General features: G+C 38.6%; 2 protein-coding genes and 1 long non-coding RNA gene across 3 annotated transcripts in view; all 3 read left to right on the top strand.

Annotated features, from left to right (window-relative positions):
* The window catches only part of LOC141359541 (CD276 antigen homolog), a 7,283-nt gene extending 6,163 nt beyond the window's left edge, over positions 1 to 1,120 (top strand). Inside the window, exon 4 of the mRNA XM_073862170.1 lies at positions 675 to 1,120. Coding sequence (XP_073718271.1) covers positions 675 to 811 — 137 coding nt within the window. The 3' untranslated portion in view covers positions 812 to 1,120. The remainder of the gene's footprint in view (positions 1 to 674) is intronic.
* Positions 1,121 to 2,506: 1,386 nt separating this feature from the next.
* Positions 2,507 to 8,395, top strand: LOC129450326 (uncharacterized). The gene is made up of 4 exons (XM_055213005.2): positions 2,507 to 6,388; positions 6,501 to 6,644; positions 7,089 to 7,344; positions 7,504 to 8,395. Exons 1-4 carry the CDS (start codon positions 5,759 to 5,761, stop codon positions 7,854 to 7,856), a joined length of 1,383 nt encoding a protein of 460 aa, XP_055068980.2. The 5' UTR covers positions 2,507 to 5,758; the 3' UTR covers positions 7,857 to 8,395.
* Positions 8,396 to 58,258: 49,863 nt separating this feature from the next.
* Positions 58,259 to 61,803, top strand: LOC141359442 (uncharacterized). Its single transcript, XR_012365883.1, has 3 exons — positions 58,259 to 61,201; positions 61,436 to 61,490; positions 61,563 to 61,803. It is a non-coding gene; the product is annotated as an uncharacterized lncRNA (long non-coding RNA).
* The last annotated feature ends 10,286 nt before the right edge of the window (positions 61,804 to 72,089 follow it).

The raw sequence follows: 72,089 nt of genomic DNA, 5'->3' as shown, positions 1-72,089 counted from the left end.
TGTTAACGTTGCAGTTTTTCAATCGTAATAAAGAAATAAATTCCTTAATCTTTAAAATTCATCTTTCTCTTGGTTCAGATAAATTTTGACAAAATATGCACTCTTAAAATAAAGATGCTTAAAAGTGTTTTTTCACAGCGATGCCATAGTAGAACAATTTTTAGTTCCTTAATAAAAACATTCAGTCAAAAGTTCATAGAAGAAGCTTTTTTTCTTACCTTCCTTTTTGTAATCTAAAACCTTTTCCTCAGATGTGTAAACTATATCTAAACATGAAAATGTAGTACTATCCTATGAATATTTTTACTTTTGTATAAATTGTACCTTTAATTGAGCTAAAAGTAGGTACTTTATTTTTTATGTAACTAAGTATTAAAAGATATTTAATGTGAAATGTAGTGGAATGAACAGTATGATATTACGCTTTAAAATGTAATGAAGTTAAAGAAAAGCACCCTGATACAGTTACTTAATAAAGTAAATAAATAATAGTAAAAAGTAAAATACATTAGTACTTTTTCACAACAACAAACCTCCATTGCAACACAAAGTTTTTTCGGATGTTAAAGGTTCTTACATACAGCCAAAATTTTCTCAAAGTGACATCATGAAACACATTTATTTTAAAAGTGTACCTCACCTGACAAACTTCCTTTTTTTGTAATTATTTTTAGGTCGTCCAGAGATATCAGAAGACAAAAACAACCATAAAGGAGATAAATTAGAAGACAAAGAAAACCAAGGAGCACAAACGAGACCTGAGATGATTGTAATGTTTTTGCTGCCTCTTTCCATTCTGGTGTTTATGTGAGTTATGACATGACCTGCAGTATTTATACCATTCATTTGTGTTTCAAGTTTCAACCAAAATTTCATTGCAGTTTGTCTTTTATATATTGTATGTATTGTGTGAGCGATTCGAACAACTGCACATTAGCAAGCACTTAAAAACTATATGCACTTAGCAACTCTATAGCAACACTCCAGAATAATGGTGTTTTAAATTTAACCTCCTAAGACTCGGGGTTTGGTTTGTCCTTTTTTTAGATTTCGTTCAGCTATTTTGGGGTTAGGAAGAACCAATAAATATAATAACCAAATATTTTTCTTTGAACATGAAGCAGTGTGATTGTCCACATTTTTGTACAAGAAGTTTCAGTTACACAGAATTAAGTGTTATGGTGCAAACAACAAAAATAATTGATGTCCACATATGTTTACACACCAGGTCTTAGAAGGTTAATGAAATTTCAAGGAATTTAAATGTTACATGTGTTTACCCTTTACAGTGAGCATAAATGTATTAGTTTAAGAGGCTTTTTATATTTACATTTTTTATTTTATTTCTATTTATTTACACGGCTCTCTGGAATGCTTGATTCTGATTGGTCAGTTGAGACATTTGCAGGTTCATTCTTTTCAAATAATAACTGCTCCAAAATAATAACGCATAGCCGGACTACTTGTACGATTAAAATCGCTCCGCGCCAATAAAGATCAATAAAGATTACTGTTTGGCGCCATCTTGTGACAAACACTGGACAACCACAATTAAGAATGGACAATTTTGACATTAATTTTAACATGTACGGCAAAAAACAAAACATTTAGACAGTGGATAGAAGAACGAACAACGACAAGACACAGAGAGCTTACTGAGACTGAACTTGACAAAATAGAGCATGACAGCTACGAAGCCAACATTATGTTAAATCTATAGAATATGAGTCCATCCACACGTGCAAATGTTTTAATTAATGGCATTTTTTATTTAAATTGAAATGCACTTGAGTTGTCTTTGCGTTTTTGTGTTTGTTTTGTGATTGTGTGATTTAATTTGTTTTGCTATTTTGGCCAGGTCTCTCTTGAAAAAGAGATTCTATATCTCAATGAGACTAACCTGGTTAAATAAAGGTTAAATAAATTAAATAAACACACAAAAAAATAAAGAATGGGGATTAAAACTTCTCAAAGACTGGCTAAAAGAGAAACAAATGGAGACAGACAAGTATGAAGCAGCGGATCTTAATAAGGTATTACGATCATTTTATGCATCTGTGCAAAGTTTCGCGGAAGGATAAAAATGTTAATTTAAAACAAATATGCCAATAAAATGTTTCAAATTCATATTCATGTCCAGTTTTTTTTCTTATGTGGCAAGTAGCCGTGTAATAAGCGGGATAATGTAGAGGCAGCCGGTAGTTATCGGGAAATAAGCCCCGACAGCGTGATCAGGACCCGTTGTATCACACTGAAGGGGCTTATTTCCCGATAACTACCGGCTGCCTCTACATTATCTCTTACATATTCATTTAGCTGACGCTTTTATCCAAAGCAACTTACAATTGCTATATATGTCAGTGGTCGCACACCTCTGGAGCAACTAGTAGTTAAGTGTCTTGGTGTGTAACAGTGGATCCAAACCCGGGTCTCTCACACCAAAGTTGTGTGTCTTATCCACTGTGGCATCACCACCCCAGTCATTGGTCTAAACTTAATTAGTCATAGTCCAGAGAGAGCAGGTGGTTTAAAAGCAGCAAAAAGTATGTAAGCTAAAACTGGTGTTTAAATGTGTTTCTCGCTTCCAGATTGTTAAAATGTTTACGTGGTCATTATGTATAGCAAGCAAGAAGTACTGATTTGTCAGTAATTAACTCCAACGTCGTCCTGTCAGTCATTACTATAATCACGTAAAAATAAAATCTCTCACAGCAAACTTAAAAGTGATATAGATTGCATGTGCAATGAAGAGAATTGCGAAAAAGCTACAGTATATGCGGGACTCTGCCGAAATTGCTCTTAAAGGAAAAATTATCCAATCTTTAACTGGAAAAACATTATATGATCCAAACTGTGAGTTTTGTGATCCATTAAACAGTGAGAATATTCATTGTGGAGATGAGAAGGAACAGCTGGCTTGCAGGGAAATCCAATTTTTTTGTGAAAAAAACAAAATAATTAAAAACAAGAAGAAGAATAGCAGAACAAGCATTGTGGTCAGTGGCCCTATAGGCCTTGAATTTGCAAAATTTGGCCCATGCTAAAAACTAATTGAGGAACTCTGCTATGCCCTCAACATCGAGTGGCATTTTTTTTATCTGTGACTTCAGTTAATATTTCAGATTAATTTGTATTGATGATTGTAATTTGATTATTTTATCTGTTAGTTTTCTTTTTTATTATTATTATTATTCCTGTTCCCTTGCAGTCTATGGCAGCCCATAGAACCGTACGAAGGAAAGTTATGAAATTTGGCACACTGATAGAGGACAGTCCAAATAATAAGCCATTTTCACACAGACATTCCAGAAAATACACGGAAAATGCATCCTGGATTTTTCCGGGATCATTTGATTTTTTTGTTTATTCACAGTACGATGATCTGTACTATCTTCTACGCAGTGTGTGAAGTTTGCATATTATTTATTATTTCTCTCTCCAGAAACCACATGCATGCATTTTTGTTTATGATAAGATTATAAAGTAGCGCGTGAACGCACAGTTCTATGCTGGTGAATTATCTCAGCTTCAGAGTGGATATTTGACAAGCTCCCTGATCTCTGCTTTAATACAGTTTTCAGACATTTCTCATCGTGATTGTTTATATGCATTTAAAACCCGCATTTTGAGGAGCTGAACGATATATCGTGTTATGATGACATGCGGGCATTTTTGTTTATTATAAGCTCAAATGAGCATGTGACGCGATATTCTTTTATGCTGCTGAATGATCTCCGTTTCAACGCAGTAAGTAACGAGCTAACTTACCTGATATCTGCTTCAGTCCAGTTTGCTGCCATTTCTCGTAGTGAATGTTGTAAATGCCTCATTTTAAAGAGTTGAACCAACTTCATGTTGCCATGACACGCGCATCCTCACTTCAGCACGCCCAGCATTGTTTATGCATCTCAATTATCATTTCCTGATAACTGCTTCAATCTAGTTTGCAATATTTCTCGTGGTGAATGTTTATATGCATGTTATCTCTCGTTGTAAGGAGATGAACCATAACTTTTGTTACGACACGCCCATTACGGTATTGTTTCGGCTTCTTGTTCACACAGAGGGTTATCCGTGTATCTGACTGGGTCCTCTTTCAGGGTGTCCGCGCGGTAGTAAAAGGTAGTAAAAATAATCTACCAAAATTAAGGCCCTTAAAAGGTAGTAAAAGGTAACAAACGCAATTTGACTTGGTAGTAAAAAAAATTTTGCTTAATATTTGTGTCTCCATGCTTTAACTTCATCTAGCATAGTTTAAAAATATATAACTTCATCTAGCATAGTTCAAAAATATCTACGGTGCTAACAGGACCCGGAGTGAGACGGAGTTGATAGCAATGACGTAGAAGTAAACTGTGAGTTCCGTGGTTGATAGCCTATCAGCGACGCAAACAACATTTACCGCCTTTTTTTAACCTCAGTTAATACTAGCCACTTGCCACTTTATTTTCTACCAAACTGTGAAATGGGTAAATGTAAGTTCTCGCAAACCTGGGTTGACGATCCGTTATTTAAAGACTGGCTTAAGCCCGTCATGGGAAATGACCGGGAGGCATTTTGCACTGTGTGCAAAAAAATTATAAATGTTACCTGGAACGGCATTACCGCTATCAGGTCTCACAGTGAATCAAATATTCACCAGCAGCGGATTCGCGTGAGGGGGGAGCAGCTCCCTATTTCGTTGTTTTGTAATGCTACCAGCACTAACGTTACACAGATCGCGGCAAATCACGCAAGGTCAGCTGTCGTCGCACCACCTCTGCAGCAAACCAGTGCCACCAGCAGCACCACCACGGCAGCGATAGCCAAACAACAACAGACCTTCCCGTCACAAACATCAGCCCTCAGGGCTGAGGTTCTCTGGTGCCTGAACATCGCAGCCAACCATCATTCATATCATTTGAATGAGGGCATTGGGGAATTGTTCGAAAACATGTTCACTGACTCCGCTATAGCCAAAAGTTTTGCGTGTGGCAAGGATAAAACGGCGTACATTCTTGGATTCGGCATTGCTCCACATTTTAAGAAGCTTCTTATAAATAGCATCAATGATTCCGGACAATATGTTCTCATGTTTGACGAGTCTCTAAACCAGTCGGCTAAGAAGAAGCAAATGGATATTCACGTTCGATTCTGGAAAGATGACCGCGTGACGTCTTCATATTTTGGGTCGCAGTTCCTTGGACATGCAAGGGCTGAAGACTTGCTGCAAAGCATTAAAGTAAGTTGATATTTTCTTGTTTGTTCTTTCTTATTGTCGTTATATCCCTATTTGAAGATTTTTATGTCATAGTTAGCCTAAAAGTTAGTAGTTAGAGGGATAGTTCACCCAAAAATGAAAATTCTGTCATCATTTACTCACTCTCATGTTGTAACAAACCTGTAAAAATGTCGTGGTTCTAATGAACACAAAGGAAGATATTTTGAAAAATGTTCGTGGACCCCATTCACTTCCATAGTAGGAAAAAAGAATACTATGGAAGTAAATGTGTTATCATTAAGATTTCCTACTTTTAGCACTACTTTTGACGACACAACGTCCACTTGCTATAACCTCCTCCTCACCCATAGGAAATCGATCAAACCCTACACCTTTTGCTGTATCTGGCAGTGCAACCCCAAACGCAACACGTTTTCACGTTTTTAACTATTTAACTGTTCCATTAGCCGGTTGGATCTCTTCAGTTAGTCAGTAGAAGCCGCTTGCGTTCTGTCATCTGGAAGTATATTGGTGCATATTGTTTACAAACATTCTGAAATGCTGTATTATTTTTTAATAAACTTAGTTTTTTGTGTCAATTCACAGGAATGTGTTGCACAACTCAACTTGAGACACCTGCTGTCTGTCAGTATGGATGGCCCAAATGTCAATTTCAAGCTGCTGAAGCTCCTTCAGAACGAACATTCAGAGCTTCATGGGGATGCACAACTCATCAGTGTTGGCAGCTGTGGCTTGCACACCCTCCACAATGCCATGAAAGCAGGATTCACAACATGGCAGGTAGACAAACTGTTGCGAGCTATGCACTACCTCTTCCACAATGTTCCTGCCCGTAGAGAAGATTACACTGCCACCACAGGATCTTCTACTTTTCCCCGATCTTTCTGTGGCCACAGGTGGGTGGAAAATGTCCCTGTGGCTGAGAGAGCTGTCGACATTTGGCCCATGCTTTTAACATACATTGATGCAGTTCAGAAGAAAAAGGTGCCAAACCCCAACACGGCGTCATATGATACCATATTGGCTGCGCGGGATGATGATTTAATAATTCCAAAGCTCCAGTTCTTCTTGTCAGTTGCACGAAGCTTCAACCCCTTCCTGATCAAATATCAGACCGACGAGCCTGTGCTGCCCTTTTTGGCTAAAGATCTGAAAGAACTCCTGATGGTAAGAAATGTAATTACTGTAGAGTTACTGTCTTAATTTGAATGTGATTAAACTGTATCAGTTGACAGGTAGGTGTGGCTTGATTGCTAACAGTTTTTCTTGTACTTTTAAGGCTTTACTGCGACGATTTGTTAAAAGGGAACTTTTAGAGGACCGAAGCTCACTGCAAATGATCACAATCCAGGTATCTGATGAGAAGAACTGGGTCTCTCTTAAAAATGTGGACATCGGCCTGGGTGCTGAATCTGCCATCAAGGTAATTAATGTGCACATCATTTCAATATCATGCGTGAATTGTGCTGTCTGCATAAATAGTTACTTTAAACCGGTAGAAATGAATGAGTAACAATGGGCATGATTTAACCACCTCTGTGGTAAGCAATATAGCTTTCGTAATTGTGTGGTTGGTAATGGTTACCTTCCAAACAGGCCTTTGGTATTGTGGCTTAAATTGAACCACTGTGCCATGAGGATATACCAAACCTCTTTTTCAATCTGGTTAAATTGTTAGAATTGTTTAAAATTTGTAACTTGTCATAGTTTCATTTCCAATCATCCTGAATTCATCCTGAACTATACTCACATATTCCAACACACACACACACACACACCAGACAACCAACATCATTTCACCACGTTTTAAGTATCTATGTATGTGACAAATATCTTTGTATGAACATTAATGTTCTCTATTTGTTAGGCCCTTCAGAGCAAATCAGGAGGCAAGATAGGGGAGCTTTCTGTGCTAACCTTCAGGAAAGAATGTTTGCAGTGCCTTGTTAAGGTAGTCAGGAAATTGCAGGACAAATCCCCCCTAAAGTTTCCTATGGTTAGGCAAATTGGATGCCTTGATCCCACAAGAATCCACCAAGAACCGGAGTGGTGCATCAAGCAAATGAAGAGTGTAGTGCAGACATTCCTTCAGGGAAAGAAATTGACAGGTGGCATTCCAGCAGGTAAGAAAATATATACAGTATGTGTAGGGGCAGTAGAAGTGGAAAAGTTATTGAAATTAAGGCCATGTTCTAAGGGTGTTCTGCTTTGGTAATGGGCAGTTAAGCAGACTGAAATGTACTTAAATGTCATTAATGATTATATCTTTGTCAATATTTTAGGTGATGTTATCATTCAGCAGTTTGTATCCTTGACCTCAGTGGAAGGACGAGATGAACGTTTCCTGGCCTTTAAACCAATGAAGGACCGCCTTGATGTGTTTCTTTACACAACTCTCAGCACATCTTACCCTGACTTACTACAGTTTTGCAAGAGTCTCCTCCTTCTATCCCATGGCCAAGCCACAGTTGAAAGAGGATTTTCAATAAACAAAGAGGTGGAAACATGCAATCTCCAGGATAGAACGCTGGAATCACTTCGATTAGTCTGTGACCGGATCAGCAGTTGTGGGGGCATTTTAAAATCTGACAAAGGAGCTCCTTGCCTCTGCTTCATCTGCAAGATCTCAGTATAGACTGTACCTGGAGAATGAAAGAAAAAAGAAGGAGAGTGCCGCACATGCTCTAAAGAGGAAGGCAGTGGAGGAGGAGCTTTTGGACCTCAGAACCCAGCATGAGGTACTAAGCCGTGTTTGTGAGTCACTTGAAAATGATGCAGACAAGTTGGCAGAGCAGGCTGAGGGGAAGGCCGGGTCCAAAATGGCTGAATTTATCATCAAGTCCAACACACTTCGCAGAAGGCAAAAAGAAAAAAAAGAAGAGCTTCGCCAACTGGAGGAAAGAATTGAAGAGAAGTCTTCACAACGGAGGCTTTTGTGACTGTGCCTCTCCCCTCCGTCTTAATGTCACAATTTCTCTCATTCCCTCCCCTTTTTTCTCTCTCTCCCTCTGTATCTCTCTCAGTCTGCCAGCTAAAGTTATCTGCTGATGAATACAAGTCAAATTCTTACAACTTCTCTCTTAAAATTTGTTTTGGGACATGTTCAAACTGCCATTCATCAATGAATGAGTCCAGTGTAAGTTATTGTTACAAGTTACCCCTTGTGATGTATTTCTTGTGATTAAATAAATTGTTTGTTGGGAAATTGCTGTTTTGGGATAGTAATTCACTGCTTGTGTGTGAGAGAGAGAGAGAGAGAGAGAGAGAGAGAGAGAGAGAGAGAGAGAGAGAGAGAGAGAGAGAGAGAGAGAGAGAGAGAGAGAGAGAGAGATTCTGCATGAGCAGTCACACTTGAGAGGAGCTCCTGATAAATTATGAAAACCGAGAATAATTTATCAACAATTTAACAGAAAAGTAGATGATTCAACACAAAACAACATCTAGACAAAAAGAGACAGAGACAAAAAACTTCAGTTGAACTATAATTATTTTTTTTAACAACACTTTAACACCTGAGTCTGAGGAAGGTTTGTGAGGAGATTCGTGAGAGGATAGACACAAGAAACCCCTCTGCAGAAGAGGATATTTATGTTGAAAAGGATAACAACAAACTACAAAAACAACAACAACAAGTAAGAAGAAAACTTACAAGAGGAAAGATTGGAGGACATTTTGAAGAGACTCTTGTGTTAACTCAGGTCTCTTTTAAGGAGAGCATTTTGGATAGGACTAAAACTTGAGACATTTTTCCTAACCACGACGTCAGTAAAGGCCATAATTTTTACACTTTTTGGCTTATTTTTTCATTTTTCTCTCTTTATATCCTCACTGAGAGAAAATAAACAAAAAACTGTCAGTTAATTCAGTTGATTGTTTACATTCTAAATCAACTATGGCCAGTGCATCATCTTGGCCCCGCCCCTTCATCTACCCTCAGAAGAGTTCTGAACACTCCAGACAGCTGCTCAGACAAAAGCAGATGAAGGAAAGGCCTGAAACACTGTTTGCTGAACAAGACCACAGTGTCATGAACAACCTGCTCTTCTACACTGAACACAGCTCTCTATGGCACACTGCCTTCTGTCAACATTTCACCTTTAACAAAAAAAGAGGCATCTGTAAAGGCAGACAGATCTTAACATTTGAAGATGCTGAAAAAAATGATGAAACAAGAAATTTAACACTAAACTTGTATCAAAATGGCACTGTCATGGTCCAAGGATCTGAGTCTGCTCTCAAAGTCTTTATTGAGGACTTTGATCATATAAAAACGCTGGCACTGTCTGATGATGATGATGACAACAACAAAGACATAAACACTGATGCGTCCCCTGGTAAATCAGTCCAAACAATGACAGCGACCTCAGCAACACTGATTCCATCTCCAATGTCAAGAATGAAAGATAATTTTTCACTCCTGGAGGTAGAAGTAGTTGAGCTAAAAGAATTAATACTGTCCCAAATGAAAGACAACAACATAGAACAGCTGACAATCGACATTAAGAATCTGATACATGAAGTTGAATATCTGCAGAGAGACAGAGAAGAAATGACAAAAGAACTTAAACAAACTAAAGATCAGCTGATTGAAGTTAAATCAACTTTAGGAAGACAACTAACAGAAGTTAGAATAGAAATGCAGGAGGAGCTATCGGCCTTGAAGTCAACACTCCGCACCAAAGATGAACTCATCAATGATCTGACAGAAAAACTTAATTCTGTTTCAGCACCTAAAGAGTCTTCTGCTAAACCCCTGATGTATCCAGAGATGCTCACAGAAAATCCTCAACTTGAACAGCATCCTGTGGAGGAAGAGTCTCAGTGCTCAACTGATCCAACATCCCAGATTCACAGCTCCGCTGCAGAGGACCCGAGAGAAACAGAGGCTCTTATCCTGATTGACTCAAATGGAAAATACATCAATGAGAAACTTCTATTCCCAAAAATGAGAGCCAAGAAAATCTGGTGCCCAAACACAAGAAGTGCTTTTCAGATCCTGTCTGATAGAAACCTGAATGAAAATTTTAAACATATCATTATTCACACAGGGACAAATGACTTAAGGGCCATGAAGGGTCATGTGGCTCCTGTGATCAGAGAGGTGGCGATCAGAGCCGCTCAATGTTTCCCAGAAGCAAAAATAACCCTGTCTACATTACTACCACGCGCTGATGTGCCATTCCACGTGATCCATGGAAATAATGTGGAGCTTTCCAGATGTTGTGCACTTATTCCTAATGTTCATCTTATCCATCACAAAGACATACGACCTCATCATATGTATGACCATGTACATCTCAACAAGCTTGGAGTGAAAGTCTTTGCCAGAGGGCTGAAAAGCACAGCCCTTGGAAACACACTAAGAAACAACCGTAATCCAGACGACAAGAGAAGTCCTCAGTCACCAAGAACCATCCGTCCTCCAACAGAGTCCAGATCGGCCACAGGACCTCCATCACAACACAAGAGCTACGCAGAGGCAGTTCAACAGCCACAAAACCCTGCGGCAGCTGAACTCAACCAGATAAGACATCTACTGAACATCATCTGCTCCAAACTGAGGACATAACTTGCATAACTCACACAAACACTTATACATATGTAAATATACACACACAACACACTTAAGGAAAATCTATCCATGAAATCGTTTAAAATCAGTTGTTGGAATATACAGGGTCTGCACTCTTCTACTTTTGGTAACAAGACTGCAGACCAAGACTTACTCAGCAGTGTAACAGATATGGACATCTGTATCTTTCATGAGACATGGTGTCGTAGTAATGAGTCCTTACATTGTCCAATAGGATACAAGGAAATTATTGTTCCTTCATCAAAAAATCCGAAAATAAAATGTGGCCGAGACTCAGGTGGAATACTTATATGGCACAAAGACAATTTGAAACATTTGATTAACATTGTTAAAATCGAAACATCTTCTATCTGGCTTGAAGTGAAATCCGTCATATCACAATCTAATCTGTACCTTTGTGCAGTCTATATTCCACCTCATGACTCTCCCTATTACGATGAGCAAAGCTTTCCAAAACTACAGTCTGACATCTTACACTTTCAGTCCAAAGGGAATATCCTCATATGTGGTGATTTAAATGCCAGAACAGGGAGAGAAATTGATTTTGTAAATATGTTAGATAATGACCATATACTCAACGACACCATGTTTCACTCCTCATCAGGTATCACACCAAGAAACAGCTATGATAGTTTAGTCAACATGAATGGAAAGCAAATGTTAAAGCTCTGTAAAGGTTTAGGGATATACATAATTAATGGCAGAACTAGAGGAGATACATTAGGTAGATTTACTTATTGCTCCAGATTAGGAACTAGTGTGGTTGATTATTCTATAACTGACATTGATCCAAGTGTTATTAATGCCTTCACAGTCAGACCTCAGCTCCCGTTCTCTGATCACTGTCAAACAGTGCTCTACTTGAAAGCGCTATGTGAAAAGGCCAACTATTATCCACTAGAAAATAAAAAACTCTTTCCTTTAAAACCTAAACTAAAATGGAACCAATCCAGCTCTGAACAATTCAAAGAAAACATGAACAATCCTACTATATTAAAAATGCTGGATGACTTTATATTAACTAATTTCACCTTAGATGTTAATGGGGTAAATTTAGCAACAAAACAATTAAATTACATATTTAAAACATTGGCAACTTTATCTAACATTAAACGACAACACAAACATAAAACAAATCAACAGAGAATGAGAAAGGATGTTTGGTTTGATGATGAATGTGCAAGTCTCAGAAAAGAACTAAGGGGACTTTCTAACAAAAAGCACAAAGATTTATCCAACCAGACATTACGGCTTGCTTATTCTGATTGTCTGAAAAATTACAAGAAATTATTGTGGAACAAAAAAGAAAATTATTTTAAATCCAAAATTGACGAAATTGATGAAGCAGTAGATCAAAATACTTTCTGGAACCTATATAAAAAACTTGAAAAACCCAAATCAGAAATATCATTACAGAGTGGTACAATTTGGAAATCTTATTTTGAAAATCTTTATCAGAAAATTGAACATGCTGACCTAAACCAGCCTCAGTGTAAAATAAAGAAAACACTGATAGACTTGGAGAAAACTATTAAAAATTACCAAAATACATTAGATAAATATATAACAATATCTGAAATAACAGAGCATATTAAAAGTCTTAAATTAAAGAAAGCATGTGGCCAAGATGACATTTGCAATGAAATGCTTAAACTCTGTAATTCCAGCATGAACAAAGCATTGGCCAAATTATTTAATCTGGTTTTATGGTCCGGTAACTTCCCTGAGATCTGGTCTGAGGGACTTATCACTCCCATATTTAAAAAGGGCGATCGATTTGACCCAAATAATTACCGTGGCATATGTGTGGGCAGTGCGTTAGGGAAACTGTTTTGCAGCATCTTAAACAGCCGTATTGTCACACACATCTCCACACACAACATTTTAAATAAAGCACAAATTGGATTTTTACCAAAACAACGCACATCTGACCACATCTATTCTCTTCACACACTAATTAGCAAAAACATCAAAAACAAACAAAGGAAAATATTTGCATGTTTTGTAGATTTTAAAAAAGCTTTCGACTCAATTTGGCATGACGGTTTACTGTACAAACTCTTACAAATTGGCATTGGCGGGAAAACTTTTGATATCATACAATCCTTGTACACCAACAGTAAATGTGCGGTGAAAATCAATGACCACCGAACAGAGTTTTTCCGGCAGGGACGTGGAGTGCGGCAGGGTTGCAGTTTAAGTCCGACTCTTTTTAACATCTACATAAATGATCTGGCATCAATGCTGGAGCGCTCTACTGTCCCCGGCCTCACTCTCCACCACACAGAGATCAGATGTCTGCTGTACGCAGATGATCTGGTCCTGCTGTCCCGCACACCTGAGGGTCTCCAGCAAAGCCTGTCCATGCTGGAACAGTACTGTCATGAATGGGCCCTGACAGTCAATCTGGACAAAACCAGAGTAATGGTGTTCCAGAAAAAAGCCAGATCTCAGGGAAACAAACACCAGTTCACTTATAATGGCCAAGTCTTACAACATAGCACCAACTACTGTTATCTGGGCATTGACATTAGCGCTTCGGGAAGCTTCGGTCTGGCTGTCAAGACACTGAGCGAAAAGGCTCGGAGGGGTTTTTATGCTATAAAGTCACGATGCGGTCACTTAAAATTACCCATTAAAACTTGGATAAAGTTATATAATTCAATAATAAAACCAATTCTTTTATATGGATGTGAAATTTGGGGACCAGTACAAAATCTTAGAAATTGGGATAAAACTTCAGTAGAGAAATTACAATTGGAAGTTGCCAAAAACATTTTAGGGGTTCACAGAAACACATCCAATGATGCTTGCAGGGCTGAATTAGGTTTGTACCCACTGAACATTGAGATCCAGAAGAGATGTGTTCAGTTCTGGCATCATCTACATCAGTCTGATCCTGATTCAGTCCAATATAAAGCCCTCCTCGCCAATGAAACCTCAGCAGAATCTCATCCTCTAAACACGCTCGCTCTTCAACTGGTTCATGAAACTCAATTCCCAATTGATCACAGCTATAACCCCAAAACAATTATTAAAGAAATTGACAAAAATCTAAAAGATACTCATGATGAATCACTAAAAGCACATTTTAAACTCCAAAATAAACTCCAATGTTACTCGACCCTAAATAGATCCACTAAATTGGCAAACTATCTATTGATGAAACAATTTAAAGAAAGACAAATCCTTTCCAAATACAGATTAAGTGACCATGATCTAGAAATAGAGAGAGGAAGACATAGACAAACATGGACAGCAAGAGAAGAGAGGATATGTAGACACTGTGATCTACAACAAATAGAGGATGAGAAACACTTTCTACTCATATGTCCTAAATATCACAATGTAAGAGGAACATTTCTTCCTATATTTGAAACCATAATTCCATCATTTATTGAACTGAGTGATACTGAGAAAATGCCCTTCATTCTTGGTGAAGATGATAGGACAGCTATACTAGCTGCAAAATATATTTTAGCCATTCACAATGTTAGAAACTGAAAACTCTGTATAGAGAACTGTTTTATTTACTCATTTACTTTGATACATTTATTTACTGTTTCATATGACATGATGTATACATATATGTTTGTTTTGTTTTTGTTTGTTTGTTGTACTATTTATATATAATGTGTTAGTTTGTTCATGCTTTGGCAACATTGTGATCCACAGTCATGCTAATAAAGCTCAATTGAATTGAATTGAAATTGAGAGAGAGAGAGAGAGAGAGAGAGAATGTTTGTGGGTAAGTGTGGGTGATGTGACACACTTTATTATTAATCTTTATTAATGTTTATGGTTGTTAAGTGTCATTTGTTTTTAAGAAGTGCCAAGGTTATCATTCAACTTATTAGGGCTAAGGGTTATGGTTAGGATAACTCAAGGGCTAGGGTTAAGGTAAGGACAACTGAAACTCAACTCGACACTTACAAAAAACATAATTGACAATACTTAATGATCACACCTAATATGTATGATGGGTGTGACAGTGTCACACTTATACCTTACAGTAAGTAGTAAGTGGTGCTCTCACCCCCTACACCCCCCCCCCCCCCCCCCAAAAGGGCTGCTGCTTGATGTCGTATTGGTAGTAAAAAATTTGTGGAGGTGGTAAAAAAGGTAGTAAAAGGTAGTAAATTCATCTCTATGATTCCTGCATATACCCTGTCTTTCCGGCAACGATCCCAGAAGATTTATGGGGCGAGTTTGTGTTCACACAGACGCTTGTCTGGCAATTTAACGGGTATTTTCTGGGACCAAAGGTCTGTGTGAATGGGGTTTTAGACTCCAAATTTGCTGTGGATATCTCAAACCCGCTAGCGCCACCAACAGTCCAAAATTGTACTTACGTTTTTGCCTATAACTTCTGACCTGTAAGTCATTGAAACGAAATTCTTGTTTCTACTGATTCCTTGGCTTCAATACTCACGGTCAGCCCTTCACAAAATAGCACCTAAAATAGCACCTAAAAAAAACGTGTGAATATCTCCGAAAACACCATAGGAAGAACATGCATTACCTTCTGAACAACAAACTCTATTGGTGTTATATTAAAATTTCCATCAGAAATGGCCGAAAATTGCAAAAAAACAGAGAATGACCTTCAAATGTTTGATACGCTGATACGAACACAGTCTGAGGCTACACAAAAATTGTACGCTTGCATCACTAGTTGGCCTTATAATTGAACAAAATCTATGGTCCCTAACCCTATGGTCATAAAACTGTTTCTTCACTAAACGAAAGTGTATAGTCATGAAACTATAGGTGTGTTCGACATCGGCTGTGGCTGGATGTAACCGATCGGCGAGATTAGCCGCGTGCAGGCGCGGAGGAGCTGAAAACGGAGACGTGAAGTCGGACGCGCTGTGGTTCCCGTAGTTTGCTGCATTTACGTCAGGCATGGCTGATCACGTGCCGTTTGCTTGCTTAATCGCATTAAACATGATTTGTAAGATGTAAACTACTTAAAAAGTGAATTATACTGTTTTGAATGTCCGTGTATGAGCATGAGTGGAACTGAAGAGGCTTACAGCAGTGTTTTTACAAGAATAAAGTTCAACATAAGCATATATTATTTAAATACTAATGTAGTGGGGTCTACGTTTTTTATCCATTTTATTTTGATGAAGATGACACAATATAACATCGCGACTACATGAAAATAGCTTTAACTGTTATAAAAATACAGATTTGTGAGCATTTGTGGAACTGAGGGCGTGAAAATACACACGAAACACACGTGATTGTTGTCATGTGGTGAATCCGACCAATCGTGAAACAGCTGTGTCGTCATTACAGCCCGTGCAGCTCCTCTTCGCGAACTGCGCTGGCTAACTCAGGCGGCTGATCTCGAACCGCTCTCGCGGTACTTAAAAGCCATATGACACAGTCACGTGCCTGCAGCGCCAGCTGAAGTCGGACAAAAATACTAACCGGAATGCACTGCTTCAAGTCAGCCGCCGATCGGTCTGCGCAGCGCCGCATGAAGTCGAACACACCTTATATAGATGTAACACAATTATGACCTGAGGTCACGTGCACAATTTAGTCATTGCGCCACCTAGTGGTTTTGTGACAGACATTTTTTTTATTTTTGCCCAAAGCTACTGCAACAACACATCTAAAACCTTAAGTTATCATGGATTATTCCTTTCATGGCTTAAAGTATCATCATTGGTGGATATCAATTCACTCCCTAGCTAGCAATGAGAATACCTTACCTTATGAACTGTTTTTGCAAGAGCTATATCTTTGGGTCAGAACGTTGTAGAGACATGGGGTGGTCTATTTTGACTCATTTAACTTGTTGTTACATGTTTTGACCCATGTTTTGCTACTGCAAACATCCCTCACATGTCCTTCAGTGCTTGTATGTTCCATGATTGTCAATAACAGAAGGATAATTGCAGTACACAAGAACATAGATTATTTTTGTTGATTATACTTTTGCATTTTGTCATCTGAAATCATTAGGTTTACCAAACTCAACTGTATATCCTTCTGTGCCCTTTTTGGCTTGACCCTGGTATAGCTGCTTGCAGTTATATTTTATGTGTTGTTTGTGTTTTGAGAGATTTTTGTTGTCTACATTAAAAGTAGAATTTTTTATTCAAGCTACTTGCAATGAATTCGGGCTACCAAAAACTGGAGTGTGTCCCAGGGATTAAAAAATTTTGCAAACCATGTAGTCAGTATTTTATCACTGTTTGCCTGTTACATATTGTTTGTGTTGTATGTCTCATGAAGGTCAATAGGTGTGTTTAGGCAGTCTTTTGTTTATATATGAACTGTATTTGTACAATTATTTATACGTATTATTAAGACTGCTGTTTCTGTTATGATGTTTACATTTAGGATGTTTGGTTTGTTTGACTGTTCATCTTGATCTACATTTATTTTCAGACAAATTAAGATTAAAAGACTGTGTGACATTGGTAAAATCTACATAAAAGACATACAGTAAAATGACACTTATAAATGAAGTACCCAACACACATTAGCGACTATAATGCAGATTGTAGTGTTTATGTTGTTGCCCATGTTTCAAGAAAATAAATTCTCACCTGCTTTTAAATGTTGTCTGACTAAATATTTTATATATTGTATACAACAGAGACTTTATTTTTGAATGTTTGGGATTTTGTGGTTATTTATTTAGGCCTATACACTATAACAGCAGACTGAGCATCTTTATACGAGTCTTTAAAGCAACACTAAAGAACTCTGGCTCTTTGCTCCCCCTACAGGTTAGAAGCGTAATTGTTCATTACCACTGTCGTAAATACTGCAGTATAGCTGGCTCTGATTGGATTGTAGGTCTGCCGTAAAGCACGTTTTTATAGTTTTCACTCGAACTACAGGACCGCTACCCGAGGGCTGCAAAGCGAATGTGAAAGTGCCATTTACCCTGTTTTGTGTGGATGAACCACTGAAACTTTTTTAGAAACGTTATTTTAAGGTAAAAAACTCTTTGATGTTGCTTTAGAATGCCATAAACAAATACAAAATAAAGTGTTTGAATACACAGAGCTGTCCTTTTTAATACAATTCTGATTGAATAACATTCCCTAAAGTCACTAGTGGTTAAAATAGTAGTGTTAATCTTGCAATTCATATTTGTACCACGTGGTGTCACTGTAAACCAGTTTAAACTGTTGAATCTAAATCACTCATCTGTAGACAGTTTTATTATTATTATTTATGTTCAGAATTTGTTTATCTCTCATAAGATTTATTGTTATTATAGCATTTTTATTAGCAGGTGTTATAGACCATTTTGTAAGATGTAAACAGCACTGGTCCAGAATCACTTCCTGTTGTTTTTTAGTTCACATTTATTTTACTTTTTTTCAGTTCTAAATTTTTTTGTTGGTTGTATTTTGTTCTTATATTAATTAATATTAATATTTTGTTCAGTGTTAAAAAAACTAAGAGGAATGCTTTTGAACCAGTGTCATTTACATCTTGGAAAAGTGGTTTGTATATATTTATATATTTAATAGCTAAAGATGATGCAGGTGTTTTCACACTTCTGAGATATGAAACTAACACTTTGAAGCTTACAACAGTTTTTTTACACACCACATCATGAAGTTTCCACTGACCACATTGTTAGTCTTTAATTCGTAAACTCAATTACTCACACAAATACTTTATAACTTTTGTTTTGTTTTAAACTGTACCATATGTAACACTATGACCCTGTTTAGTCAGCAGGCATTGTTGCCATATAATGTGATCTGTAGGATAACAAATTAATTTGGCATCAATGAGTTTATAAAATATGAAAAAATTGCATTTATCGAGTCTAATATCTAAATGAAACCAAAATGCATTTATGCACATCAATACAACACTCATGTTTGACAATGTCATTGTTTATTCTATGACTGGATGTTACAAAAAATGGATGTTTATTTTATAACTGGATTACAAAGTATGTTGCATCTTATACATAACTGTAGTCATTGGATTATAAACTGAGTCTGCTGCGATTCTTAAGATTATCTAGATAAAGTTATGTAATACATAATGAATATACTTTATCACATATAAGAAATGAAGCAATATTGGTTATGTTCATCATTTGGGCAGTTGTATAGGTAACGCTGACATTGACAGACTAAAACCTACTGTGTAGTGTTGGAACGTCCACCAGAACATACTGAAAAACAACAGAGAAATTAATATTAGCATTTAATTCTGTAACATAATTTTAACCTTAATAAATGTCAATTTATTTATTTGCTAAGTGGACAGACATAAATAATCTTTATAATGTATCGTCTTTTAGTCATTATCACAAAATAAACCCTGTCAGTCTGACTCCTTCACATCACATGGGTTTAATTTAAATAATCCTTTAGGTGTTGAGTTATATTGTGTTATACAGCCGTCATCAATTATTCCTTACATAATAAATAATAATTTGTTTAATGTCATACCTGTACTTGGGTTAAGTCTTCAAAATCCATGAGCTCCTGTGGGTCAATATCTTGACACTGTTTTGAACTTTTTCTGGTTCTTTCATGAGTAAGAGCGACTGCAAGTCCTTTGAATAAAATTGTAAATTCAGATTTAATTTTAAAAGTAAATTTTACCCAAAAAAATGAACATTCTGTTATTCAAGTCCAAATGTGCCACAGCATTAGTGTGAAGTAACCGCATGTGACATGACATTTTTAATTCAGGACACAAACACTGGATAATGAAAGCTTGGTCAGGAATATTACTAATGAATAATGATGTTTACTGTTCTTTTTCATACTTTATGCTATTTGTAGAGCTTGACAGATTTGATCTTTATACATTAAAGGCCAGTTTGAAAAAAATCTTCAATAATGTGTAGGTTTAAAAAATTCAAAGCAGATGTGGAATAACAATAGGGGGAATAAATAATGACAAATGTTCATTTTATAGCTATCTTTTGAGATCAGGCTGTTTTTATTCTTATAAAGTATAAATCACTCACCTATAACCACCATGAGCATAACAGCATTAAATACAACAGATATGATGACAATAATCTTCCATTCTGTCAGACTCGGACCAACATGCGTCACTTCAGTTTTATTTTGGCTTCCTGGATCTGTAATTTTATAACAAACACTCTTCAATCACTGAAGGGTTTATTTGATGTTTAAGTTGTAATTATGTTAAAATTTATACGATTAACATGATTTATACACTTACCAGTGATGTGTAATCTGGTGACATTGCTGAATAGTTTGCTAGTTGTGTTTGTGTTCATACAGTAATAAACTCCTAACTCATCAAGAGTGACATTATTTATAAACAGTTGATGTTTTGATTGAATAAAATATTTTTGTTTATATGTTTCATTGTAGTAAAAAGGGCTCGCTTTCATGGAGCGTAATATCATAACTGATGGATCTGGTAGTTTTAGTAAAATCCAATACACCTCTTTGACATCTAGATCACAGTTTATAGTCACATTCTGTCCCAAATCTGTTGGTTGATCCATCAACGCATCAACAGTTTGAGCCCATATGAGAAGATCTAAGAGATAAAAATAAAAACAGATAATAATAATTATTCCCCATAATAAATCTATTTAATCCTCACATTTAGATGACAAAACATGATAATAAAACAGAAAGACTTACAGAGTTGTAACCTCATAATGTTTCCTCTAAAGCGTGTGACCATAAACATGATGCAGTCTAGATTTCCTCACACATATGAGATACAGATAACTTTAACCCAGAGCTTTTTGTACTATACATCACATCACGAGGAAGTAGTCAGGTTTGCATTGACCACATTGTAGTCTTTAAAATCCTGTTTATACACTCAGTCACTACCAAAGATGCTTCACAACTTGTTGTGTTGTTTAAAATGTGTCATGACTGTATGTAAGGAATAATTGATTACAAGCCGTTGAATTATTTGAAAATAATGCCCAAGGTAGTAATGCGGCACGACGCGAAGCTATAATATAAATTATTTTTAATTTATATTGACATTTTTTACATTTTTCTGTAACACAAATACTCTGAAAGTAACATTTGCTGAACTTTTTCCAGATAAGATCAGTGGCGGCTGGTGACAGCTCTTCTGTGGGGCACAAATTCAAAATAAGTGTACAGAGTGTCATGTGTGTTGCTCATGTTTTCAAAATATGTGTTTGGCGCATCATGTTCATCACGTGTCTTGTCAAAATAAGTGTCTGCTGCACACGCGTCAAAACCGTTTATGATAAAAGAGACGCTCACGTTTACAAAATCCTCACAAGATACTCAACAATAAACTCGTATTACACATGAGATTAAGAGAGTATCTGACAAACACGAGCATCTCTTTTATCATAAACCCTTTAGATGCGTCTGCAGCAGGCACTTATTTTGAAATGACACATGATGAACATAGGTTCACGTGATGCACATACATGACGGGCTACATACACGTTGTGTCGAGCTTCACATGGTGTGCCCTCGAATAAAAAGTCACCTGCCACCATTGGATAAGACTATTAGCTACATTTTTGTGAAACTTTCAGAAGCAGAATAAATTTGAACCTGTAAATATGATATGTAGATATGTGTGAAATAAAGAAAGTGGTTACAAACTTATACAGGAAGTGTTTCTGGACCAGTGTTGTTTACATCTTGCAAAATGATCTATATTTATTCACGACCTCAAGCGAGTCTCAGGAAGCGTCCAAATACCCACATGCAAGGGCGCATGCATTCAACAGGAAGTAAGTGCACAAGACTGTCCCATGTCTTAAAACATTGCCCTTAACCCACACTAACACCCAAGAACCAGGGATGGAAATTAGCACCCGCCACCAGCCAAATGCGGGTGTTTTTGTTCATTTGCCCTACTCATTTAATGAAATGTATATCAGTTCATGGTTTGTGTGCTTATAAGAGAGAAAGAGAAAATGTCAATATTTAATTGAGACTTGAGATTAAATAAACTGCTTAAGTATTGTAGATCTTGTAGTATTAATTTTCACATGCAGTTACACATTGTTGGTTAAAAACAAGAAAGTGGCTGGTAAAAACATTGAGTGGCTGGTAGATTTTGAATTACACCAGCCACAGTGGCCGGTGGACAAAAAAGTTCATTTCCATCCCTGCCACAAACCCACTTCGAAGCGGTATTCAAGGCTAAGGATATCACATCATGCATCATGTTCTGAAAACATGAGACTTTCGCCCAGACCTCGCGAGATGATGCGGAAAGTTTTAATTGTAAAATAATCAATGGATATTACATATTTTGGTAGTAAAGCGGAAAGTATTGCACATTTCATTGGTGCAAATAGCATAATTTCAAATATTTATTGGTTCATTTTATTTAGACAAAAACTTGAATATGTTTTGGTGCAAATTGCTGTCACATGGATTGACATTTTATACTTCCCTTAGTGTGTCCCATCAGTTGAATAATTCTACTTGCACACTTGGGATCTTCAGGCCCACTAGAACACTTGGGCAAAATACAGAAAATTAATTGGCTGTTTCTCAATGTCAAGGTTACTTCCTTGGCAGGACTAGTCCTTACAAGTCACTTCCTTCAGAGGCTAGCCGAGGCTCCTCTTCAGCCCTGTCCCAAATGACACATTTCGGACTTGTGGTCCTCTTTGATGACATCTAGTGCAGACTTTAGGGACCCTTGATGCGAGTCCACGTGGGTGCACTGAAGTCATATTTTGTGACAGACTCGAGCGTCACGCCGGAAATAGGAAGAGAAGTTGCCCGTCAGTGTGAACTCCTCCCATCCATCATCTGATTGGTCTGATTGCTCTTCGGCAAGGACTTCTGGGTTGGTAAAGTGCGCGAAGCCTGCTGCAGGTGGCATCAAGGGGGCAAAGGAGGCGCTGATGAGCACACTTCAAAGCATAAAAATGACAGATGGGACACCCTACGGACTGGTAGACTAAGCGAGCATGCACACATGCGTCCACATGTGCTGAGTCCCAATTCGCATACTGTCTGTCCTAAATAGTATTCGAAACTAGAATTAGTACGTCCCAAATCGTAGTATGTTGAAATGAGTATCCCAAAGATACCCGGATGGTCTACTATTTCCGGTTAGAATGCAAAGTGCAGATCATTGCACACTCTAACGGCTAATATTGCCCACAACCGATTGCGTGCGGGAGGGAGGAGCTTAACCACACTGACCCTCTTGCTTATTTGTAGTAATAATGTGGCTGTACAAATGTTAACTTTATTAGTCCAACGAAAGAAACATGGTTACTTACTACACTTTTACTATAGTAAAAGCATGGTTCATTTTCATCTGGGTATTTTTGAGTTATATACATAAGTATAAAATTAATTATAAAAAATACGTTAAACAATAGTTATACTATAAACTTTAAATATTTTGACTTTAAAATAAGTAGCTTTCGTTACACACATTGACATGAACGTCAGAACCACCCGCCTCCCAAACGACCTGCGTTTGGGTCTAATGACGCTCTGCTTTACTCCTCAACTTGATAACACATTGTAAAATGTATTGTGAAAAAAAACGATGAGAAAAAAAGATGGCTATAGTAAATAAAATTATATTTGACCTAAGTTATAAGAATGAATGAAATATTGTTAACAGTCGTGGTGTGCGTAACTAGGCAACCACGTTTTTGTTCACGTTGCATGACGTCATTGAAGTATGTCCCAGAACATGCACACTCTTTTGCTACACGCTCAAAAGTATGTACGTTTTCCCTACAAAAACAGTACATACTTTTAGGTCGTAGTATAAGTAGGCACTTTCTGGGACATACTTCGGTGACGTAGGGACTCAGCAATGGAGTGCGCTGCTTGGGACAGGGCCTAACCTTCGGAGGACCCATAATTGGCGTCACCTGCTGCAAAGAGTATAGAAGCACAAGAGGGGAAACTCAAAAGAACGTTCCATTGCAACACCAGCGCCCAGCAGCAGCGCCACGAATACGCCATTTTGGAAAAAAAGCGACTCGGAAGTCAACTAGAAGTGATGGCATTATCAGCTACTTTGTACATTAAAAGATCAAATTCAAACTGAATGATGATAACACAGAATAACATACAATCAGACCAGTGATCATTAATCCCTTTTTACAGCCTATTTTCAGATATTTAGACAAGTCTTCCACTTTTATAAAGGCTAATTGACATAAACTCATCCACACATAATATTTTGGCTCCATATACATACACATATACACACATATACATCTGAATTGCTCGAAATGGATTAAGTAAAAAAAAAAAACAACCAACTGTCCAAAAGTGGCAATTATAGGATAACAGACAAAACAATGCATCATGTTCTATTCAATTCAATTCAATTTTATTTATATAGCGCTTTTCACAAAAGTCAATTGTTTCAAAGCAGCTTTACATAAATAGAAGCAGTGAAAAGCAAAGAAAAACGACAGATAGCACAATAAAATACATGATAGCATAAGCAGTTAAATTTGCTGCGGTTATGACTCAATATTATAAGCGAACGTATTACTAAAGTAACGTCTAGAAGAGGAAGCTAAGTAAAGCCCAAAAAGGCTGCCTCCCCGGGGTGAAAAACCCCCTAGGAGAAAAAAACCCAGGCTTTTAGCCGAGGAAATAAAAAAGTCCTAGGAGGGAAAAACCCTTGGGAGAACGGATAAGGAGATTTAGCGGAGATTAAGCGGGTTCTGCCGGTGGTCGTTGGTCAGGCATCAGCTGGGCATCACATTGAAGGACGGCCAGTAGATCAGAGGTGTGCCGACTTTCACATCTACCGGAACTGGGTCTGTTTGTCTCATTGTCCTCGGGGTCGAGGACGAGACAGGGAGAGAAAAAAAATCATATTAGCGTAGTGGCCGTTCATATGTAATGAAGTGTCACACAGTGATGTGGTTTAAATCAGCTTAGTTCCAGACAGACTAACTATTGCGGCATAATTATATTAGTCTTTTATGCAACAACACGCTCACACTTACTAATAATGGGGTAAATTAAACTGGGTGCTGAATCCCTCAATGTGAATAATGTCATATAATGTGAGAAAGGGACAGCACTCACAGTTCAAGCTTCAAAATAGCCTTTAATCGCCCACAACGAACGTTTCGGGCTGAACGCCCTTCTTCAGCGTGTACTGGCGATTTTACAAATTAATCACAGGTGTGTTCCCTTAAATAGGGTGTTCACCTCTGACCTGTATACAATTCCTCTCCAAAAGAGGGAGCTCAAGATACAAGCAACCATCAAAATTCATCAAAATACATTTCTCAAAATGTACTTGGTAAGACCAAGCGTGAATTGAAGACTAGGATATGTGAGCACAAGTGTTCCATTCGTAAACATGATGAGAAATCACCAGTGGCGAGACATTTCAACAGTTTAAAACATGATGTCAGAGAGTTAACATTTATGGGTATTGAGGTCGTGCATATGCCACGTAGGGGTGGTGATCGAGACAAATTGTTACTACAGAGAGAAGCGTATTGGATTCATTATTTGGGTACAATAATTCCCTCTGGGATGAATGAAGAATATTAACTTTGTTAATATGATACAACTTTAAGAATATGTTTCTCTCTTCCTGTCTTTTTCTCTTTTTTGTTTTTTGTAAATTTGTGTTTTGTAAATTTATTTATATATTATTTTTTTCATTTGTGTATTGCATATCAGTGTATTTGTACAATATGTTCATTTTGATAAATGTATTTTGATGAATTTCGATGGTTGCTTGTAACTTGAGCTCCCTCTTTTGGAGAGGAATTGTATACAGGTCAGAGGTGAACACCCTATTTAAGGGAACACACCTGTGATTAATTTGTAAAATCGCCAGTACACGCTGAAGAAGGGCGTTCAGCCCGAAACGTTCGTTGTGGGCGATTAAACGCTATTTAGAAGCTTGAACTGTGAGTGCTGTCCCTTTCTCACATTATATGGCATAATTATATTATCCACAGTTGAGGATTTTGCAAATTGGGGGCTGACTGCGACGGTATATATGGTAACTAAGGGTCTGCTTCCGATCTTTAAGAGAAAATGAAACCTGTCGACCCGTTTGACTAAGGCCTGTAACCCCACTGTCGTCGTTAATGCAGGTTCAGTGGCAAACGGGTCTATATTGCATACCATTTACAAGACCACGAGAAAACGGCAAACATCGCAACCTGACCATACGTGCCAACCCGTTTGACTAAGGCTGGAGGCCCCACTGTCGTTGTTAGTGCAGGTTCAGTGGCAAATGGGTCTGTATGGCATACTATTCACAAGACACACGAAAGCGCGAAAATCGCAACCCGACCATACATGCCAACCCGTTTGACTAAGGCCAGAAGCCCCACTGTCGTCGTTAATGCAGGTTCAGTGGCAAACGGGTCTGTATGGCATACTATTCACAAGACACACGAAAGCACCAAAATTGCAACCCAACCATACGTGCCAAACCATTTGACTAAGGCCGGAAGCCCCACTGTCGTCGTTAGTGCAGGTTCAGTGGCAAACGGTGGAAAACTATTTAATGCAATTCATTTTTAAGTGTTCATGCAGATAAGGTGTTTATTTATTTATTTGGTTGGTTGGTCTGTGTTATGATCGTGAGTGCTTTGTTCCGTAAAAATAACTATTTCGAGTTAAGTACCTTTACTAGACAAATTATGCGAATGCTTTGTTGAAGAGAAAAGTTTTAAGTCTAGATTTAAAATTATCGACTGTGTCTGATTCTCGGACATCGATTGGTAAATCATTCCAGAGCTTAGGGGCTAAGTAGGAAAAGGATCTTCCACTTTTAGACACTTTTGACAGTCTAGGGATAATCAAGAGACCAGAATTTTGCGACCGTAGTGTGCGTGATGGATTGTATTCTGATAGTAATTCTCTAAGATATGAGGGTGCTAGGCCATTTAAAGCTTTGTAGGTGATTAGTGATATTTTAAATTGTATGCGATATTTAACTGGTAGCCAGTGTAAAGATGCCAGATTTGGGCTTATGGGGTCATACTTCTTAGATCGAGTAAGTAACCTTGCAGAAGCTTTTTGAACAAGCTGAAGCTTGTTGACCTGATTTGAATGGCATCCCCCGAGTAGCGAGTTACAATAGTCTATTCTAGAGGTCATAAAAGCATGAATAAGCTTCTCTGCGTCAGATGTAGACAGTATATCGCGTATTTTCGAGATATTTCTAAGTTGGAAGAATGCTGTGCGGCAGACGTTGGCGATATGACTATAGAAGGATAAGTTGCTGTCGAACATCACACCTAAGTTCCTAACCGTGGAAGATGGCACCACAGTGCAGCCATCTATGTGCAACTTGTAATCTGACATATTATGTTTGTAGCGATTCGGTTCAATAATAAGTATCTCTGTCTTATTGGAGTTCAGCTTAAGAAAGTTATGTGCCATCCAGTCACTAACATCGCTAATGCAGTCTGTTAGCTTAGAAAACGTGTGTGTTTCGCTGGGATGTGAGGAGATGTAAAGCTGGGTATCATCCGCATAGCAGTGAAAACTTATGTTATGTTTCCTGATAATGTCACCTAGGGGTAACATGTATAACGAGAACAGGATAGGACCTAAAACCGATCCCTGCGGTACACCGTATTTAACCAGGGAGTGATATGACTCTTCCTCATTTACATAAACAAAGTGATAGCGATTGGTTAGACAGGGCTCTCAAGTGTCACGCATTGAGCGTGACAGTCACTCATTTCGGTCTTTTGTCACGCACTCCCGCCACACATTGTATTTCTCACGCAGAAAAACTATTTATAATATATTTAATATGCCGCAGCGCACAAAAGTTATCTGGTCGCGCCGCTCTCACTATGGAAACCGGCAGGAATCAAGCGCGTATCCCCTAGAGCCTGCCACTTATCAGCCAATCAAAAAAAAGAAATAGGCTACACAATAGCCAATCAGAAAATAGCACTATTGTATCTGGGTAAGATTTAACGCAACAACCAATGAAAGGCGGCATGCTGCGTCAAGTTTCGGCTCCTCCCCTGATCTGAGTCAGCAGCATGGATTTAGCGCGTTTATCAATCCGCAGGGGGCCGAGCAGAGGGAACATCAGTAGTACAAGGTGTGTGCAGGGCGGACTGGCCATGTTGACCTGGCGGCTGTTCTGACCCGCCGTGCAGTCAGCTCAGGTTGACATGTGAAAGAGAGAGAGAGACAGACGCAGCGAGATGCTGCAAAATCAATCACAGAAATATTCTCCAGGAAGGGAGCAGGTCAGTCACCAGTAAAAACACGCATCTATATATTGCTTATTAACGTTACAGGTTTTAAAGTCATGTGCTGGCGTGATGCATTGCTTTATGTACACTTGTTGTTCTGAACGCATCAGGCAGATAATTTCATGCAGCGAAACACCAGGTGATTATGTATTGTGAAGTGTATCCTTTTATAAAACTAGTTTTTTTGTGGAAAAACTGGATCAAACGTGCAAATCGAGCTTTTAATGGGCATTTTACCTTATATTTGCAGTAAAATAACTTTTTTTAAATCTAATAATATAAGTAAAGTATAGCTTATTAAATATGTTTGTTTCATTTCATTTAAAATATTAATATTTCAACATTTGAACTCCTTCCTTTTAAAAAGTGTAAGGCACCTGTGTATTTGTCTTTGGTAGGGTAGTATAATGTGTATTTCTAGTAAGTTTTTGAGGGTTCAACGTGGTATTTTTAATATTAGCTTGGCTTGGTTTACCTATCTTAACATTTTAAACAATACTAAAACGTATCAACAAGTAAAATAAAATAAAACAACAAGTAAAAGAAAAAGTTTTGATTAAACTATGTCAGAAAGTACCCCTACAGATTGTTTTATCCATTGTGGTAGCCCTTGCTTATAAAAAGGTTGGAGACCCCTGACCTACAGTATAGACATAGGGGCTGTTTCCCGGACAGGGCTTAAGTCTAGTTCAAGACTAAAATGCCTGTTTGAGTTTTAGTTCTTAACTAAAAGTAGCTTGCACTAACATATCTTAAAATACATCAGTCACATTGTTTTGTCTCAAGATGCAGACCTGTACTATTTTTGTGCTTGTAAAAACTACATAAACATCCTAATATAACTAAGGCCTTGTCCTGGCTTAATCTAAACCCTGTCCTGAAAACCACATCATACTGCATCTTGACAACTCAGTATTAAGGTAGATCACTTGTTGGTCAGTCCCCTTTTCTATATTTTAGATCTGTATAATTCCCAGATTAACACAGTGGCTATCAACTAATAATATTAACCTATAATTCCAAGATGGCGGCATGTGTGGTTTGATGTGTGTTTGTCCTCTTAACCTAAACTCATTTGATTGTTTTTATGCACGTATACGGAGTAAGACATTTTTTTTAGACTCTATGATTGAGTTCTTTGGTTTTAGAAGAAATACTTTTTTATTGGATTATGGACAATCTTGCTGCGGAAAGCCACCACCTCCAGGCTCTACTTGGATTCTGAGGCCTTGTTAGCTTATAGGCCCTAGCAGTCAGCTTCTATCTCTAGGTCCCAGGCCCTGGTTGCCCAGCTACCATCTCTAGGCTCCAGTCCCTACCAGCTCAACTACTATCTCCAGGCTCTGCCTGATTTCGGAGGCCCGCCTAGCATCAGGCACTAGGCACCATCTTTAGGCACCAGGCCCTGGATGCCTAGTTACCATCTTCCTTAACTAACCCAGTCCCAGCCCAGCCTAGCTATCATCTCAGGACTGCAGGCCTTAGTAGCCCAGTGGATATCTTCAGGCTTTATTTTGGATCCAGATGCATTTTTGATCTCTTCAGGCCTTAGCAGCTTAGCCACCATCTCCATTCTGTAGGCCCGAGCAGCCGAGCTACGTGGATATTGAGGCCCTGTCAGCTCTTCCAGGTTTTGCCAACATCTTCTGCTAACATGATTCTTCTCTTAATGCTGCTTTGCTCACTGTTTGAGCAGAATTTAAGATCAAATGATTCACACTGGGTGAGTACATCTTACAACATTTGTGGCTCTTTGGATACAGCAGACATTGGATATGGTTTTAATTGCTCAGCCTTTGTGCATTCCCCTCAATTGCCAAAAGAGTTGGCAGATGACTTGATCTTAGGCGGGTTGTTGCACAGAGATATTCTTCAGCTTCAAAGTCTCTTAATTTTAAATGACTATTTTGCATTTGATTACAGATATTACTGGGACTCTCATTTTAAAAACTCTACAGACTTTTCATATACTGTTGGTAAACAGAGATGGTTAATATTTTTATTGTTGCTTTTATCTGGTAATGTGCAACCAAATCCAGGCCCTGAGTTACAATGTATCTCATTACCATCTGATGTGAAATCCATGTCTGGTTTGAGTGTAATTCACCTTAATGTTCGCAGTTTGTTATCCAAAATGGATCAGCTTAGAATTTGGGTGAATTCAACTGATGCAGATATTGTTGTGTTATCTGAAACCTGGCTGACAAAATCAATCACTGATATGGATATCGGTATGAGTTGTTATAATGTGTTTCGTGCTGATAGACAAAGGAAGGGTGGTGGGGTTGCTATTTATGTTAAATCTAAATTAAATGTGAAGCTAGTCCATTCAGAATCATTTGATAAGCAGCTAGAATTTCTAGCAGTGAAGGTGGAGTTGGCAAACAACCTTTATGTTACTGTTGTTGGGTGTTATAGGCCTCCCTCTGCCCCAAGCACTGCATTGCAGACTCTTATTCAACTCTTATCCAGGATGGACTATTCTGAAATTATTTTAATAGGTGACCTAAACTGGGATTGGCTGAAACCTTGTTCAGATGAATTTAAGGCATTTTGTGATTCTGTTAATTTTACACAGTTAATCAATTCTCCTACTCGTTTAAATCTTAATTGTCATGAGAAGTCTACCTTAATTGACTTAATTTTGACTAATGTCCCGCACAAATTTGCTGCTGTTGGTGTTTTTTGTAATGACCTAAGTGACCACTGTGTTGTTGCTGCTGTAAGGAATACTAAAATGCCTAAAAGCAAACCACGCGTAATATGTAAGAGGAATCTCAAAAAATTTAATGTACAGGGCTTTTGCCATGATTTGTTTAATTGTGATTGGAGTAGAATAGAACTGATTCCCGATGTGGAGACAGCCTGGATTTTTTTCCGGGATAGCTTTTTGCAAATAATAAATAGACACGCCCCACTAAAGAGATTTAGAATCAAGGGGCGGGACAATCCGTGGTTCACTTCTGAGCTTGGAGATATTCTTCATGACCGCAACTTAGCATGGGCCGAAGCAAGAAAAACAGGCTCTTCGTCTGATTGGCTTGTTTTTAGGCAGTTAAGAAATAAATGTTCCTCTCTCATTAAGAAAGCAAAATCAGACTATTATCTATCGGCCACTACTAACACCTTAAATGATCCCAGAAAATTTTGGAAGGCTATAAAATTACTCTCTTCAAACAAAGATAGTATTAATATTCCCTCTTTTATTATGAAAGAGTCTACAGTAGTTCATGACAAGTTGGAGATAGTAAACCATTTTAATGAGCATTTTATTCAGTCTGGTTCGTTATTTGATACTGGTTGTCCTTATACTGTGACACCTTGTAGAGATGAACCAGTCTCTACAAGTGTCTTTAATCTTACTCCATTTTTAGTGGCCGATGTTCAAAAAGCTTTAAAAGGGCTGGCTCCTGAAAAACCTCCAGGCCCTGATCTTATAGAGCCATACTTCTTAAAAATAGCTGCAGACTGCGTAGCACAGCCTTTAACATACCTTTTTAATCTTACTTTAGAGAGCAATACTATTCCAAAAATATGGAAATCAGCATTTGTTTGCCCCATATTGAAAGGGGGTGACTCGTCAAATTTAAATAACTATCGGCCAATTTCTAATTTGTCCGTTCTAGCCAAAACGCTTGAATCCCTGGTGAGTGATCAGATGAAAAATTTCTTATATGCTCAGGACATTTTATCCCAAGATCAGTCAGGTTTTAGAAAAAAACACAGTACCATCACAGCTGCCATGAAGGTGATAAATGATATCTCTGTTGCTCGTGACAAGAAGCAGCATTGTGCAACACTTTTTATTGATTTGTCAAAAGCTTTTGACACGGTTGATCATGATGTTTTAAGGACTAGGCTTCTTAATTCGGGGTTTTCGGAGAATACTGTCTCCTGGTTCACAAATTATCTTAGTGACAGAACCCAGTGTGTTAAGTATGATGGTGTTCAGTCTGGTATTTTACCAATTCTTAAAGGGGTTCCACAAGGCTCGGTTTTAGGCCCTATTTTATTTACTATTTATATAAATAATCTTAATCGGAATGTGTCTGATGCAAAGTTTCATTTTTATGCAGATGACACAGTCATTTACTGTTGTGCCCCCTCTCTTAAACAAGCCATTGCAAATTTGCAGAATGCCTTTTTAGTGGTCCAAAACACATTGCTCCAGCTGAAACTTGTGCTCAATGCAGAAAAAACCAAATGTATGCTTTTCACGGGCCCCCGGAGTAGACCACTGAATATACCCTCAGTGGTTACTCTTGACGGACGTGAAATACAGATTGTCTCAACCTATAAGTATCTTGGTTTTGTGATTGACGACTGCCTATCCTTTAAGCCTCATGTTCACTGTTTAGTGAGAAAGTTGAGGCTAAAATTGGGTTTTTATTTTCGAAACAAACTGTGCTTTTCTTTTAATGCAAAAAAACGGCTAGTGGCATCCACTTTTTTATCTGTGTTGGACTATGGGGACATATTATATATGCATTCATCTGTTCAATGCCTTCATATGATTGACACAGCCTATCATGCATCGTTAAGATTTATTACTAATTGTAAAGCTCTCACCCACCACTGTGAGCTGTACTCTCGTGTAGGGTGGCCTGATTTGGCCACACGGAGGCTTTGTCATTGGTACACATTCATATACAAGGCTATTCTTGGTATGCTCCCATCCTACTTGTGTTCACTTCTTATGAAAAAAAGTGCTGGTCATTATTCTCTCCGCTCTCAGGCTGTAGTCCTGTTTTCAGTTCCACACGTAAGGACTGAGCTAGGTAAAAAGGCTTTTGTTCACTCTGCTCCTTTTACATGGAATTTGTTGCAGAATAACTTAAAACTCAGTGAATTGATTCCGTTGAGTGCTTTTAAAATAAGAATGAGGTGTCTTGAGTTGAACTCCCTCACATGTCAATGTTTTTAATTGGGAATTCCTTGTAAGTGCATAATTGACTCTCAACTTGTTTTTATTTAATTATTTGTGTTTTTGTGTCCTTGTATGTATGTAATGTTGTGATGTAATTTAGCTGCCTATCTTGGCCAGGTCTCCCTTGAAAAAGAGATTTTTAATCTCAGTGGGTTTTTTCTCCTGGTTAAATAAAGGATAATAATAATAATAATATAAGATTAGCAAATCTGGTTTATGTTTACATTTATGTGAACACACACATTTATCTTATTTTCTGGTTAAAAGTTTATTTTGTCAAAAAAAATCATTGGCTAAGGTTTCTATGTGAGCATAGAAATGCAAACAGTAAAATGATGTGTTTGTACTGGAAATGTGTACGTGTATTTGCACAGTGAATAATGAATCAGGAAGTCTTCGTTGTAAAAAAATCTCCATTCCCAAATGAAAATTAGTCCCATATATGACACACAGGGAATACAATGGAATAGTGGATTGCAATAAGGTTAGTAGTATACAACCTTATAGTTAAATAATATTTGTGGCGGGGGGGGGGGGGGGGGGGTATTTGGAGGGGTGTCACTCTTGCCTGTCTTCAAAACTTGAGAGCCCTGGTTAGATATGACCTAAACCAGGCTAGCGCCTGACCACTGATACCAACATAGTTTTCTAGTCTATTGAGTAAGATTGTGTGATCTATTGTGTCAAAGGCTGCGCTAAGGTCTAGTAATATAAGAATTGAGATTTCACCACGATCGGATGTTAGTAGGAGGTCATTTGTAACTCTAAGCAACGCTGTCTCTGTGCTATGGTGTACTATTATTTGTCAAGAATGTGCATAACTGGCTTGCCACTACCTTTTCTAATATTTTCGAAAGAAAAGGGAGATTTGAGATTGGTCTAAAGTTATTAAGCTCTCCCTGATCAAGCTGTGGTTTTTTAATCAGCGGTTTAATAACTGCTAGTTTGAAAGCTGTTGGAACGTATCCTATTTCTAGCGATGAGTTAAAGATATTTAGAACCGGGGTTGACACTACAGGGAATACCTCTTTAAGTAGTTTTGTGGGAACGGGGTCTAATATACAGGACGATGATTTGGATGATGTGACTAGTTTAGAGAGCTCATCTATTGTAGTAGTTTTAAATGAATCAAGATGTTCGTATGGTAATCTAGTGTTTAGTGAACTAATGGGTAGAGTGATGGCTGCCTGGGTAGCTACAATGTTTTCCCTAATAGCTGAAATTTTGTTAGAAAAGAAGTTCATGAAGTCGTTACTATTGTGTTGAAGTTTACTATTGGTTTCTGTTTGTTCTTTGTTTCTAGTCAGTTTCGCAACTGTGCTAAAGAGGAAAAGAGGGTTATTATGATTCTCATTTATAAGCTTGCTGAGATAGGTAGATCTGGCGGTTATAATAGCCTGTCTGTAGTTTTTAACACTCTCTTTCCATGCTGCATGCCAGGGACGTGCACAGACATTTTAAGGGGCAGGGGCTCAAATGAAATTAAAGGCACCTTTCATAATTATGTATTTTTTTCTTTTTTTTTTTAAACAAAAAGTATATACATTAACACAATTCTGAGTTCCTTTTAAAAAAAATATTAAAAAAAAGTTAATTAATTGTATCTTCCTCAAACTCACGCAATTGTTTAATTTTCAAAAGATGTCTACGAAATAATCAGTTCATACAGACACCATGGTCTCCTTAGTATTCTAGGTTTATAGAGCAGCAAAGGAAGCCATTACACAATATGCATGTTTTGAAAACATTAAATTACACATTAATTACAAATTTGTTAAAATGCTAATAACAGAGTTGTAACTGCTGAGTTAGCGCTCCATGCCAATAAATGCTATATCATATGCTAGTGTTTAGCTGATTAGTTGTTAGTTGTTACTCAAAATGTATTTTTGTCTGATAAGGGCTCAAAATATAAGGTCTGTTTACTAATGTGAGCTTCTGGCATGAGCCTCAGAGCTGAGCCAATCAGAGCAGAGCTCAACATTATTATTCATGACCCTTTCAAATAGGGCAAAAATAGACCATTTAATTTAGACAAATTCTAGGGTTGTAAATAGACATGTAAAAATGTTTCTGGATAATTTTTGCACTTAATAAAGCAACATACCTTCTATGTAATTGTCAAAGAACAATTAAACATATTATGACAACACATCTTATGGCACCTTTAATCTTAGGTTTCATATTTATTAGGGTTACACATGTCAGAAAAACAACAAATATAGATTAGGCCTATTTTATTTGTATTTTATATTTTACTTTCTTGTGATGTCATTGAAAATTCTGACTGGGCAAGTAAAATACTGAACCATCAGATTTCTTCCCAATCTACTACATCACTCCAGTATAACACATTATACTTATTCAACAGCCATTACAAAAAACGCAAACAAAAAAGCTTACTACTGCAGTTAGCAATTATTTTATTGTTTGTGCTTTATTATTTTATGAGCAGTCTGTTTAAACTACATACACTACACTGTTACAAGTTTGCAACTCTTCAGGTTAATATGGGATTGTCGTGGAAAACAATGTCCCTGAATCGTTATGTGTAACAACGTGTCCCATATTTTGTGCATAAAACTGTTAATATAAGAATGCTTTCTTCCTCACACACTTACCGGTAGCTGCCTGCAAATTATGGACATCGTGTCTCGTTCAGGCTCAGCTTTGGCGCTTGAAGCGCGAATGATGCAGCACGAGTGTAGACAATCCAATCATAAAGCGAAATAAGTTAGAGAGGCGGGACTAAGGAAAGGTAAAGCCAATCATATTAGCGATGTGAATTTTGGAGGCGGGACTCATCTGTTAACCGTTTGTGTGCCACAAATAGCGCTATTTTTCTTTATATAAGAGTTTAAATCTCATTTAAATGATTCCTGAATAAATTCATGTTAAATTAAATAAGCAACAAGTAAAAAACACAAGAAACAGACAGACATCAGTTGTTATATGAATAAAGATCTTTTTTTTTTTTTTTAAAAAACACCCCAGAAAAAAAGGGCACTTTCTCTCCAGGAATAAAAAGGGCAGGTGCTCAAGCCCCCTTTGATGTCTGTGTGCACGTGCCTGCTGCACGCCATACTTCTAACTTTGTGCTTCTATAATTTCTTTCCATTTTTCTAGCTGCCTTTTTAAGAGCAGCGGTGTGATGGTCATACCATGGAGCTGGCGGTTTTTCTTTGAAGCTCTTTTTTCGAATGGGAGCAACGGCATCCAATGTGTTAGAACAGACAATGTTTAGGTTTTCTATTACAATATCTAGATCTTCAGGGTTATCTGCTACATGTTTCATTTGGGAGAGGTCTGGAAGAGTGCTAATAAAGCTATATCTTTAGTGGTGGAAATTATTGTTCTGGCTAATCTGTAGCATGTTGTGGATTGAGTGATCCTATCTAGATGTACAGTGTATGACACAAGGTAATGGTCAGAAACTGCATCACTCTGAGGTGATATTTCGATGTCATTAATATTGAGTCCGAGTGACAGATTTAAGTCTAATGTGTGCTTACGAGTATGCGTTGGCCCTGTCACGTTTTGTCTAATATTGAGAGAATTTAGAACATCCATAAACGCACGTCCTAATGCATCTTTATGGTTATCCACATGAATATTAAAATCACCAACGATAAGAGCTTTATCTACAGTGACTACAAGCTCAGACAGAAAATCTGCTATTTCTTTAAGGAAATCTGCATGGTGGCCCGGAGGTCTATAGATTGTAGCTAAGGCAAAAGAAAGCTGTTTGCGGTTACGATCAGTTATTTCCATATTTAACAACATAAGTTCAAATGATTTAAATTTTAGTTCAGATTTTTGGTTTACTTTAAAAATTGTGTTGTGTATTGTAGCTACACCACCCCCTCTCCCCTTTAATCGAGGTTCGTGTTTATAATAATAGTCTTGTGGGGTGGATTCGTTTAAACTAATGTAGTCGTCTGCTTTAAGCCAGGTTTCTGTTAAACAGAGTGCATCTAAGTTTTGGTCATTAATTATTTCATTAACAATAGGTTCTTTATTGGTAAGCGATCTAATGTTAAGAAGGCCGAATTCTAACATTCGAGGTTCATCTGTTAATGTATTGTTTTCTAATTTTATGTTAATCAGATTTGTACCAGGTGTAGAAAGCGGTGCTCTGTATTTATTTGTTCGGGGAACAGATACAGTTGAAATGTGCTGATATTTCGGTAAGATTGACTCGAAGTGCTGGGATATAAGTGGTCTTGACATATCACGGCAGCTAACAGACGGACGGTTAAGCCGACCCGTCTGTTTCCTGACCTGGGCCCTGGATAGTCAGACTATATCAGAATTAAGACTATTGATCAGATTTCTAGTGAGTATAGCACTTCCTTCCGAAGACGGATGAAGGCCATCTCGGGTTAGGAGGAATGGTCTTCCCCAGAAATGCTTCCAATTGTCTATAAACCCTACATTATGCTGAGGGCACCACTTTGACATCCAGCCATTGAGAGACACTAATCTACTATGTGTTTCATCTCCCCGGTAGGCGGGGAGGGGACCAGAGCATATTACATTGTCTGACATTGTTTTTGCAATTTCACACATCTCCTTAATAGTATCTTTGGTGATTTCCGACTGGCGGAGTCTGGTGTCATTCGTGCCGGCGTGAATAACAATCTTAGAAAACTTCCGCTTAGCATTAGCCAGCACTTTAAGTTTGGATCTAATGTCAGACGTTCTGGCTCCCCGTATACAGTCGACTATGGTGTTTGGTGCCTCAGTGTTAGTGTTCCTGAGTATAGAATCTCCAATGACCAGGGCACTTTTAACAGGTGTTTCAGCTGGTGTACTCCTTACGGGATCGAATCTGTTAGAAATTACCGTAACGTTATGGGTCTTAGAAGGACGCCGTATATGACTATGCCGCCTGACAGTCACCCAGTTAGACCGCCGACTTGACTCTGATGTCGGAACCGAGCCATGTGTATTTTGATAAACACTATGCGCGCTCGATACAGTATTTGTAATATTTACATTAGCATCTGATGTCGGAACCGAGCCATTAGTCTTTTTGCTCGATAGATTATTTGCAACAGTAACATTAGCGGTTTTGCTATCCTCAACCCGCGTTCGGATGCGCGATTCTAGTTCAGCAACCTTCTCAGTTAACCTTAATACTTCAATACACTTAGTGCATGTAAACCCCTCTATGTTAACAGCAGAAGCTAAACTATATATGTGGCAAGTAGTACATGTTACAATAACAAGCGGAGTCTTACCGCTTTCATGCTGGGCGATGGCGTCTTCGTTTACCCGAACGCGCTCTGCGGAGCTCGACGGAGCTCCGATGCACGATCTGTTCAGCTGTTCAGCGTGACGTCGAAACTTCCGTTTCTTACTCAAGAGTAGTGAGAGATTTTCTCTCAATGCTGTTTGATTAACATGAGTCACAGACTCATTATAATGTTTGTATCGGGATCCAGGGGATTAATATGTACAAAATATATTTCATACCTAGTGGAGTTGGTAACTAATAATAGTAGTAAATGTGTAAAGTAGCATAAAATAGAATTACATAATAAAGGAAGAAAAAACTACCTCAAATGTGTATCTATTTAATGATTGGATTCCACAACTGATAACAACAACAACAACACAACACATACATACAAGACAATACAGCGTTTCGTGTAGGTTTAGCAAGTGAACAAAATTTTAATCTAAGAAACTTACTATTGCGCTTCTGATTTGGCTGTGAGATTCGCGGAGAATGAATTAAGAATGAATTGGCTGTGAGAATTTTCATTCCAAAATGGTGGCCGCACTACTGACTACTGGTGGCCACCTAGTGACTGTTGCCAAAAACGAATGAGAGTTTCCCCTCTTGTGCTTCTATACTACTTGCCTGCTGCACGAGCCCACGGCGCCTGTCAGCAGGACACAGCTGAGATGCTTCTGACTTATTAAAATAAATATGGAATCAGAAAAATATTAATTTATTTTAGAAAATATGACACGTTGATGTAGATTAAACTATTCAACAGTATATCAAATTAATCAACCTTAGAAATATACGCAACATAAAAAGAATAATATTTACACAAAATATAACTTATAATACTAAAACAGTGACAAGAATTTTTTTTTCTGATAAATACACTTTTATTTAATAAAGGTTTTAATTGTTTATTTTAGAATATCCAGATGCAGACGCGCAATGACTCTTGGGATATCCTCGGCTGTTAAGGATCCATTCGTTCTGTCCTTAACAACACGGAGAAATGAGGACGCATTTTAAGGCCTTATTCATCCTTACTAGCCTCAAGTCGCGCTGCTGTGCCGCAATCGGTCTTAAAATACATTCTTAGAAGGTCGCAGCCTTTGAATTGGGACACAGCCATGGTGTTCCTTATTCTCAACCTGTGGATGTTTTTCATCGCTAAAAGGGAGTTTGGGAACTTATAGCAGAGCAAAGCTATCCCTCGTTCCAAATCCTATTGAACAGACGTAATATAATTTTTAAGGATCTATCATGTTCGATCATTATAACACACTTTCCCTGAGTCCCAAACCCCCTACTTCCATACTATATAGTAGGCGAAGTAGTTGTTTTTACATACTATATATTATGGAAGTAGGCTGTTTGGGACCCAGCTATAGTCTTTTCCAGGAGATATATGTATGTTTAACTCCCCCTAGTGTTTGTTTTAATTCATATAAAGAGAAATCTACATCTAAAGTGTCTCCACTTTATCACATATGCTGATTCTTATTCTGGCTTTTAGCTTCCTCTGTCACATTATCATCACTATGAACTCTTACAAATACTTTAGCCAACATTTCAGATTTTTCCATATCATTCACCGCTATTATTCCTTTATTATTTTTTAAAACTGGAAGAGCTTGATTTTTTTTATATCCCACCCATTTTTCTTATGGCCCCCCCACACTTCACTTATATCAACATCTTCTCCTACACCAATCTCTCCAGTATTTTTTTAGCAGCCCGAATTGTCCGCAAGTTAGCACTAAGGTAAAGCTAATCTTTTACATTATAGCATTGATGCTGACGATTCTTTCAGACCAATCAGTGATCTACAGACAGTGTTTTCGCGTCACGTTTGGAATCAGCTCGAGTCGCTAACCCCAACCGAGGTGGTACGAAAAAAGTATTGGGTACTACTAACTGCACCCAGTGGAAAAGCTCCCGACCCAAACTAAACCAAAAGTAAGCTAAACCTTACAAAAAAGTCCTGTGGTAGTCCTGTGGTACTGCTTCGGTACAACAAGAAACTACCACACAACAAATGAGTGGAGCTAAATATGACATTTCCACAGCACTTTTTGTACGAATTTACCATTAGATGCCATATGTGGTTTTTCTGTTGTTTTTGTGTGGTAAAACCATAGCGTTTGAACAGAGCTAAATATGACAGGAATACCACAGAACATTTTTGTAAGGGTATGGATATAAAAGTAAGGAATATAATTATATAGGATGTAGTGAAGTAAGATTTTTACCAATACAAACATCCTAATAAAGCACAGATGCTTGGAAAATGTAACTAATGTAATATTGTCCACCTCTGCTATCAAGTCCAACTAAATTCAGTTTAAGCTGATAATAGTCAGTTTTACTGGCATTTGGGTCTGGCTGCAGACTAGTGATGGTCGTTTTCGAAGCACTGCTTCATGAGGCTTCGGAGCTTGATCTATTTTGACCTCACTCAGACCGTCACCACGGTCTTACCTTGAATGATGCCATTCTGCTATCTCTCCTCGAGACCTAATGTAAACAATGTCAGATGACTGACCCCAAGTGGTTGGTTCCCTATAAAACATCCGGGTGAACCGAACACTTCCTCTTTGCCTTTCTTGCCTCTTCAGAGACCGTTTTTGACCGTTTTTGAGAAAATCTATGTGTATACGTTGATATTGGAAATCTTTAACTTACCCCATTCAATCCGTCACTATAGTGCAGGCGCCTGGTGCCCCTGAGGATTGCGGTAAGGTAATTGTTTTCAAACCAATTGGCCGGGTCATCTATATGTCCAGGTTTTTTATCAGACATGGGTGGCAACCCTAGCTTCCGCCGGAAAACTTCCCCCGGAAAACCCCGCCCAGCCGTCAGTCAGCGGGAGACGCTAGAGCTTGCTAACAGCTTATCACGCCACTCAGCTTTGTTTAATTTCAAAAGTCAACAATGGCACAAGAAGAAGTGTGTTTTTGGATGTAAGGAGAAGACATCCAGCCTTATGGAAACAATGGATATAGTTTATTATCCGGATTAGCAGCGGAGTTTTGCGTGTGTGTTTGATGCTGTGGATTTTCAGAACCGGGTCATGACGAGTTACACGTGGTAAGTAAGACTTCTGTCTTATGTTGGAAATAGGCGCGTGTATATTATATAAATGACATGAACATGTAGTGAATCATAAGTTAAAACAGTGTTGTATAGTGTTGCATGACTCGTACTCGCTCCTCCTGCGGTAGTAACTCCTCCCACTTCATTTTTTCGTACGTTATCGGAAAGATTCGGTAAAGCTAATCTTTCTTTTATAAATCTGATTAAACTAAAGACTCTTCAGAGATATAAAGGATGTCATACTACTGTAAGATTAAAATTGAAGGAACTTATTCCTTGGTCACAACTTGTCACCACCCCCTGTGCTGATAGTGATCAAAGACTGTCACAGCTGTTTATCCAATACAGTGGGGGTTAAAGGTGGTCTTCTGATTGGTCAATTTGAATGTATTATGTTGGGTTTGGTCAAGTACAGTGGGGGTTAAAGGTGATCTTCTGATTGGTCAATTTGAATGTATCAAGTTAGGTTTAGTCACATGGTCAAGAGATAGAGGATAAAGGTCAAGGTTTTTATGAGCTCTGGGCCTTTGCATTTTAGCTTTTGCCTTTGCATTGGCCTTTTCCCCTTTCCTTTCTTTCTTCACCTAAGTTCTAGGGTTCGGGCCATTAGGCCTAGATTTCAGTTCTCAAGTGTGAATCTCTTTCTTCTAAACTTTCTTTCTCTGTTCTCTATCTTATCAGGTAATATCTCACATACATTGGAAACAGTCAATTGTTTGTATTAAGTACCATTTCATGCATCTAAAGTGTAACCATTTCAATTGTAACTTTAAGTGCTGTTATTAAACCTTTTCATTTACAAATCTGTTGTTTAGTTTTGATTTAGTGTTAACACTTAAACGCTCCATATTTCTATACAATATATTCGTACTCTAGCAACGCTCTCAGACCTATTGTGTCCGAAACCCGGGAACGATTGCAGTTTTGTTCTCCTTCCGAAACCTGAGATCCCTTACAGTTGTGAGAATAAAAGGAAAAGGGAAAAAGGCCAATGCAAAGGCAAAAGCTAAAATGCAAAGGCCCAGAGCTCATAAAAACCTTGACCTTTATCCTCTATCTCTTGACCATGTGACTAAGCCTAACTTGATACATTCAAATTGACCAATCAGAAGATCACCTTTAACCCCCACTGTACTTGACCAAACCCAACATAATACATTCAAATTGACCAATCAGAAGACCATCTTTAACCCCCACTGTATTGGATAAACAGCTGTGACAGTCTTTGATCACTATCAGCACAGGGGGTGGTGACAAGTTGTGACCAAGGAATAAGTTCCTTCAATTTTAATCTTACACTACTCTATAGGTACTCCAGATTAACATCAGAAATGCAGAAACAGCGTGTGTTACGTGAGCTTTAACCAAATAATAAAAATTAGCTCATAAAACCAAAAAGAATAGCTTTTTTCCTCAAACATATTTTTATTTAACTTTATGTATGCAAAGCAGAGGAAAAAATGAAAATTAATATACAATTAAATAAGAGCGAGTACACAAGAGTTCACAAACACATGATTACAAATAGGCCTAATACAGACAAACACCCAGGACGCAAATTGTTAAAGCCAACTTAGAAGGCCAGATATCCTTATTATGCCAAGCTATCATAAAATTTCATTTTTCATTCATTAATAGGGAATTTTTCAATCATTAATAGTAAATAAATATAAAGTTTTAAAGACTATTATAATGCGCTATTTATTTGGAGGGGGTGCCCTTTTTCAGTTTCAGCACATGCCCCTCAAAAGGTCTGTGCACGGCCCTGGTCATCTGCAATCCTGTTTCGCTTGAACCACGAGAAGAGCCATGTCGAGCCACGACAAGTAACCATATTTGTCGAGTTAGTTTTGAACATGTTAACAATGACAGCATCTCTGTCCCCACAGAGAGTAGCAAGCTTATCGGCCCTGTGGCAATCGTTCCGTTTAGGCAAACGGACGGAGCTGGCACAGTTCCAGAGATTAATGGGGACAATATCGGCAGCAATAAAGGTTGTACCCCTGGGAATGCTCAAAGCACGACCACTGCCGTGGTGGATCAACAAATTCCAACTCCACCCCAAATTACACAGACGAGTGAAGTTGAAGGTCACACGGAAGTGTGTTCACGCTCTGCGTCCATGGATGAGGAGCAGCAGCTTGGGGCAGGGTGTTCCTCTGGGTGTAGGACAGGTGGACAAGTTTTGTTTTTGGAGCTGGACCATAAAACAATAAAAACCACATTCGTTGTCTATTTTTGAGAGACGTGTTGTCTCTCTCCACAGGGGTCACGGATACCCAGGAACTGATCTGTTTTTCACCCCCTCTCTCTTCTCCTTTAAGGTTTTGGTTACTGGAAATATACTAAATACATGTAACATTTGGTATATCATATGTTGTGATGCTACAAAGGTTTCATCTTCATGTTTGGTGTTGTTTTAAAGGTCATGGTGCGATGGTTAAAAATGTCTAATTTCTATAATGCTAAGAGAAAGTATATCAAAGTTTAAAACTTAAGACATAATCTTTACTCCTGTGATGGGTGTCAACTCATGAGGAGATCTAGATTACAGATGGTTAACAGTCCCATTTGGTGCTCCTTCAGGTCACGAGAACCGACCAACCAAATCCTGATTTGAGATGTTACTATTTTTTATCTCATTCTGTGTATATAAGATGGCTTGGCAAGAGACTCGGGGAAGTATTCTTTAGCAAGAAACTTCCCACACTTTGGGTGTGTGTATTCAAACATCATGGAAGAAATCTTTAACAAGAAACTTCCTACACCATTTTGGGTATATTATATTCATGATGGAAGTACTCTGTAGCCAGAGTGTCTATTGCCAGGTATGACTGTAACTTTTGCAACTGTTGATCATTTTAATTAATTGGAATTGAATCAAATTCTGTATGATATTCTTTAATTTATGTTTGAAGCTGAAACCTGCCTGGTATAATAAATTGTTACATTTGATTCATCTTCAGAAATTGTATTGATTTATTTTAATTCTTTCAGAAATTATTATTTCCAGTAGATTAGAAGGAGTCTGGTATTACCGCAAAATAAGTATGATCACACTGGTTTTTTGATGTTGAATGGAGCATGTAGCACATTCACCAGGACTCTCAGATTTATGTCTATCACCTGACTTAGCAAGTTGCATGATCGTGACTAAAGTAACTATTTTTATGATCAGAGCAAGCATGGGGCGGCCAGACGTAAAAATATTAGTTTACCCGACAACCTCTGACTAAGATCAGACTGGCAATTTTGTGTCCGTGAGATGTACGCAACGGCCGACGTATATCCTGTGCCATATCGGGTCCCTATTGAACGAATAACTAAGACTATGGGAATTTATAAATAATCAAACATCTAAATTATGATCAACAGATAATTGGAATAATGCACTAAATTGTTAGTATATTAAATTGGAGTCAGATTATAATTTAAACACAGAGATCAAAGAAATTAATTTAATCCTGATATGGAATTATTCTTCTAGAAGCGCTGAGGAAGGAACGAACATGAGAACCCTTCACCCACTCCACTTTCATCCGTCGTTGGGCTGGTGGATGGCTCCTTACATGGGGAATATACCAGAGAGGAAAATGGTAGTGACAACCGATGCTTCCCTGACAGGTTGGGGAGCTGTCTGGCAAGGAAGATCGGTCAGAGGTTCATGGAAGTTCCCCTGGACCATGGAACACATCAATGTGCTGGAGCTGAGGGCAATCTATCTGTCTTTGAGACAATTGATTCCATTCCTACAGGACAAGCATGTCCTCGTAAGGACCGACAACATGTTGGCAGTTTATTACATCAATCATCAGGGAGGAACCAGGTCATTGCGCTGCCTTCAGGAAACCTGGGGCCTCATTTATCAACATTGCGTAGAAAATATTCTATATTTGTACCTACGAATGAAATTTAGAATGTGCCTAAGTACAAAAAAATCGGGATTTATCAAACGTGCGCACGTGGTTCGTACGCACATCAGTAAGTAATCCTTGATGATAAATCCCACTTGTTCTTAAGCACCATGCTCGTGCACGTTCATAGTCATTTGCATTCCGAAACGCCTCCAATGAACCATATATGGTGACAACACCTCCCGTTATATGTCACGTGGTTGTGCTTTTTCCCTCATCGCAATAATGACAAAGAGAGCGTAAAAGAGGAATTTTACAGACACAGAAATTGAGTTACTGGTGGATGATGTTAAATCCTAATAACACATCCTGTTTGGTTTACTTAGTGCGGGAGGAATGACTAACAAAAGAAAACAAATCTACATGGGAACATGTTACCAGTGAGTTTAATTCCGTTGAATATGAGTAGAGAACACTTCCAAAAATAAAAAAAGTGGTTTGAAATTAAATTATAAGAAAAAAAAAAAAAAAAAACGCGTCACAGCACACCGACGTGAAACGAGTGCAACTGGAGGAGGACAGACAAATTTCCACCTTGGACAGCAGCATATAAAACCACCATCATTGGCGCGATCTTTGAAAACGCGCTACCGGCGGAATGGATTATTTGCCAAGTCTTCCAATAACGCAAGATGTCAAGCATTTGTCGGAGACTTCATTTATACAAATCACATGTAGAGCTTTCACAGATACAGATACATATCACAAATACATCATTATACTTATTTGCTGTTACCATACTGACATTAATCATTTTTAACACCTGCTTGTGGATAAAAAATAGACACTTCTTTACTCACTGGAACAGGGTCCTATATGTAGTATCGCTATTCTACCACTAGATGCTCTGCGTACGCATACTCAGAGGTGTGCGTATATTTACACACATTTCTACGTATGCAATTTGATAAATTCCACACTTTGCGTAAAACTGTTCCTACGCACACTTTACGCACACTTCTGTGCGTACGCACGCTTGATAAATGAGGCCCCAGGAGACTTCTCTTCTGGGCCCACCCGAGACTCGCCTCTCTCAGGGCAGTCTATATACCCGGAGTAGTGAACCGGGCTGCCGATCTCCTTTCTCGAACTTTCTCCCGGGAAAATGGCGATTACACCCGGAGGTGGTGCATCTGATATGGACCAGGTTTGGAAAAGCCCACACAGACCTGTTTGCATCAGCCGAGACAACACATTGCAAGATGTGGTTCTCCCTGAACGGCCAAGGTGGGCCTTTGGGACTGGCCGAGTGGCCGAAAGGCTTACTATACGCTTTTCCTCCTCTACCATTGATTCCTCATGTACTCAAATGAGTGGATCTGGGGTATTGCAGGATTTTACTGATCCCCCCGAAATGGCCAAAGAGACATTGGTTCCCACCTCTTTTACGTCTGGTTCGAGGCCATCCGTGGCCACTGCCAATCAGAGCGGCCCTTCTCTCTCAAGTGGAAGGTCAGATTTGGCACCCGAATCCAGCCACATTACAGCTTTGGGTCTGGCCCCTACTCAGCCCTTCTCTTGTCAATTAGGGGAAGCAGTAAGGAAAACCATAAACAATGCTAAAGCACCGTCCACTTGGGATAACTACTCAAGCAGGTGGCGTGTTTTCTCTAACTGGTGTCAGGAAAAAACCTAGACCCCACGAATTGTGGTCTTGATTCGATTTTATGCTTTCTTCAGTCACTTCTAGACTCAGGAAGAAAAGTTAACACAGTAAGGTTTTATGTGGCGGCTATTTCTCTTTTCCACAGTCTTGTGGAAGGTTTAGCAGTTGGTAAGCATGTCTTGGTTACTCAATTTCTCAAAGGGGCACGTCGACTCTATCCTGAAAAAAGGCTGAGGTCACCATCCTGGGATCTTCCCATGGTTCTCCAGTCATTAACTAGAGCCCCATTTGAACCACTGGCCCAAGCGGATCTTAAGTCACTGACATGGAAAACAGTTTTTCTTCTGGCTATCTGTTCAGCAAAACGTGTGGGCGAATTACATTCTTTAACAGTGAGTGAAGACTGTCTAAGATGGAAAGCAAACTACTCGGGTCTCTCTTTGGCCAAACCCGGCTTTCCTGCCTAAGGTTCTTAATGATCGTACGATCAATCAAGTGATTGAACTTGCAGCCTTTCAGCCTGAGCCTGATCCCTCTTGTACAGACCTTGATCTTGCCACCTTATTTCCAGTTCGAGCACTTCGCACATACATTGAGCAGACACAGTCATTACGACATTTACACACTCAGTTGTTCTTGTGTTTTGATAAGAAAAGTCTTGGAAAACCAGCCTCAAAACAGCGTCTATCACATTGGATAGTAGACACTATTGCACATGCATACTCCAGTCAGAGCTTACCAGTCCCAAGGAATCTGGTAGCTCATTCTACCAGGAGTCTGGTCACTTCCTGGGCAGCATTTAAGGGGGTGGCACTAATGGACATATGCACAGCGGCATCTTGGAGTTCGCCTTGTACCTTTGCCAAGTATTACAGAGTCAATGTGGCGGACCCTGTTTCGATTGGGTCCACAATCCTGCTCTCGGCTGCCAAGCAAGGATGTGAAGAAGGACAAGCTTCCATCCTTCGTGACCTTGATGGCACTAGTCATCCAAGGTAAGACCGTGGTGACGGTCTGAGTGAGGTCGAAATAGATCGTAAGTTATGGCTATAACTATGGATCTATGAGACCAAACGATGGCCGTCACCATTTCTTGTCACTCAGGATGAACTGAGGCGTTCCAGGCAAGAGGAAGTGTTCGGTTCACCCGGATGTTTTATAGGGAACCAACCACTTGGGGTCAGTCATCTGACATTGTTTACATTAGGTCTCGAGGAGAGCTAGCAGAGTGGCATCATTCAAGGTAAGACCGTGGTGACGGTCATCGTTCGGTCTCATAGATCCATAGTTATAGCCATAACTTACATTTCAAACTGGCCCAAGTCACGTGATTTTAGCAAATGAGGCTTCATTACGTCATAACTGTTTCGAAACGTTTCGGAAATCCAAGAGGGTCTGGCTGCAGACCATGGGCGAGTGGAGCTCCACTCTCAAACAGGAAATACGTCACCTCCACTAGTGGGCAAGCGGAAACACGTCACCTCCACTTGAATTTATGAGATGAACATGGCGTCGCGGGAAGCTCTTAGTTCGAACTTTAATTCAGGTAATTTACCTTATTACACTGGGAAACCGACGTTATTGTAACATGCAATGTAAGCAGAACACATATGGTTATCGTGTAATCAAACACAAAAGAAAGAATAAACAATTTATATATTTATTTTTTTCTGACAAACAACATTTATGTCTCACGAATGTTAACGTTAGCTGATCATGACAACATATTCGCAACCTATGTTTTGATATTGTGTTAAAACAAAGTAGTAATGAAAGTACACAATCGTTTTGTATGTGTGTGTGTGTTGCGTTTGTAGTATAACGTAAAAAGTAATACGAGGAGGCTGTTTTCACATTTAATTTCTCACTCCTTTATAGGTAGCGTTATGTGGAAAGCATGATGCAGATATTTGACAGTTTTTGAAGGTAACGTACCTACACTCCCAGCAAAAATGACGATGTTGCAGTGGCTACTGACATTTTGCAGGCGTGTGTTCATAATCACTTTAATGTTGATGAAAATTGCTTGTAATGTCTCTATAATAAATCATGTTTCATATCTGCAGTTGCCAGATGATATTCTCCAGAGGATCCTTGTCTTTGTTGTTCTAGAAGAAGGCTGCTCTGCAATCCGACTGGCTTAAACATGACAGAGAGTCAACAACATTGACAGCCAGGAGCATTTTCAGCACGAGGAACACTTCAGCTGGCCTTATAGTGAGTTCAATAAGTGTGGTTGCTCCATCTTGCTTTTTGTGGGTATAACAATTAGGCTATATTAATCACACTTCCTTTCATTTCCATAACATGACATTTTTGACTGTTAAAGATGTGTTAATTCATTTTCTGAATTGTGTGACTTAATGTGCTGTTATGATTGTGTTTTGATACTAAACAGGTGTAGTGAATTGAATAGACTGTCAGAGAGACACCGGAGAAAGTACAGGAAACTGTAAATCATCGCTATGTGCAGCCACAGTTGCAGCTAGTTTTCAAAGACTATTGGGCTGGCTTCTGGGGAAATGAACAACGTGGAGTGCTTTTGGGGTTTTACTCCTCAGATGACCACCCTGGCTACTGGGATTGCTTCATAGACAGAATAGTGCTCTCTTCTCTGAATGTGTGTGTGTGTGTGTGTGTGTGTGTGTGTGTGTGCGTGCGTGCGTGCGTGCGTGCGTGCAGGCACAATGTGTCTTTACTTTAACACTTGTGGTCACTTAAAGTTCATGTATGTTGTTAAAATATAGATGGTTTTTGTATTTACTCAAAAACAATTAAAATTGGTAAAATTGTGGAAACTGTGGATTCTTCATTATTTCACTGTAGCTGATTTGTATATGAGCTATTCCTTGCAAATCCTTATCCTTATCTTTGCAAATCCTTATCACAAAAAGTAAAGTTTTTAATCACACTGGTATAGGGTGACCAGACGTCCCGAAAAATTCGGGACAGTCCCGAAATCTAAGCTGCTGTCCCGAATCCCGAATCCTGCCCTAATTGTCCCGAAAATCATACTGAAGCTAAATCTTAATCCCGAATCCCGCTTTAATTTCCCCGAAAATTATACTAAAGCAAAATCTTGAGTAGTAGTTGTCTGATAAAACATGAGCGAGGAGGTTAAGTCATCCTGCAGCCAGCCCCCGCCGGCTGCTCATTGGCTGCAGCCCGCCGCCGCCGGCTGCTCATTGGCTGCAGCCCGCCGCCGCCGGCTGCTCATTGGCTGCAGCATCTTGTTTTTATACTGTAGGCTCTCATTGTGCTGGCAGCAGTTAAAACCTCTGCGAAATATGCTGACGTTGTATTGTTTCTATTAATTTATCTAATTCATCTATATGCAGAAAGACAATAGGACCTTTTGTTTTATAGAGTTGACTAAGAGAGCGAAAGTTGCAGCAGCCGCGAGGACAGTTGAAAGTGCAGGCAGTGACAGTCAGTCGTGTGGAGGAGTCAGTCGATTGGTCGAGGGCAGGCAAGGCACTTTGTTAAAAATACTTCTATACGTATTATATAAAAAAAAAAACTTCTATACGTATTATATAAATTTATACGCATATGTACTTATATTAATAAAAATATGATTAGTTCAGTAACTTCAGTTTGAAATTCCTTATTTTTATTATTAAGTAAAATAAAGAAAACTATTATTGTATGAACTATTATTGTATAAAGTATAAAATACTATACGTATTATATAAATTTATTTATATGCATATGTACTTATATTAATATGATTGATTCAGTTTGAAATTCATTGTCTTTTATTATTAAATGAAATTAATAAATAAAACTATTATTGGATGAACACCCCCCCCCCATTACGTCTGCCCCCCCCGTCCCGAATTTCAGCCAATCTCATCTGGTCACCCTACACTGGTATCTCATATGTCAAACATGGTTTAAATACCCATACAATGTCTGTTAAAACTTTTAAGCATTTTCCCCCATACTTTGATATTTTCAAAGAAAATTTCATAATTGTCACGTCTGTAAATCTTTTTATTCCTCATAAATGTGCATACAAAAATTTTTATAAATATAGTTTGTTCTTTGAAGATCCATCTCTTCCCCATTTTTGGGGTAATTATTGATCCTGAGTTATGCCTTATAATTTATAGAATTCCTACAGCGTATTCAGAGCCGGATTAAATAAATGGACTACACTAGGCAGGCTGCATTTTTTGCCCCCCCCCCCATCGAGGTTATTTATGAATTGAAATCTGAAACTTACCAAAGTTACTAATAAAAGTTAATTCACATTTTACATAGCCTAGTCTTTGGTTACAAATTGGTTGTTTGTATGCCAAATTAAGTCATGTGTTGTATATTAACCAGTCTATCAGACAATTTTTTGCTAAATTTATTATTTATACGTCATTACACGGCTCTATTAAAGGCTATTAAATTATCCTCACCTTAGCCATGGGGAGTGTCATTGTTAAGGCAGTAGTACCAGTAAATAACCAATAAGTGTCAGTAATCCGCGGGAGAGCTTTGCTGCATATTTCTCTTCAAGATTGAGAATCACAACGAAATCCTCGTCGAGCAACACGTCCACTGAGGTAAATGTCCTCAAAACACTGGTTATTTATGTTTCAGTTATATGAATTATATAATAACAGTTTTTATATTATGTATAACAGTTTTATCTCGAAGTAATGGTAGTGCTAAACTCTAATGTATCGTTTCTGAGGCTGCTAAATTTTTCTTTACGCTATTCACGTTTGTAAAGTGAATTTAAAGCACATATTGCTTGCATTTGACTTAGGCTGTTTTCACATATGTTGGTGCGCACCGTGGTGCGGCCTCGGAGCGCACCAAAATACATTGTATCATTTTTCAGTTAGTGCGGTCTGTGTTCACATATATATTTTTTTTACTTTACTCGAAATGCCGCACCGTACGCCATGTGACAACGGTCAGCGCTGTCATTGGTCTCTGACAGCTCTTACCGTCTCATGACCACCCCCACGTTTCCACGACAACCAGCCTGACAGGGAGAGCGCAGCTATCAAGATGTGGAGATAAACGATGCACGTCTTTGTGAAGTTTCTTTGCTTTAACGCGAAATTGCGTAGCTGTTCTATTAAAGCCTTTCTCACGGAGCCGTTTGCTAAAAAGCCCGTAATGTCACTATTTGTGTGTGGAGGACAGCTATGCATTTATAAAATCATCAGCTCAAACGTAAAGGAGACAGCGAATCTCTGCAACGGACCAGGTTTGGCTTGTTTGTTGTTAACCCACAATATAACACCCGGCTCACGTCACAACGGAAGCCCAGTGGCTCAAACATGTGGAGAACTTCCTGTATTTGGTTCGGTCCGAGGTCCGGCAGTGTTCACACCACAGGTGGGTCGCCCCAGAGTTCGGCAACAGCCGCTCCGAGACCACCTGTTTAGAGCGGTCTCGGAGCGGCCGTTTAGTGCGCACCCGAGTGCGGCTGTTGTGTTCACACTGACCCAAACGCACCGTACTCGGAGCGACACGTCATTTGCGCCGACCTAAACAGTGTATAAAACACCCTTAGCTAGCCACTATCCATTGGTTTTGTTATCATGTTTGGTATCTAACGTGATTTTTGTGGGGCTTAAAGAAAAAAAATCTTGACCCCGCTAGTTCTGCCATTGCAGTCATGAATTATTATGCAAGGAACTGTTTTTTTTTGCCTCGTTATTATACGCAAACATGCCTTATATAACGTAGGGAAATGATCGTTTGTCCTTTATTTTTATTTTTTTGCAGCAACCATGTCTGTGTCCTTAAAGGAACTCTGTCAGGTACAGAGTGGAACGATGAACTTGAAAATCAACCATTCTGATGACTGGCGTCCCCATCCGAGTCACCACCTCAGACAACAACAGTCATAAACTCACAAACACAAATACACTCAGTAATGGGCTTAATAAAGAAAGACTTAACTATGATTTTATCTGTGTTAACCTATGATATCAGTTATTGATGTATTTTAAATATTTACGTATTACTAGGCTTATCATACATGCATTGAAGTTTTAAAATGTATCTAATATAATACTGTAATTAAATTGAATGTTTTGGATACCACCATTAAATTATTTTGTGCATGTAAAACACAAGTAGCAATGTTTTTATTGAATTCAATTTTGAATTAAATTGAATGTTTTGCATACCACCATTAAATTATTTTGTAAATGTTAAACACAAGTAAATGTTTTATTTATTGGAGATAAAATGGCTGTTTAATTAATATAATACTTCTGTTTGTTAGGCACTAACAAGTGAAAATAGTTAGGTTTAAGTACATTTATTAAAACTCGATAGCTGTAATGCTTCTGTGCAGAAGGAAGCCCGTGAGCCACGAAGGTAAGTTTGCGAGCAGATTCATTTCCACTTATTAGACAGCAGTCCGCTCATCGTGTTTTGTATTGCATCACTTATAGATCGTAAACCTTTAAAATCGAGTTTAGTAAGATGTATACTACAGTCAGCTTTGGTTAACTATTGAAGCATCGTCTTTAAGGCTCAATGTGACCGCAGTATTTGTTGAACACTGCTGGCAGTGGCGACGTCTGTGTCCGTACCATTTTTATCAATGAGAGCATAAGTTCGTATCTCTCTGCTCCCGAGTCATAAAGCTCGTCTTTAATGAAACAATGTTTAATAACTTAAAAAATACGGAGTTTTTTTAATTTCCTGAAAAATAATGGTTTTGGAGATACGGGGATTCCGCCCGACAGCGGCGAAATTGTAAATGGGACATTTGTAAAAAAAAAATTCCCCCTCTGTCTGGGCCCCATCCCGCCAATCGGGCCCTAGGCACGTGCCTAGTTTGCCTTTGCGTTAATCCGGCTCTGAGCGTATTGTCTCCCAAAACCAGTGTCCTTTTTTGTCACAACCAAAAAAGATACATGTTTCTCTCATATAAAATAGAAAATTTGAGTATAGACTGTTAGCGTTTGTCTGGACTCTTAACATTAAATGTTTAGAAAACTTTAAAAAGGTTGTATTGGCAATGACTGCATTCAATTGAGTTTCACAGCAAATGTCACATCCATAACTCTGGGAAGACTCATGTTGTTATTTAGCTTTAAAGGGGACATTCCAGAAGACGTTTTTAAGATATTAAATAAATCTTTCATGTCCCTAGAGTACATATGTGAAGTTTTAGCTCAAAATACCATATCCACACTATTCCTGAGGTAAATGCGGGCGACGCCATCTTGAGCTCAGATGCGTAAAACTTCCGGTGAGCCACTACAGCTAATAGTAGTCCTATTGCGAGGGATATGAGTCTGCCGTTTTGACTGGCATTTTAATGCTTATTATGAATTCCAGGAAGATCGGCATAATTTGTGCAGTTAGGGGTTAACATAATAGATGATACAAACGCAGTAAATCTTTACAAAACGGTTGTTTTAACTATAATACACGCACAAGAACTGAATGTTTATGTGGCGCACGTGCATCTATTAACTGTATCCACACATCCATCCAGTAAAACCTTTCATAGAAACTGACAGTGAACAATAAATACAATAATTGTTCAAAAACAACATATTATGCAGATAAAAATATGCTGATTTATTTATTCTGCTACTATATATTATTACAAAAATGAGATTACAGTACATAGCACAGATACGTCTGCAAGATGTCTGGTAAAGATCTGGAGATCTGGAATACATCTTGTGTGTAAAAACATCTTATAAAGGTCTTAGAAAGAGCTGCTTTACATACATTCTAAATCAAAAACGTCTTGCAGACGTCTTCAATATGTCTATATGACATCTTTTAGGAAACGTCTCAGAGACGTATTGCAGATGAGCAAACAATCTAAATAATACGTCTTGCAGATGTAAACGCAGACATCAAATAGACGTCTTCGAGATGTATGTGTGCTATCAGGGTAATATATAGCCTACGACATTAACTGCTTATTAGTTAATGTTTATAATAGTTCGTGATGTGTTTACGCATACCGTTACTTTTGTTGTGTTTTAAATGAATTTTTTAAGCAAATAATTTCAAAAGCTCATGTCTTATTTAGTGTATAATATTTTCATAAAACGAAAACATGTAATAGGAGTTTAATATGTTTATTATGGTTTGGTAACTTACATTGTATTGAATGAGAAGCATAAGTTACTGTTGCTGTCAGATCGCGTGAAGCTTGATGTGTAGCCATAAAAGCTCGATAAGTCGATTAAAATTGCCGTTTAAAAAAACCTCACACCAGGGACAGTTGTGACATTTTAAACCATCACCTGAAACGTTTAAAAACAAGAAGTCTCTGTATATTGCATGTATTAAACACTCGACTGACTGTCCCACTGTAGAGATACGGCATGTCTCTGTGCTTTTATTTGCACATTGAAGATCCGTCACCCCCGAGGAACAACATGAAACGATTGAATATATCTTGATGTATCAGGACACTTCTTAATTTCATCCTCACACTGGTTCATACATGAAATTATGACCGTAATCATCATGGAAATCACCGGCTCTGGTTCAGTGACAGTACGCGCCGGAAGTCGCACCCACAATTCGCGCAAAGCGTCATGGGGCGTAGGAATAGTGTGGATAGGTAATTTATTGTGGCATGTTAAAATAGGCACTTTATGGGGCTGAGCAAAAATGCGCCGTTTTTGTGTGTATCCCTTTAAATCCAAACGAGCTGCTCAGGTGGGCGGAGTCTCAAGCGCTGGCCTGGCGCTGTATTTTTATTTTTTTTTCGATTCTTGAAAAGTAATTTATTTCTTTTTTTTTAATGCTTTATTAACAACAACAGATAGCATGTACAGTGCCATATATCATATAATAAAAAAATCCACATGCCTCAACAAGAAGGAATAAGAAGAAGAGGAAAGAAAAAAAAAAGAAAAAAAAAAAGAAAAAAAAAGAAAAAAACACAACAGGAGGGTACATAGTTAGATATACATTTTAGAAAAAGATATTCATTATATTATAACAATCCAAAGGATATAACAGTGTAATTGAATACAGAAAATATACCTTATAGGTCAGCACCATTTATTATATTTTATCTTTAATATTATGTGAAAACGTTAAATGAGGAGCATATATTAAACAATTTGATTGCTTTATTATTTTTAGATATTGACATCACATCTACAAACAATTTAATCTCCTTTTTAAGCACCATAAAAAGAGGTTTGCCTTTTGTAAACTTGCATTTATGGATGTGAAATTTACAAAGAAATAAAATAAAATTTATAATGAACTCAACATCTTTTAAGGAGTGATTCTTAATAAAATAGCCCAAAATCACATGTTTGTAGGATAACGAAAAGGTTTTTAAAATATTATCAGCCATAAAAAACTTCACATTGTTCCAAAAATTTTGGGTATATTGACAAGACCAGAATAAATGAGAGATTGTTTCAGTGGGGCATTCACAGAAAGAACATTTCAAATCAATATCAATTTTAAATTTTTGTAGAAATTCCTTTGTGGGATAAACTCTCTGAATTAATTTATATGAGATTTCTTTAACCTTATTTGTAAGGAAAAATTTTTGAGGTAATTTCCAGACTTGGTTCCAATTTACATCATTAAAAAAGCTGTTCCAGTAAGAAATAATATAAGGCGTAGAAATAATCTCTCTTAAAAACAGGGATCTAATTTTATAGTTGTTAGGCTTTAATCCAGAGAAACATATGGTGCCAATAGAGGTATGTTCAGGGCTAGGAGGAGAGACAGAAAGTGATGGTGTATATACACTACTTTTGAACAGCATCTGTACACCTGCAGGTATTGCCTTAGTAAGCATCTTGAATTCTTTCAATGTAATAGGTATTTTGTATCTTGAGGTAAAGTCTGCAAATGTAAATAAATTCCCTTCATTATTAAATAACTGATTCACTAATAACAACCCATTACTAAACCAATTATAAAAAAACAAAGACTTATTTCTATTCAAAATATTGGCATTATTCCAAATAAGAAAGCTATGAGGGGAGAAGTTGTGTTTATAAATAAGACTCCAAGAAGTAAGTACTTGTTGATGAAATTTAGAAAGTTTGTTTGGAAGTTTTTCAATTTTATAATTACACATCAATAGAAATTCTAAGCCACCTACACGAGAAAAGATAAACCGAGGAATTATATTCCAAATATATGAAGAGTTTTTAAGGTATTGTCTTATCCAATTTATTTTAAAGTTACTATTTAGAGAGCTAAAATCAATAAATTTCAATCCCCCTTTATCATATGAATTCAGTATTACTGATTTTTTAATATAATGAATTTTATTTTTCCACAGGAATTTTGTTAACATACCGTCAATTAGTTTACAAGTGTGTTTGTCAACAGATATTGACTGAGCGACATATGATAATCGAGAGATGCCCTCCGCTTTGGTAAGCAGAACTCAGCCTTTGAGTGATAGATCTCTTAACAACCAATGGTTCAATACCTTACGTGTCTTTTCGATAATTGGTTTAAAATTTGAAGGGCATCTAGTTTTATCATCTTTGATTATTTTAATTCCCAAATAATTAACACTATCTCTCACAGGAATATTGCAGATTGAGGATTCCAAACAATTACCAACTGGGAGTAACTCACATTTGTTTATGTTAAGGCGAAGGCCTGAGGCTTTAGAAAAGGGCTCAAGAGTCTCTAATGCTATCGCAACCTGAGATGCATCCTTTAAAAACAAAACGGTGTCATCCGCTAACTGACTTATTACCACTTCAGTGTCATCAACAGTTATTCCTTTTACCGGGCTTTCTTTGATATGCAAATTTAGAAGTTCAGTAGCTATCAGAAATAGGTATGGGGAGATTGGGCATCCCTGCCTGACTCCCCGATTCAAAGTAAATCTAGGGGAGGTACCACTACTAAGTTTGATAGAGCTATTGCAGTTAGTATATCATTTTAATAGATCTGCAAAAGAAGTCACCAAATCCCACCTTGTGAAGGGTCTGTAACAAAAATTTATGTTCTAGGGAATCAAAGGCTTTGTAATAATCTAAGAAGAGAATAAAATTATCATTACAAAACAATTCGGAATAATCTAGAAAGTCTAAGACCAGGCGTATATTATTAAAGATGTGCCTTTTTTGTAAAAACCCAGACTGACATTCATCAATTAAATTATTTAGAGTTAGCCCGTCTGTTCCTGGAGACGTATTATTTTTCAACGAGTTAATTGCATCAGTAATTTCTTGTAAACTAAGAGAGGCTTCACATATATTGAACTCTTCATTATTAATTTGCTTAATATTATGCAAGGACTCCAAAAACTCAGTAGCTGATTGTTGACAAAAGTTAGAAGCATACAAGTTACTATAAAATTCAGAACAAAAATGTGCAATCATTTTAGGGTCCTCTACAATATTGCCTTTAATCCTCAATTTTTCAATGTGATTATTTTTAGCTTGCTGCCTTTCAAGTCTAAAAAAATAATCCGAACTCTTTTCGCCCTCCTCAAGCCACTTCCTTCGAGACCTAACAAACGCTCCTTCAACCTTTTGTTTATAAATCTCTTCTAACTTAAGTTTCTGTGCAGTAAGATCTGCTTTATCGACTTCTGATAATTCATCTACCCTTTTGGATACTAGAGTAGTATCCAATTTTAAGTAAGATGTCATCCTCATTAGCTTTCCTCTTTTTAGCAAACTTACAGTATTTCCTAAAAAAAGAACCTACTTCAAATTTGAGCAGTTCCCAATTGCTACAATAATTTTCTTCAATCTTTGCTTTATTCCAGAAAGTCAATATAATTTTTTCTATGCCAGAGATTACTTCTTTATGTTGAAGTACTGAATTATTTAATTTCCAATATCCAGACTTTTGAACTAAATTTACAGAAGAACTAAAGGGAATACTTATTGAGATAGCCTTGTGATCTGAAAATGGATATGGTATTATATCAGTAACAATATTAACTAAATCCTTAGATTTAATCCAATAATCAATTCTGGACTGACTAGACAAAGAATTATTACTCCAAGTAAAACATTGTTGTGTTGGGTGAGATTTTCTCCATGTATCAATTAAAGAAAATTTCTCCATAAACGTAATTACATAGTCAGGACTTAGCTTTCCAGCCTGAGGAGGCCATCTATCTAAGCTGTTGTCCAGAGCGACATTAAAATCACCACCAAAGATCAGATAAGCGTTAGGATATATGGCTAACATATGAGTCACCCGTTCTCCTAATCTATCAAAAAATGCAGAATTTTCTCTTTGTGAGTTGAAACCATATACATTAATAAGGATACAGGTTGCGTTTAACGTTTCAAGGGCAAGTAAAACGTAGTGACCAGATTTATCACACTCAGAACTCAATATTTTTTCTTTAAAACGATTTTTCAAGATACAGACTCCAGCAGAGTGAGTAGTGCCGTGAGCGAACCATAAATCTAGTCCCCATTGTGACCTCCAGAAATTAACATCTTGAATATCCGAATGGCACTCTTGCATAAAACAAAAATATGTATTAAAGCGCTTCAAATGCAAAAAAAACAGCTTTCCTCTTAACAATGTTACGTAACCCTCTACAATTTAGAGAAACAATAGATAAAGACATAAACCAAAGAAATATAGAAAATAGAATGTTAATCCAGAAGATTCCTATAAAGAATTATAGCAAATCTTAAACGGTTAGAACAAGTAAATACCAGGATGAGAACAATCCCTTTTTGTGCAAAGAAAAAAAATATATAAATATATATTTTACCCTTTCTTCTCTTCTACGTTTTAAGTATTATTACCTCTTTTATAAATGTACAAATAACAACTTTTAAACTGGAGTCTCAGTCTCATTCAAGTCTTCAAACAATATAAGGAATATCTTCCCTATAGAACAGTGAGGTTTTTATTCCCCTTTGTCTTTATTTTTTAAATTGCCTCTTTTAATAAAAAAAAAAATATATGAACATGGGGACTCCATCTCATTCACGATAAAAAAAAGAAAGAATGAGGTAGAATACCTCTGCACTGAAAGAGGCAATAAACATATATTTTCTTCCAGTTATTCACCTTAAAACCAGTCGGGCATCCCTCGTAGTTTAAGTGGGTGGATGAATCTCAACGCCGTCCACAAAAGCACGTCCACCAACGAAGAAAGCTTTTTTGTTTTCCTTGCGTGCTTTTTCTACAGCAGGCCATAATTTCAGTCTAGTTTCTCTGTCGGCGGGAGACAGGTCCTCAGAGATCCTCAGGTGGTTGTTCTTTAGAAAGTCAGCGTTTTTGGCAGCACGCCAGACAGCATCCCTGAAAAACCGTGATGTGAACTGAAATATAATTGCTCTAGGAGTGCTGCTTCCAGCTTTGAAACGACCGAGGCGATGAGCAACATCCATGACGTCGGGAAATTTGTCTTTATGCTGTGGCAAGAGACATTGACATATTTTGATGACTTCGTGACGAACATCTTCTCCCCTGAATTCTTAAATTCCATCTACGGGAATAGCCCTCCAACAACGTTAGACATTTTTCATGGTCCTCGACAGACTTTTCAGCTTGCTTCAGTCGAGGTTTCATGGCATTGACGTCTGCGCAGATAAACTCGATCGTTTCCTTTAACTCGGAGATTTGTTTGGTGTTGACACTGACTTCTGCTTTAATTTCATTAATTACCTGAGAATTTTTTTCCACCAACTTCTCTAAAGTGTTTGATCTGACTTGGACCAGCTGAGAAAGGTCTGAGATCTGCGAGAGGATGACAGATGTATCTTTATCCACAATTCTGCGTTGTTTGGGGGCTGGTGATTCACGGGGAGTTTCGGGGAGACATGGAAATTCCTCTTCTGCCAGCATAATATCATCTGGATCATTACCTTGTTTAAGATAATCATGCAAGTTGTCTTCAATTAAGTCGTTAGAAGAGATCTTCACAGAACTATCGGTCGCCTGCAAACAGCTGCTGTTTTTAGCCAGGTTAGCATGTGCAGTTGGTTCGGACTTTCCAGCTTTCTTTCCAGCACTTTTCCTTTTGTCTGAGCCACCCATTGTGGTCTTTGGTGAATCACCGTAATATCAATGTGAGTTATCTTTTAAAATTTTCTTTGCAATAACGTTACGAAGGGTCTCTTAAATGATTAGGATTGCGAGCTCATCAAAACGCGTGCGTTCAAGGAGCCATCTTGAAAGTCCCCCCCTGGCGTGGCGCTGTAGACAGAGCATCGAGGGAGATTCTTTCACGAAAGAAGTTAGTGAGCGATGTTAAGCATTATATATTTGAACATGTTTAAAAAGTCAATCAGATTGTAACAAGGTAGCAAGAAAGAAGGGCGGGGGAATGTGAAAGCGATCTCTAATCCCAGTACAGATTGATAATAAGCCGCACTTATTTAAAGGACAGGCGAAGGCGCAGGGCAGCTGGGGTCCTGTTAGCATTTGCCTGTTGCTCAGCTTGTGGCCCTGTGGGATCGGGAGTCCCCGTGTATCTTTCTATGTATGAGACGGTAAGCGTTTATTACGGATACTGTTTAATTGCCCTTTTAGGTATGTGTGTTGGTTGTATTCTTATCTGGTTTAAAAGTGCCCGGATAGGGGTTTTTGGTTACTTACCTGTGTGAATGCAAGTTCTGGTGTGGATGTAGCCATTAGTATTATGATAAAGCATAGGCATCTGTGAATGAATGCACCATATCGGATGAATTTGTACAAGTGGTGATGAGTATTTTATTGTGTTTTAGAATGTGATAGTTTGAAGCTCAGGACCATCGTGTATATGATTTTTGCTCTGCTAAGGTATGTTTTGTTTATTTCTTTTGTTTGTGTTATTGGGATGTTTTATGTATGAAAATGATTTATTTCATGTAGAATGTGGGTGTTTGATGTTCTGGACCGTCATGTGTCTGGTTGGTTTCGCCCTGTTAAGGTATGTTTATTTTTTAGTTTTGTTTATTTGAATGTGACTAGCACTCATGAAATTATCTATTTTGTTATAGGTTGTTGGAAGATAGTGACTAGTCGCTGTTCTCTTTAGTTTTTTTTTTGTTATTTACTTTACTTATAAAACTGACTGCTCCCAGTTATGAATGTTTGTTAATTCCCTAGCCAGCTTGTGTTTGTTTTATTTTGAATCATTGAGTTTGCGTTTGAGTTTGTTTGACTGCTGGCTAGGGGATTAAATTTTTCTTTTTTTCCTTTTTATAAGTGTTTTTTTTTCCTTGTACCCTTTGGTTATACCTCTCGGGTAGCTTCCCACCATTTTATGTGGGTAATCCGTGGCAGGGATATATAAGAGCCATAATGTATTTGTGCCTCATGGTGTGGTATATTGATTTGATTTGAGTGGGTATCACTAATGATTTATGGTGGCTTTATCTGGTTAAGGTTGCTGTGGTTTGAAGTGTGCAGTGTAATTACTCCTCCCTGTGGTAATCTTTACTATTCCTTGCCCGTTGATGTATACCCGCTGACGGTGGCTACCCTTGTGGGCTGTTTCCGGTCGGGTGGATGACCCAAATTATTTTAATGCTTTGTTAAATAAAGTATAATGTATTTTTCTACTATTTTATGCTTGCGGTAGTGACTTTTTTGTATGCATCTCCATTCAGCTCCATTAGGGGTGCTACATTTTGGCGTAGTCGGCAGGATTGATTATTTTGTGTTTTGGGGAGCAGTTCAGTTGTTCTTTTGTTGTTTTTTTGTTTTGAACCTAGAGAACAGCGGCTAGAAGGATCAGTCTCTTCTGCATCGTCGTCTGGTGGTCGCTTGGTGCGCTTTCAGAATGGATGACGAGTTGCAACGACTACGGGCCCAAGTGGAGCAGCTTACGTTGGAAAATCAAAGACTTGTGGGCCCAAGTCAAGGCGGGGATGCAGGGGAGGGACAAGCTAGGGGGGGGGCGGGACACGCGAGGGGGGGGGAGGGACAAGCTAGTGGGGGGGAGGGACAAGCTAGTGGGGGGGAGGTTGCCTCCTCCCGTAGAGAACAAGCTGTGTATCTTCCCAGAGAACGTAAATGTCCCAAGTTTTCTGGATCTTCAGTCGCCGGGGCACTGTCTGTGGAAGAATGGATTGAGGAGGCTCAGAGTTGTATCAGGTCAAGGTACATGTCTGAATGGGATAAAGCTCTCTTTCTTTTAGATCACTTAGAAGGGGAGGCCCGTAATGAAATTAAATATCGGCCTCGGGGGGTAAGGGAAAATTCACAACAAATCTTTGATGTTTTAAAAGAAGTGTATGGATGTTCAAAATCATATGTGTATTGGCAGCAAAAGTTTTTTGATCGGAAGCAGAGGGATGGGGAGTCATTATATGAGTTTTCACATGCCCTTTTGGCTTTAATGGAAAGGGTGGAGCAGTGCAAGCCAGGTGCTATACCCAATACCGAGACTGTTGTGAGAGATCAATTTTGTGAAAATGTGCGTGACCATATGCTTCGCAGGGAGCTGAAAAAGCTGGTACGAAGTAGCGAGACTATGTCGCTCTTAGAGATACAACGGGAGGCCATTCAGTGGGTTGATGAAGGACAACCTAACAGAGATAAGCAGGTACGCCCTACCCCATATACTTATGAGACGCATGTTACACCTAGTTGTGAAGCCCTTTGTGTTCAGCCTCCTACAGAGCTGACAGAACTTAAGAATATAGTCCTGAAACAACAAGCGCAGTTGGATTTGTTGGTGAAGCACCTGGCTCCTGCTGCTAATAAACCTTCTGGTCAGAATAACCGATTTAAACGTGCACCTGATGGTAGACCAATCTGTATTAAATGTAATCGACCTGGGCATATTGCTCGCTACTGTAATACTGTTCTTGATACTCTTGAGGGGGAACTAGTTCGAGAACCCTCTAGGTTGCCGGAAAACTTGTAACCCCCAGCGTATTGAGCCATACGCTGGGAGGGAAGGTAGAGGGCTCCTGTGCAGATTCTTCTGTTTACGATCGGTTAGTAGGACCATGTCCTGCTTTAAGTGTGAAGATGGATAATGTAAATGTCCCATGTCTATTGGACACCGGTTCTATGGTCACAACAGTGACCGAGAGTTTTTTCAATAAATATCTTTCTCATGTAAAAAAGCAGGATTGTGAGTGGCTTGGGTTAAAAGCTGCTAATGGACTTGATATCCCTTATATAGGTTATGTGGAATTCGATGTGAATGTTTTAAATCAGTGCATTCCAAGACGGGGTATCTTGATTGTAAAAGATCCTATAAATGCAACATTACAAACTCGTAAGATGATCACTCCAGGTATTTTGGGGATGAATGTTCTGAGAGAGTGTTATCAGAGTCTTTTTGATCAATATGGGGTTAGTTTATTCCGGACCCCGCTAATACAATCGGCCACTCCAGGGTTTCGGCGTGCACTTCGGCAGTGCGAGAAAACTGAGGCGGTTCTAAATTCAACAACTGCATTTAAGGTAAAAGTTTTAGGAGATCATCCTGTTTGTATTGCTGCTGGAACTCTTTCTATGGTACCTGTGACATGCCCCCAGCTCCCCTTAGTAGAATTTTTGTTAGAGCCTTTGGGCCCAGAGGAGGGTACACTCCCTGAGGGGTTACTTGTTTCTCCAGCCCTTCTACAAGCAGAGTATGGTACATTATATGCTCCTATTACTAATGTTAGTTCTTTGGATGTTTGGCTTTTTCCACGGAGAGTAGTCGGTACAGTACAGGTGGCTTCAGTGGAGGTAGAGGCCCCAGACTCTCTGGCCTTTTCGGTTAATCAGACTACCTCAGAACGTGTGGCTTTTATAGCCACTCAACAGGTTTCGATAGACAACACTGTAGAAAGCTTGGAGTTTCCTTCATTTGAAGGGTTAACCGAAGAACAAGTTATGCAAGCAAAGGCTCTGCTTCTTAAGTACTCTCATTTGTTTTCTAAAGAAGAGGGAGACATAGGGTGTACTGAGCTGATTGTCCATGAGATTCCATTACAGGATGATATTCCTGTTCGCCAGCCTTACCGTCGCCTTCCTCCATCACAGTATGAGTTAGTAAAAAAACACATTAAACAGCTGTTGGATAGTCAAATTGTTAGGGAAAGTAGTAGTCCTTACTCTTCCCCTATTGTTGTTGTGACTAAGAAAGATGGAAGCATACGGTTGTGTGTTGACTACAGGCAACTAAATGCAAAAACACGTAAGGATGCCTACCCACTTCCTAGAATTGAGGAGTCACTGGACGCATTGTCAGGTGCAAAGTGGTTTTCCAATCTCGACTTAGCCAGTGGCTATAATCAGGTGCCGGTCGCGGAGAAAGATAGGTTCAAAACAGCCTTTTGTACACCTTTTGGCCTATTTGAATTTAACCGTATGCCATTTGGTCTCTGTAATGCGCCCGGTACATTTCAGCGCTTGATGGAGCGCATGTTTGGTGACCAGCGGTACCATTCAGTGTTGCTTTATCTTGACGACGTGGTTGTGTTTTCCTCTTCTATTAGTCAGCATCTGGTTCGATTGGAGGAGGTGTTTTCCCGACTTGAACGACAAGGGTTGAAAATCAAGTTGTCTAAGTGTAATTTTTTTCAGGAACAGGTTAAGTACCTGGGGCACGTGGTGTCTGCTCAGGGAGTGGCAACCGATCCCGATAAGGTGAGGGTGGTACGGGAGTGGAGACGCCCTAAGCAGTTGGCAGAATTACGATCGTTTCTCGGGTTTGCCAGTTATTACCGTCGCTTTGTTAAGGGCGTTGCTTATTTATCTGCGCCACTGCATCAGCTGGTAAACCGGATGAGTGGGTCTAAACGGAAGGGTAAAACCCCAAAGCTACCACTAGTGTCAGAGTGGAATGAGGTGTGCGAGAATGCCTTTGAATCCCTGAAACAGTGTTTGATTACAGCCCCAGTCCTGGCCTATGCTGACTTCACTAGGCCTTTTGTGTTGGAGGTTGATGCCAGCTATGGAGGGCTGGGAGCTGTACTTTCTCAGGAGCATAATGGAAAACTCAGGCCTATTTCGTATGCCAGTCGGGGTCTGAGGCCCACCGAAAGAAACATGGATAACTATAGCTCCATGAAGCTCGAACTTTTGGCAGTGAAATGGTCAGTAACTAAGAGTTTCGAGAATATTTTTTAAGGAGTAATTTTACGATCTTTACTGATAACAATCCGCTAAGTTATCTGCAGACTGCAAACTTGGGTGCAGTGGAACAGAGGAGGGCTTCTCAATTGGCCTAATTTAATTTCACCATAAAATATTGCCCAGGTCGTAGTAATGGCAATGCAGATGCCCTGTCGAGGCTGTATTTAGAGAGGTTTGCGTCTGGGACTGACATTCCGCCGGTTTTGGCGGGGTCTCAGTCTGGAGAGGCATTGCGAGAGGTGGAGTGTGGGGAAGTGGTTGCCCTGGCTGGGCGGACTGTTGGGGACATTTCCTTACTTCAGGAGATGGACCCAGTGGTTGGTCCAGTGTTAAAGTGTTTTCGTTCTGGATGTCAGCCTAGACCCGAAGAGCGAAATGTGATGTCGGTAGGGAGTAGGGAGTTGTTACGACATTGGGATCGGTTAGTGGAGAAAGGAGGGGCATTACATCGTGTAATACGAATGCCAGGAGAGTGTAAAGAGACCTTCCAGGTTGTGCTTCCCCAGTGTTTGCAGGATGAGGTACTTCAAAGCGTGCATGATGGCCATGGCCATCAAGGCATTGATCGTACCTTTCAGTTGGTTCGTAGTCGGTGCTTTTGGCCAGGCATGACGAAGAGAGTAGAGCAGTGGTGTCAACAATGTGAAAGATGCATTTTAAGTAAGGCAGTGCAACCAAAGATTCGGTCATTTCAGGGTACACTTCAGGCCTCTCGCCCCCATGAGGTTTTGGCAATTGATTTCACTGTCTTGGAGCCAGCAAGTGATGGTCGAGAAAATATACTGGTTCTTACAGATGTTTTTTCCAAGTATACTCAAGCTATTGCGACTAGAGATCAGAGAGCTAGTACTGTCGCTCAGATATTGGTGCAGCAGTGGTTTCATCGTTTTGGACCACCAAGTCGAATCCATTCCGATCAAGGGAGGAATTTTGAGAGCATGGTGATTCAGCAGTTGTGTGAAATTTATGGTGTCCAAAAGAGCAGGACCACTCCTTACCACCCTCAGGGAAACGGGCAGTGCGAAAGATTTAATCGCACCCTCCATGATCTGTTGCGGACGCTGCCCCCAGAACAAAAGAGGCACTGGCCCCGTCATCTTTCGCAGGTTGTTTATGCTTATAATACCACTGCCCATCCTGTTCCCGGTATGACTCCCTATTATCTGATGTTTGGATGTGACCCTAGGCTCCCAGTAGATTTTCTGTTGGGAAGGGGTGTTACAGATGATAATTTGGGTATCACTGAGGACTGGGTGCAGGGTCATCAGGAGAGTTTAAGGGTAGCACATACTCACGTAAGGCAGCAATTGCAAGAGAAAGCAGAGAAGCGGAATAAACCACACAATGAGAAAGTAAATGATAAGGGGTTAGAAGAGGGACAGCTTGTGTACCTGAGGAATCATGCTAGGGGAAGGAGTAAAATTCAGGATTTTTGGGACCCATGTGTTTACAGGGTGGTCAGAGGTCCTTGTGGACAGGGGGCTGTATATTCTGTTAGACCGGTATCAGGAGATGGCCCAGTTAGGACAGTACATCGGTCAGAGTTGAGGAGCGCTATACGAGAATCAAGTATGGATACATCCGACTTGCCAATCGAACCAGATGCTGCTGATTTAGCTTTGAGTTCATCAACAGATGAGGATGAGATGTCCAGGGAGCCTCTTGTGGTGTTGTTGGAAGATCAAGTAGAGTATGTGGATCACCAAGATGAACCAGGGACTAACATTGACCCCGTAGGTGCTAGGGAAGAGGTAGAGCAGCCACAAAGTCCGGCTCCCTTACGGCGGTCAGTTAGGACTTCTGCCGGTTGTCATTCTAATCCCTACAGGTTGCCACTTTCTGTGGTAGCAGAGCAGTCAAATAATAGTGAAGAAAGGTAGGATTTGTGTTTTTGTTTGTCATTGGGGCAATGACAAGAATTCTAGGGGGTGGATTGTAACAAGGTAGCAAGAAAGAAGGGCGGGGGAATGTGAAAGCGATCTCTAATCCCAGTACAGATTGATAATAAGCCGCACTTATTTAAAGGACAGGCGAAGGCGCAGGGCAGCTGGGGTCCTGTTAGCATTTGCCTGTTGCTCAGCTTGTGGCCGTGTGGGATCGGGAGTCCCCGTGTATCTTTCTATGTATGAGACGGTAAGCGTTTATTACGGATACTGTTTAATTGCCCTTTTAGGTATGTGTGTTGGATGTATGCTTATCTGGTATAAAAGTGCCCGGATAGGGGTTTTTGGTTACTTACCTGTGTGAATGCAAGTTCTGGTGTGGATGTAGCCATTAGTATTATGATAAAGCATAGGCATCTGTGAATGAATGCACCATATCGGATGAATTTGTACAAGTGGTGATGAGTATTTTATTGTGTTTTAGAATGTGATAGTTTGAAGCTCAGGACCATCGTGTATATGATTTTTGCTCTGCTAAGGTATGTTTTGTTTATTTCTTTTGTTTGTGTTATTGGGATGTTTTATGTATGAAAATGATTTATTTCATGTAGAATGTGGGTGTTTGATGTTCTGGACCGTCATGTGTCTGGTTGGTTTCGCCCGGTTAAGGTATGTTTATTTTTAAGTTTTGTTTATTTGAATGTGACTAGCACTCATGAAATTATCTATTTTGTTATAGGTTGTTGGATGATAGTGACTAGTCGCTGTTCTCTTTAGTTTTTTTTTGTTATTTACTTTACTTATAAAACTGACTGCTCCCAGTTATGAATGTTTGTTAATTCCCTAGCCAGCTTGTGTTTTGTTTTCTTTTGAATCATTTAGGTTGAGTTATTTGGTTTGATTGCTGGCTAGGGGATTTTATTATTTTCTTTTTTTCTTCCTTTTTATAAGTGTATTTTTTGGGTTTCCCCTTATACCCTTTGGTTATACCTCTCGGGTAGCTTCCCACCATTTTATGTGGGTAATCCGTGGCAGGGATATATAAGAGCCATAATGTATTTGTGCCTCATGGTGTGGTATATTGATTTGATTTGAGTGGGTATCACTAATGATTTATGGTGGCTTTATCTGGTTAAGGTTGCTGTGGTTTGAAGTGTGCAGTGTAATTACTCCTCCCTGTGGTAATCTTTACTATTCCTTGCCCGTTGATGTATACCCGCTGACGGTGGCTACCCTTGTGGGCTGTTTCCGGTCGGGTGGATGACCCAATTTATTTTAATACTTTGTTAAATAAAGTATAATGTATTTTTCTACTATTTTATGCTTGCTGTAGTGACTTTTTTGTATGCATCTCCATTCAGCTCCATTAGGGGTGCTACAATCTGTTTTATGCATACTAAATACATGTTTATCAGCAGATGGGGAACATTGTGGAATAAAAATAAAGACTTTTAGGTCTCATGCTGCCCATTTAAATGATCTGTAATAAAACAACACGTTTAATGCTTAAACTTTAGAGAAACAGATCAAATGACATGTTTAAGTTTATTGTGTACACATATTGAACACATTCGCGTTTCTGTCAGTCTCTCATCTATTTTGTAACTCCTCATTTATTTGAAACTTCAGAGAAACATTAAACAACATATTTACTTATTGTGTATGATAGTGAATACGCGTTGTTCACTCACACTGTCTCGTGCAGTGCATTAATCCTCGTGTTCATTTATATAAACTTCAGAGAAACATATTAAACAACATAACTTACTTGAAAGTGAACCGTCGCGTTGCTCTCTCTCTCGTTTGTTCGCTCGCTCGCTCTCTCTGTGTTGCACTAAGGAAAGGTTAATCCTTTAGAACGTCAATTCAATCTTTAGAAAGATTATTAAAACTACAAGTTATAAGATTGTAGGCTACTGTTTGTGTTTGAGGGAATACAAACGCGTCATGCTGTCAGTCATACTTTCTCTCGGTCAGTCTCACTCGAGGTAGCATCATGGTTGGATAGCGCAGTTGAAGGGGCGGTATCATTATAATAAGATCCCTTAGCTACGTCATGCGGGGAGCAAAATCCACATGACCTATTTATTCACATGCTTGCAGAGAGAGCCTTACCAAAACACAAAGTCACAGGGTTGCTATTTTTCATGTTTTCTGGGTTGGTAGAAGCACTGGGGACCTGATTATAGCACTTAAACATGGAAAAAGTCTGATTTTCATGGAATGTCCCCTTTAAATGCAAAATTCTGATTTAATTCTAAATTATATTTGTTTATAGTTTTCATTTTAATATAAATTTATTTAATGCTTCATTTTATGTTCACATCTGAATATCACAACATCATGTTTACTTTATAAAATGTATGGAGTGTTACATTGGTAGTTGAACTGTATAGTTAAAAAAAACCTCCACTAGCGGGCGAACGGATCTTCACGCATAATAAAAGTAGTTAAAATAATCATTTTTTTTTATTAAATGCTTGATAGAACAAAAAAAGAAACAAACGAGCCCAGCCTCCTGAAAATGCGTATAAATAGCACGAAGTGTAAAACTCGTGCAATACATACGCCAAATTCCACTTTGGCGTGCATATGATACGTCCTTCCCATTCACTTAAACGGTGCATCTTTTTGTCGTTTTGTTTATTGGTTTCTCGGTTTTTTTGCTGTTTTTGACCATTTTCGCTTGGGTTTAGGGTTAGAACTTTTTGTTATATAAAAATGACATCCTAACCCAAACCCCAACTCTAACCCCAACTTCAAGCGACCATGGCTTAAATGTGGACAAAAACATTGAGAAACCTGTATATTAAATAACCTTATTAAGCAAATCTAAAATCTAACCCTAAACCCAAGCGAAAATTGTTTAAAAAACTGAAAAAAATTGAGAAACCAACAAATAAAACGACAAAAAAAGATGCCCCGCCCAAGTGAATGGGAAGGACGTATCATATGCACGCCAAAGTAGAATTTGGCGTATGTATTGCACGAGTTTTACACTTCGTGCTATTTATACGCAACCTCAGGAGACTGGGTAGGAACATCAGCTAAACCAGCATCAAACCAGCATCAGCACCAGCATTAGCACCAGCTAAACCAGCACCAAACCAGCATTAGCACCAGCATCCCATGCTGGTCATACCAGCATATGTTGTGTTTTGGTGCTGGTATGCTGGTGACCACCAGCTAAATCAGCAGAGACCAGCATTATTCCCATGCTGGTCCATGCTGGTTTGATGCTGTTATTTTCAGCAGGGACACAAATTGTCATATAACAATAAAACAATATGCCAGAGTCCAACAGTTTTCCGCCCAGATTAAGTGCCAAGTCCTAAAATACAGCCATTGTTCTAATATCTTTCAGGTTTTTAGAAAGTTCAATAGTGTCAAAATACAACTCATGTTTAAATCTTTAAAAAAAAGGTTTGCACTTTGAAAATGTACATTTATGAATGTGATATTTGGCTTACAGAAACATAAGGTTTACCCCAGCAAATTGCACTAGACATTTAAACATAGCAGTGGAATTAAAACCTGTATTTTGAGTGCCTCTGCCTTTTGTTCATGTTTGTTTTTAACTATACAGTTCAACAGGGCCGTGCACGGGGGGTGGCCCGGTGGCTAGCAACTGCCCTTCTGCCCTTATCGGCTGAGGTGCCCCTCTCGCCAACCCCAGTCAAAGTGTTCTGTTACCGCTCGTCTAAAGATTCACTGTTTCTAATAATACACTTCGTGATTTCCCGCCCGCTCCGCAGCATCTCTCACATTCTGTGTCCACTCTTTGAAGGGCGGAGACGACAGTTTGTTGTATTAACAGCAGGTAGATTAATTACATTACCTCACATGTTAAGATGCTCAATTAGTAATTTGGTAGTTTAAAGCCGAGAGAGGTCGTGTTCTATATTTATTTAGCTTTCTTGTGTTCTCGTGATCTCGACATAACAAAAGTTGTATTCTTGTGATGTGATTAAAGCTTACGTGTACTCAATAGAACATAATTTTTAGACAGCAAAAGCATATTTAGCTAAATTAGCATGGATGAACAAATGAGATTTTACTTGGATCAGGGATTCGCTCAAGATGAAACAGATTTGCCAATAATTGACCATTTGATAGCGCGGTGAATTTAGGGAGCGTCTTTAAAGTAACTCCATATACGTTTCTACTTTAAACCGCATTAAAATGGTCACAAAACCAACTGTAAAGTGTTCGTGGTTGTACAAAATGCCCGCGCGCATGCGCAAGTTCAACCTGTTGATCTTGTCTGGCGCATGCGCAAAGGTTTTCAGTTCAGCAGTTTCATCAACGAAGACACGGAATCTCCTCCTGCTATAATTTCATACGTAAAGTTTCTTTCTTTGTGGTGTTGCTGTGCGTGTATGTATATTCAAGTAAGTGACATCTGTCAGTATTGTAAATATGTTTGAGAGAA

This window comes from Misgurnus anguillicaudatus, chromosome 23 (genome assembly GCF_027580225.2).
Source record: "Misgurnus anguillicaudatus chromosome 23, ASM2758022v2, whole genome shotgun sequence".
Taxonomy (NCBI): Eukaryota; Metazoa; Chordata; class Actinopteri; order Cypriniformes; family Cobitidae; genus Misgurnus; species Misgurnus anguillicaudatus.
Note: the sequence above shows the minus strand (reverse complement) of the source record. Positions and strands in the feature narration are given on the sequence as shown.

Coding starts and splice junctions, on each gene's coding strand:
- LOC129450326 (XM_055213005.2), top strand. CDS start 5,759: ATGCTGTATTATTTTTTAATAAACTTAGTTTTTTGTGTCAATTCACAG. Junction 6,645..7,088: donor GTGCTGAATCTGCCATCAAG/GTAATTAATGTG, acceptor TCTATTTGTTAG/GCCCTTCAGAGCAAATCAGG. Junction 7,345..7,503: donor GACAGGTGGCATTCCAGCAG/GTAAGAAAATAT, acceptor TCAATATTTTAG/GTGATGTTATCATTCAGCAG.